The sequence below is a fragment of the Eublepharis macularius genome, chromosome 4 (assembly GCF_028583425.1).
Source record: "Eublepharis macularius isolate TG4126 chromosome 4, MPM_Emac_v1.0, whole genome shotgun sequence".
NCBI lineage: Eukaryota > Metazoa > Chordata > Lepidosauria > Squamata > Eublepharidae > Eublepharis > Eublepharis macularius.
In genome coordinates, this window is record NC_072793.1 from 184,132,556 (window position 1) to 184,204,644 (window position 72,089).

Here is a 72,089-nt window from a genome sequence, read left to right on the forward strand (position 1 = left end):
CAGCCCCAGGAGGCTAAATGCCAAACAATTAAGATGGGCTGAATATTTTTCCAAATTCCAGTTCACCCTAAAGTTTTGCCTGGCAAAACTAACTTCTTAGCAGACGCTTTATCACGCATGCCTCAACTAAAAAGCAAGTGGAAGGAAACCATAGACACAGTATTCTCACCAATGCAATTAGGGGGCGTGGTTACAACGCGCAGCCGCGCAACACAGCAGTCTCAAGCAGAACTGGGGTGGAGACAAAAATTGAAAAGCGAAGTGGAAAAGGAGGGGGAGAATATACCCAAAGATAAACTAACTCGATCTGCTCAAGGGGAATGGCTGTGGGGCGACCGCTTTTATGTACCAGCCAGTTTACGGAAAGAAGTATTGCAACGTTGTCATGATGCCCCAACCGCTGGCCATTATGGGTATTTGAAAACGCTTCACTTAATACAAAGACAGTTTTGGTGGCCAAGCTTAAGCAAGGATGTTTCTCAATATGTGGCATCTTGTCCAATATGTCTCAGTGCTAAAACCAGAAAAGGAAAACCTCCGGGATTGTTACAGCTCCTCGAAACCCCAAACAGACCTTGGGAAATTATCTCTATGGACTTTATTACTGATCTCCCTCCCTCCAGAAACCACACTTGTATTCTAGTTGTGGTGGATTTATTTTCAAAACAAGCTCATTTCATCCCTTGTACCGCCATACCTTCTGCACGAAAATTAGCAGACCTTTTTGTAAAGCATATTGTAAAACCACATTCTTTTCCATCAAAGGTGATATCTGACCGTGGCGGACAGTTTGTTGCCAACTTCTGGCAGGAGCTTCTTCAACTTATGGATGTAGAGCAAGGCCTTGGCTCCGCCCACCATCCACAAACCGACAGACAGTCGGAAAAAACTAATCAGATCTTGGAACAATTCCTACGCTGTTATATTAATTTTCAACAATATAATTGGATCGACTTGTTGCCTTTGGCCGAATTTTCTCATAACAACCGTGTACATTCTTCTACTGGGGAAACACCATTCAAAGTAGTTTATGGATATGATTTTAAACCGTTTCCTTTTGAAGCTCTTCCCCCTACAACAGCCTCCAAAGAGGTTTCAGATTGGTGGGGAGAGGCTGCACAACAACGGACTCTAATACAGCAAAATCTTGAAAAAGCCAAGCAGGATTACAAAAAGTACGCCGATCGCCATTGTGTGGCCGAATGGGAACTGCATCCAGGAGATCTTGTTTATCTTTCAAGAAAAAACGTAAGAGTGGCGCAAACAAGTCGTAAATTGGCTCTCCGATAGTTGGGACCTTTTCCTGTTCGCAAAGTAATCAACAAAATCACTGTCGCCCTAGATTTGCCAAAGAATTTACGCCAAGTACATCCTACTTTCCACATCAGTTTGTTGAAAAAGGTGCCCCCTGCAAACCAATGGCACACCACCACTCCACCAATACCTACTTTGATTGATGACCAAATCCATTATGAAGTCAAAGAAATCCTGGACTCCAAAATTAGACACAACAAGTTGTTTTACTTAATTAGATGGAAAGACTTTGAATCTGGTCATGATGAATGGGTAGAATCTATTCATATTCATGCCCCAATACCCTTTTAAACCTGGGGGGCCATCTTAAGGGGGGCAGAATGTCAGGTTCTGATTGTGTTTAAGCCAAAGAGACTCCATTTTAACTCTGTCTGTATTGTAAGTGACTCTTGTGCAGGTGGCAAGCCTTCCCTTGGAAACGTACAGAACAAGGAGGACTGTTGTGTCTACATATCTCTGCAGTTCCAGCACTCTTGGGAAACTTCCACTTTCTCACCCTCGAGCCGATTGTTCTGAGAACTGTGGGGGAGGTTGGGGCCTAGGAGAAACTACTACTCTGTACCTTAGCTCTTGCCTGTCATTCGTAACAATTTTCCATGTTCAGCTAAGATCCGTGTATCTTGGAATGTGTACTCTAATTGTTGTTTATCTTCAGTAAAAGCCTTTTGGAATCTATGGACTTTTGTCTAATTGCAAGGGGCAGGATGAGTTGCAACTTTTAGCAAGCCACAGTCTTACACCTTTAGCAGCGGCTTCCAGCCCGCTACTCTATTTCTTTGACACACTTCTTGATCCCAACCACACAGCATTTCTCGCGATTCTTCAAGTTTCCCACAGTTCACAGTTCTCTCTCTCAGACCGCAGGTAAACAATAATTACTTTTCCACTCTAATAATGTAAACAATAATGTAAACAATAATTACTTTTCCACTCTAATTCTTCTAAATAAATTCTTTTTTACTCAGTCACTTTGCCGGAACATAGCCAGTAAATCTTTAAAACTTAGTGATTTTTATCTTCCAATTTAATTCAGTTCCTCTTATCAAATTTCTTCTCAAAAAGAGAGATAGCAATCTTTACCTTAACAGTTCTATTTGCGGGTTGTAATCACTGTTTCAATACTCAAAATAGTCCAAATTAGTCCGAATTGATTGCTGAAGCTTGGGTACAATGATCTTATGTCAATTCAATGACTCGGGAGCCACTGCAGAGATCTTTGCCATCCTTCGTAGAGCGGGATCTCAAGGCTGGGTGGGAGATCGTTGCACAGATCACCCCCCACAGCCGAGATCAACACACCCTCAGGATCCTAGCGCTCACGCCTGTTCTCCGCCTAAGAACAGGGGGCCGCAGGCGATCAAACACCCCACTAGTCCTCACAAACAGTGGCTCGGACAGCTCAGCTCCCTGAGCTGTCAGACCACCATGATCCCAAAATGGAAGTCTTCACCTTCCCAAATCTGATGAGAGTGAGCTAGTAGGGGTATGCAATTCAGGGCAGGGTCAGTGACATGCAATTAAACGAGCCTACCTCACAGGGTTGCTATGAGGATAAATGGAAGAGAACCGCTTTCGGTTCTCATGGAGGAGAAAGTCAGAGTATAAATGCAGCCACCTGTCTGCTATCCAGCACGTGCATTGCATCCCAAAATCAGCACAAAAGAAAACCTCGTTCAGACATGGGCACGATACCAACTGTTAGGGGAGATTTTTGCAATATTACTTGGCTTCCAATTTATAACTCCCCTACTCCCACGTACCCACTTAGATTTCAAGACACCAAACACAATTATGGAAGAAATATGGGCTTATTCTTTATTTAATAATCCCATGACACTGCCTCCGCAACAAGTATATATCGTTTTCAAAAACTTGCTTATTCTGTTACACATAAGAGCCCTCTTTTTTCTATTGTTCATGATTCTTAATCCATAAATCCGGATCCCATCAAATCATTATTATCTATTTTATGTAAAAAGTCTATAAATGACTTCCATTCAGGCAAAAATGTAGATAATATCTTTTCTCTAATCAGTGAAGTAAGTTTTGCCATTGAGGCAAACTCTAAAACTTTTAGCCACCATTTCCCCATTGTGGGCAAAGCTGGGTTTTTCCATTTTTGTGCCTACAATACTCTTGCTACCGTGATCATATATAAACACAAAGTTCTAAAACTTCTTTCCAACTGGCTGTCCATCATTCCCAGCAAAAAAGTCTGATTGCAACTGAAAAAACTCGACATTATAAAACTTTGATCTAATATCACCACCTACTGGATTTAAGGGAAAGAGCAACTCAATTTTTCCTATGATTCAATACTCTTAGCAGTAAATTGGAATTACTGGAGAATAAAATGCCAAAAGATTTCATGGATTTGAAAGCAGAGCTGTTCTGTGAACTATTTTTTGATGGGCAGTAAGGGCTAAACTTTGACTGAAGCTTCTCCCACACTCCAGACATTTGTATGGATTCTGCTTACATGGGTATCTAGAACATGCTTCCATTTAAAGCCTTTCTCACATTCTAGACACTTATATGGTTTCTCCCCTAGATGGATTCTTCGGTGGCAGTAAGGTATTCTTTCTGACTGAAGCATTTCCCACACTCCAGGCATCTATAAGGTTTCTCCCCTGTGTGAATTCTATGGTGGAAAGTGAGTTTTCCACTCTGACTGAAGCATTTCCCACACTCCAGGCATTTATAAGGTTTCTCCCCCGTGTGAATTTTATGATGGGCAGTAAGGTGTCCACTCTGAGCGAAGCCTTTTCCACACTCCAGGCATTTATAAGGTTTCTCCCCTGTGTGAATTCTACGGTGGACAGTAAGGTTTCCATTCTGAGTGAAGCCTTTGCCACACTCCAGGCATTTGTATGGTTTCTCCCTTGGGTGGATTCTTACATGGGTCGTTAGATCACCCTTCGATTTAAGGCCTTGCCCACATTCTAGACATTTAAATGGCTTCTCCCCTGTGTGAATTCTTTGATGGACATTAAGAGCTCCGCTCTGACTGAAGCATTTTCCACACTCCAGGCATCTAAATGGTTTCTCCCCCATATGATTTCTTTGGTGGAAAATAAGTTTTCCACTCTGACTGAAGCATTTCCCACATTCTAGACACTTAAATGGCTTCTCCCCTGTGTGAATTCTTCGGTGGACAGTAAGTTCTCCACTCCTAGTGAAGCATTTTCCACACTCCAGGCATTTATAAGGTTTCTCCCCTGTGTGAATTCTACGATGAACAATAAGGTTTCCATTCTTAGTGAAGCCTTTTCCACACTCCAGGCATTTGTATGGTTTCTGTCCTGTATGGATTCTTACATGGGTACTTAGATCATCCATCCTTTTAAAGCCTTGCCCACATTCGAGACACTTATATGGCTTCTCCCCCGTGTGAGTTCTTCGGTGGGCAGTAAGGGATCTTCTCTGACTGAAGCATTTTCTGCACTCCAGGCATCTATAAGGTTTCTCCCCTGTGTGAATTCTATGGTGGAAAGTGAGTTTTCCACTCTGACTGAAGCATTTCCCACACTCCAGGCATTTATAAGGTTTCTCCCCTGTGTGAGTTCTTTGGTGGTCAGTAAGGTGTCCACTCCTACTGAAGCATTTCCCACACTCCAGGCATTTATAAGGTTTCTCCCCTGTGTGAATTCTATGATGGGTAGCAAGGTTTCCACGCGTAGTGAAGCCTTTCCCACACTCCAGGCATTTATAAGGTTTCTCCCCCATGTGAATTGTTTGATGGGAAGTTAGAGTATGTTTCTGTCCACAGGTTTTTCCACACTGCGGGTATTTAAATGTTCCCCTTGTATTATGGGTGATCCAATGCAAAGTCAGATCTATTGCTTCAGAAAATCCTTCCACACTTCCTGGGCACTCTTCCCTCTTGTCTCCTTTCCTTATTTTTCGAGAGGTTGGGATTTCTTGAGAATTATCACCTCGTAAAACATCACAGATTTCCCTCTCATTTACTTGGCTTGTTCCGTCCCCCACGATCCGTGCATCACTATATTCAAAGCTCTCTTCTGCATCTGAATACATAAATTCTCTTTCCAGCCCTGGATAGTCATTTGCCAGCTCCCACACACCATCTGCAGAAAGAAAGTGAAACCTGGCATGAACACACAGGATTAAAAAAGAGAGCCAAGAACTAAACCAGCTGACACAGAGAAAGGAAGAGTTCAAAGGATGGATTTCTGGACACTATCAAGTTTATGTCGGGAATGCAAGATGGTATTGACCAATCTCGTGTGTGACAGTTGAATAGAATTAGGATTTCTCGGGGACTGTGACTGGCGCAGAGATCCTTCTTTGACGTGAACTGCAAAGGGTACTGACTAAGAAAGGAACACAGGAAAGTCAAGGACTGACATGAGTCTTACAAACCCCGTGCATCTGAGGAATGAATCCAGTCCTTGAGTTCTGGAGCTGAGAGTCTGCTAGAACCAGCTGGGCCAACAGAGAGATATTAACAGAAAAAGGACAAGATGTGTTATCCTGCCCGCCTCCAAAATCAAGCCTATCCAATAGAGGTTTTCAGCCTTGATGTCACCTCCAAGCTGGTCTCTCTTCATCCAACATCCTGCCTTGTTATCTGGACCTAGAGAGCTCTTGCTTCCATTCTCAGGTGCTGAAACTATACTCTCCCAAGACCCCCAGAAGCAGGTATTATGGACACCAAAAGTAAAAGATATTTTAGCTTTATTAAGCAAGTCCAGTTATAAGGAGTATATACTCCACAAGAACCACATACACGTGAGCATGAGTCAGCAGCGTGATGTGGTAGCTGAAAAGGCAAATGCGATTTTGGGCTGTCGCAACAGAAGCAGAGTGTCCAGATCACACAGAGGGATGGTATCGCTCTACTCTGCTCCAGTTGCACCTCACCTAGAGTATTGTGTTCAGTTTGGGGCACCACAATTTAGGAAGGATATAAACAAGTTGGAACATGTTCAGAGAAGGACAACTGAGATGGTGAGGGGTCTAGAGATCAAGACCTATGAGGAAAGGTTGAAGGAGCTCGGTATGTTTAGCCTGGGGAGGAAATAATTGAGAGGTGATATGATAACCATCCTCAAGTACTTGAAGGGCTGCCATATTGAGGATGGCACAGAACAGTTTTCGATAGCCCCAGAAGGTCAGACCACAACCAACGGGATGAAATGAAATCAAAAGTGTTTTCAGCTAAGCATTAGGAAGATCATCATGACAGTTAGAGCGGTCCTTCAGTGGAACAGGCTTCCTCAGGAGGTGGTGGGCTCTCCTTCCTCGGAGGTTTTTAAGCAGAGGCTAGATGGCCCTCTGACAATAATGCTGATTCTGAGAACCTGGACAGATCACGAAAGGGAGGGCAGGAAGGATTACATCAGTGCTTGGTTTTTGTGGCCTCTGATTACTCACCCAGGGGAATGTCAATCACCACTGGGGGTCAGGAAGCAATTTTCCTCAGGCCAGTTTAGCTAGAGATCTTGGCATTGTTTTGCCAACTTCTGGGCATGGAGCAGGGGTGACTGGGGGTGTGGGTGGGAGGTAGTTGTAATTTCCTGCATTATGCAGGGGGTTGGAATAGATGACCCTCGATGTCCCTTCCTGCCCTAAGAGTCTATGATTCTATAAGCACATGCCAGAGGCAAATGTAAGAATAACATTTTGGCTAGAAGCTAATCAACTAACACTTTAAACACTTGCTACCTATTTCTCTACAATTATTCTTTGGCATAGTATGCTTACCCACAAGCTAAAGGAAGTCTGTTCCGCCCCAGAGGGTTCTCATCAAGTTGGCACAAAGGCACGGAAGCAACAGCCCTCTCGCATGCTGAGCTGCAAAGGTCCGCAACGGGCCCTCTTTTCTGGCCTGATTGCATCTCTGAATAACCCTGTTAGCCAATCTGGGCATGCTTGCTTAATTAGCAGTGCTAGAATGAAAAAATCAAGAGGGATGAACAAGGGCTGTTTCTATTAAACTCTCAAGGATAATTCTCCTGAGAAGAACAAAATCCAACAGGGGCATGTAGTCTTGCCATATCTAAGTAACAGGGCTGGGAAATGGCCTCGCCAGAGAGCCACTGCCTGAAGAAACAGCTTTAAAAAATGGTTCAGAGAGGGTGGAAGGGGGAAGATTCCGATTTTCATGGTCTACACACACCTCTCAGCCTTCACAAGCCACCTAAGTGTTTCTGAGGAGAAGCAACTGTGGAGATAAAAACTTGGAAATACGCCAGCCCATGGAAAGAACCACAAGCAACACAAAGACCCACTACAAACCTAGGCAGCTACCTGCAAATTCCTCTTCTTCGTCAGAGAACCCGATAAGCAGCTCCTCCTCTTCCTCCAAGCTGGAGACGAGGTCCGGTTTGGGAATCACAGGTCCTTTCATCAGAAAAAGAACCCCAGAAAATTATTATTGCTCCTTGTGTGCATCATTTCAGCAATTCCCATGTAGGTTCACTCCATTCCTCCAGAAATACACAACAGGCAAGCCACAGGGTTGGGGGAGGAGTGGCGAGGACACAATGGACCGAGAATCACCCGTTCACCCCGTTTGCACTTCTGCGCCTGCTCCCAGCCCAGCTGAGGTGGAAAAGCCAGCGGAGAATTCAGTCAGAGGCAAAGAAGCCGGCAGTCTTTCCTCTGCAGCCATAACTCGGCACAGAAAAGGCAGGCCTACCCACACCTAGATGGCCCAGGTTAGCCTGCCTTCTCTAAGCAGGTTTGGCACTGGTTACTAGCTAGTTGGGAAATCTTCCAAGAAGTCCAGAGTCGATATGCACAGGCAGGCAATGATAAACCATGTCTTGCCCTGAAAGCCCCATCACTGTCTTAAGTCAGTTCTGACTTGCCAGCAACTTATACTCAGAGACACAAACAAACACAAAGCCACACCCAAGGCAAGGCCCAGCCTGGAAGGAAGCCCTGCTTAGACCCTCCCATTTTCTTCAAACCTGGCATCTCTTGGCATCTCATGTGGTCCAAGGACTGCTAAGCAGGGGCTCCCTCTCTGTAAGGAGAACGCAGAACCCCTCCCATTTCAGAGGAAGCCTCAGGGAGGGCAGCAGCGATCAGCCATCAGGCCCAGAGCACAAAGCTGCCCACCTCCTTCCTCTTTAAGGACCTCCTCAGAGCACGATGGAGACAGCCCAGGAGAAAAGGACCCTCACCCAGAGAGGCCATGTTCCCAAAATTCTCCAGCATGACCTCCTTGTACAGGGATCTCTGGGCTGGGCTCAGCAGGCTCCACTCCCCCTTGGAGAAATATACAGCCACCTCTTCGAAGGACACCCAGCCCTGAAGAAGAAAAAGTGAAAAATTAAAAATAAGAGGAGGAGGGAGGAACAGTTATCAATTTAGGGACCAATGTATGGCTAAATCCTAACTGTAAGACTGGACCTTTTCGAAAAGTTTTGGGTTCTCTTCCCACCCTCCTTTAAGGCTCCCAGGACCAGAACAGCAGGCTGTTTGAGTGTTTAGGCCTTGCTGGGCCCAAAGCCAAGTCAGCTCTTCAAGAGGACACATCTTGGCTCAGAGAGAGAGAGAGTCCTGCTCCTGGCTGTCAAAACTCAGTGCAGAACTACAAGTGACAAAAGGCACAGATTGGACACTTGTCAGCTTCCCTCAAGTTTTGATGGGAAATGTAGGCATCACTTGTCCAACAGTGTTCTAAATTTGTGAAGGAACAGAGACATGGGATTCTTACCTCACCACAGAGGCCAATTTTCTGCCTTACATTACACACTGGACCTCTACATCCCATCTCCCGTCTTTGCAACACCCTCCAAACCTTCTGACAGGGCTATAAAGACTCAGGGATCTCCACGCCTACTTGTATCTGAAGAAGGGAGACTGGAGTCAGGAAAGCTCATACTGTAGAAAGTCTTATTGGTCTCCGAGGTGCTACTGGACTCCAGCCTTAGTTGTCTAATGCAGAACAACAGGGCCACCCACCTGGAACTGTCAAGAAATCCAACGTCCTTTAAGTATTTGACATTTTTGCACCGTAAAGTGGGCTTTTGCCAGGCCTCCTAAAAAGAATCTCTCTCACACACTCACACACACACCCCTTTTATACATTATTAAACATCTAGCCACCAGGGCTGCCAATTCCAGAATGGGAATTTCTTGGGAGATTTAAGGGCAATGTCTGGGAATGGTGCTCAGCAGGGACACGATACCATGGGCTCTGCCCCGAACACTGTATTTGGGAGATCAGTTGTGATTCCAGGAGAAATCCAGGCCCCACCTGGAAGCTGGCAACCAGTATGGTTTCATTGTCTCTGCTGGGGCTTCTTTGCAGATGTCACCTGAGACAGGCTGTGGCCAGGACTAAAGGCAAAGAGCCCCATCCTCCGAAGGAACCGTTCCTTCCCTCCGGCACAACTGTCCTCTCCTGCCTTACCGGAGCTGGCTTCATGGCGGCTCCATCCACTTCACCAGACGGAGGAGAGGGTGGAGAAGGCATCAGGGGTGCTTCTTGGCTGCCTGGGAAGGTGAGAAAGGAAGATGGTTGAAAACCCTTTAGGCTACACAAACATCTTCTGCGCCAGCATCCCTCAGTGAGGCTCTCTCTGGATTTGCCTCAGAAGAGAATTCAAAGTACTGGGTTGGATCAAAGGGGGCTCCAGATTCTTTACGTATTTCCCCTCGGCCACCCATTCTGTATGGGGGAAGGTCCAACACTCCTTTTTTTTATATATATTTTTTATTATTTTTGACATCTAAAACAATAAACTACAAAAACTACAATAGTACAAAGGAAGGAAAAAAAAGGAAAAATCAAAGAGAGGGGAAAGGGGGGGTGGGAAAAAAAGGGGAAGGCAACTTACAAACACTAAACACTACACTTCAATGTTTTCCCTTCATACTGTCATAACCAAAAAATAGCTTAATAAAGTAATGATGGAATGGTTGATCTTACAAAATACAAATTACAATTCCAATGAAATCTCTCCCCGCCCCCCCAGGCCTCGGACGCAGTTCTCTCTGAGCAGCTGCAGCCGCAGCGCTCGTTGCCTCCCCCCTCCCTTCAGGCTTCAGATCTTCTTCTTTTTGCTTGGTATCTGGCCCAAATTCTGGATTTTTGTCCACAAAATCCCTTAGCTGATCTTCCGAATTAATCTTGTAAGCTTGATTTTTATAACTAAACCCGATTCCTTCCGGAAATAGCCATTTGTACTTTATGTCACATTCACTCAAAAGAGCTGCCAGCTTTTTGTACTTAGCTCTTCTCTTCCGAACTAGAAATGGAACGTCCTTCAGTTTCTTGACTTTATTTCCCCGAAAGTCCAACTCCGCATTGTATGAGTTATATAGGATATTGTCCCGGACCCTCCTGGATGAGAACTCAATAACGATCTCGCGAGGCAGCTGCCGCTTCATTGCATATTTTGAAGATGCCCGACGGACTCCCAAAATGGCGCTTTTTACTTCTTCTTTAGTTGCCCTCGCGGGTGTCGCTAAAAGTTCCGAGGCGAGATCCCATAAATCCTCATTTTCCTCCTCTTTAACATTCTGGAGACGCAAAATAGTCTGTGTTCGTTCCACTTGCAGCCCAATCAGCTGATTTTCCACCAGCTTTAACTCCTTGTTCGTTGCTCTCATAAGTGACGCACTTTCCCGAGCAGACTTCTCTGCCCCCCCACTACTTCCTTGATGGCTTTCACATCGCTCTCAATTAAGCCCACTCTTTGATCTGTTTCATTCAGCTTGTCAACAAAGGGTTTTATGGCTTCAATAACCGATCTTTTCACCAGTTCCTCAAGCGACTTGCCTCTTCCCTGTAGGGCAGCCGAGACTGACTTGCCCAAAGCAGGACTCTGCTTTTTTGCTGCCATTTTAGGGGGGGGGGACCGCCACTCTTCCGAGACTCTGCGAGGGGGGAAAAATCCGAATCTTCTAAACTTCAGATCCCACCACTCCTTCACATGCGCTTGTAATAACAGAAGGGATTCGCTTACTTCCAGGCTTCCGCCTAATCCTGTTCTTTGCCGTTTTCCATGGCCCGGCAGCACTCAAGGTGCCGCACACGTCTGCCGGCCTCCATAGGGACAAATGGGCAATTTACCCCCTGTCTAGATCTGCCAGAGGGTTCTTCCCGCCGCGTCCCGGACCCAGACTCCCTCCCTGGAAGCCCTGGGGGCTAACCTTTGCAGATCAGCTGCCCGGTCAGGGTGCTCGGCCACTTCTTCTCGGACCTGCCGAGAGGAGCGTCCGACATGGCTGCGAAAACGAATCCCGGAAGGTCCAACACTCCTTATCTGTTCATCCCCCTCCCCTCCTGGCCATGTTTCCTTCCAAACCTGCCAATTCCGTCACTCAGTAATGATGACTTCCTGCCAGAAGCCCCCCCCACTCCCTCCTCCTTTCCTGGGGAGGCTCAAATCTTCCAGTCTGACCCACTCCTTGAGGACAGGAAAGGAGGGGGGAGGCCCTGAGGGGTGGACTGAAGGTGGCAAGGAGAGACAGCAGCCCTGGGCTTGGCAATTATACATGTTCCTTTCAGTCGTGAGAAAACTCCTCCCTGCAGTCAGAAATGTAGCCCTACAGGGAGAAGTTTGTGCCCAGTGTCTCTGCTTGTCTGAATTAGGTCAGAGATTGACATCCTCAAGACGTGCTGGGCGGGGCCTGATCTCTTTTCTTCCGACCAGCCCCTCGAACTGCTGGACCTGAAAAGATTCTGCTACGCTGGTTCATAGTTTTTGGAACCCATTCCCCCCCCCCCCCGAATCTCCCACACTTCCTGCTGCTCTGAAGTCTTGACCCGTGCCCCCCTTCCCCAGCCCAAAACAGCAAGCGGGACCCTTTTCTATTCATGCCTCTCGCACGTCTTTATTCCCCTGCTCTTCTTTGGGGCTTGCATTGAGTGACTCTTTCTGAGGCTGCAGAGGGACCCCAGGGCAGGAGGGGGGCATGAATGGAAGGGAGGGGATTCCCACCCCCCAAAAATTAATAGCTTCCCCCGTTACCCCATAGGCTCGCTTTCCCATGTTTCCTTAGATATGTGTGGACTCCCTAACCTGGGTTTGGGACGCTCACCCAGAACTGCAACCAATTGAGGGGAATTACTCACCCACAGCCTGGCTAGCCTGGAAAACTGGCTCACTTGCCAAGGAGGGGGAGCAGAACGTGCCATTTTGGGATCTTTAACCAGGATAGTTGGAAGGCCAGCGCAAAGGGCCTCTAGTAAGCCCGAAACGACCAGATCTTTCCCCAAGAAAGGATCAAAATGTATTGAGGCAAATAGAGGCGTGCAGGAATTCAAAAGACACTCAAGCGGAGGAACTCCGAGGGAGAAGCGTATGGGGACTACAGGAAAGGAGAGAAGGGAGGCAGGATCGGTGCCGGGAAGGGAGCCCCTCTGGCCGCTTCGGAGAACTCAGATTTTGTGCCCAGGAAGAGATCCGCGACTCTTGCATTGCACCCTCCGCCCCCCCCCCCCCCATATCTCCTCCCCGCAAAGCCCCTCGGAGCTCACCCGATTTCCTTCCAGCCAGGAAACAAAGAAGGGACTTTTGCACGTGGGGAGGGCAGGAAACGGATCTGCATAAACACACACACACACACATGCCATGTGCCTGTCTAGGGCTGCAGACTCTCTTGTTTTAACCCTGGGAGAGGGGCTCCCCACTCAAAAACTGGCCAAGAGGAGAGAGAGGAAAGGGCAGAGAAATGAAATATGGTATCAGGTACATTGGATACCCTACATGGAAGGTTCAGGTGATGCTGTGCCTATTCGAACAGGACAGCGGAAGGTAAGACATTTTGTTTTCCCTGAACCATGCAAACTCGTGGCCTGTTCTGCCTCAGGCCCAATCCAGAAGGGTTAAAGCAAGCGAGTCTGCAGCCCTAGAGAGGCACATTGGGGAGGGGGATGTGCAGAGCCATTTCCTGCCCTCCCCCCTTGCAGGAGTCCCGCCGTTGTTTCCGGCCGCTGCTTGCATGGCTGGGAGGGAGTCGGGTGAGCTCGGAGGGGCTCTGCGGGAAGTAGATGGGGGGGGGGGGTTGCAATGCAAGAGCCGAGGCCGAGCAAAAGGAGGGCTGTTCTCAGCTCCCCCGCCATGTGCGCTGTCTGCTCGGACTCCGTCCTGGCCAGATTCACTGTGGCAGCCATTGCAGGAGCCGGCAGTGCTGACGAAGGGCCCTAGCTTTGGACGGGAGACGGAGTCGCGGATCTCTTCCTGAGCACAAAATCCGAGTTCTCCGAAGCGGCCAGAGGGGCTCCCTTCCTGGCACCGACCCTGCCTCCCTTCTCTCCTTTCCTGTAGTCTCCATACGCTTCTCCCTCGGAGTTCCTCCGCTCGAGTGTCTTTTGAATTCCTGCACGCCTCTATTTGCCTCAATACATTTCGATCCTTTCTTGGGGAAAGATCTGGTTGTTTCGGGCTTACTAGAGGCCCTTTGCGCTGGCCTTCCAACTATCCTGGCAAAAGATCCCTACATCTCACATTCTGCTCCCCCTCCTTGGCAAGTGAGTCAGTTTTCCAGGGTAGCCAGGCTGTGGGAGAGTAATTCCCCTCAATTGGTTGCAGTTCTGGGTGAGCGTCCCAAACCCAGGTTAGAGAGTCCACACATGTCTAAGGAAACACGGGAAAGGGAGCACATGGGGTAACAGGGATAGCTATTAATTTGCAGGGTGAGCCTCTCCCTTCCCTTTATGCCCCCCCCTCCTGCCCTGGGGTCCCCCTGCAGCCTCAGAAAGAGCCACTCAATGCAGTCCCCAAAGGAGAGCAGGGGAATAAAGACCCGGAAGAAGCATGAATAGAAAAGGGTCCTGGTTTCCCTTTTGGATCAGGGAAGGGGGTGACGGGTCAAGGCTGCAGAGCAACAGGAAGGGTGGGAGATTTGAGGGGAGGGGGGTGGGTTCCAAAGACTATGAACCAGAGTAGCAGAATCTTTTCAGGTCCAGCAGTTCGAGGGGCTGGTCGGAAGAAAAGAGACCAGGCCCCGTCCAGCATGTCTTGAGAATGTCAATCTCTGACCTAATTCAGACAAGCAGAGACACTGGGCACAAAGTTTCTCCCTGTAGGGCTACATTTCTGTCTGCAGGGAGGAATTTTCTCACGACTGAAAGGAACGTGTATAATTGCCAAGTCCAGGGCTGCTGTCTCTCCTTGCCACCTTCAGTCCAACAGTCCCAGCCCCTTAGGGCCTCCCCTCTTTTGACCTGTCCTCAAGGGGTCCATCAGACTGGACAGTCTGAGCCCCCTTTGGAGGGGAGGACGGAGTGGGGGGGGGCTTCTGGCAAGGCTAGAGACTCCTCAGCACCAAGTGATGGATTTGGCAAGTTTGGAAGGAGACCTGGCCAGGAGGGGAAGGGGAATGACCTTCCCCCATACAGAATGGGTGGACGAGGGGAAACATGTCAAGAATCTGGAGCCCCCTTTGAGCCAATCCAGTACGTTGAATTCTATTCTGAGGAAAATGCAGAGAGAGCCCCACTGAGGACGCTGGCACAGAAGATGTTTGTGTAGCCTGAAGGGTTTTCAATCATCTTTCTTTCCCACCTTCCCAGGCAGCCAAGAAGTACCCCTGATGCCTTCTCCACCCTCTCCTCCATCTGGTGAAGTGGATGGAGCCACCATGAAGCCAGCTCAGGTAAGGGCAGGGCAGGAAGTGTGTGTCGAAGGGCAGGAACGGTTCCTTCTCAGTTGCAAGGCTCAGAAGATGGGGCTCTTTGCCTTCAGTTCCGGCCACAGCCTCTCTCGGATTCCATCTGCAAAGAAGCCTGACAGTCAAACAGTGCTGGTTGCCAGCTTCCAGGTGGGGCCTGGATTTCTCCTGGAATCACAACTGATCTGCCAAATGCAATGATCAGGGCAGAGCCCATGGTATCGTGTCCCCGCTGAGCTCTGTGCCAGACATTGCCCTTAAATCTCCCAAGAATTTCCCATTCTGGAATTGGCAGCCCTGGTAGAGGGCTAGATGTTGAATGATTTTTAAAAGGTGTGTGTGTGTGTGTGTGTGTGTGTGTGTGTGTGTGTGTGAGAGAGAGAGAGAGAGAGAGAGATATTCTTCTTAGGAGGCTTGGCAGAAGCCCATTTTACAGTGTTGAGGGCCAGGTGCAAAAATGTCACTGGACATTGTCGTCACTGGATGTCATAAATAACACTGGGAGGTAAACAGTGAATACACAACAGATTCTGTGGCTGGTGATGTTAGGTCCATTGACTGTTTTCTTAAGGTGCATGAAATATAGGGACAGAGGTGGCATCTTGGTTTGTTGCAAGAGTTAGGAAGTCCACGTTAGGAAGTCCATTACTGTGGGTGAGAATTTGTTTCAGGTTTAGGGTTTTCTGTGGGCAAGACAAAGCTTGACTCCCAAGAGCTGTGAGGGAGGAGTGTCATTGTGCAGCATAGGTTGCAGGTCAGTAATGGTGCGTTGAACTGATTTGAGCCGAGAATTCTGTGTGGCCACCAGGGGGCGGTCTGTTTGTGTTCTGTTTGGGCCCATCTTCTAGCAGGTTATCCGTTGATACCGTTCTGCATCTTCTTTCCTTCCTTCCTTCCTACATCAAAAATTAAAAAATATCTGTTGTAGATCCTACCGGAGTCAGAGGGATTGGAACAGACGTGGCTGTAGGGTAGAGCTTGTCTGTGGACGATAGCGCCCTTAAAAGAAACAATAGAAGGGTAATGAAAAAGGCAAAATACAGATAAAAATCATCAGCCTGGGCCTTTTCCACAGTGGCTCCTGCTCCGTGGACAGGGCTCCCTGAGGGGGGAGGGGAGCCCCCTTCTCAGAGATTTTCAGAAGGCTTCCTCGTTGTGGCTTTTGAGGGGGTGTGAAGGACTGGGGCCTTTTGATCTAAAATAAATTTTATTGGGTAGGTTAACATCTAGAGTTTGTTGATTATATTATAGTGCCCTAGGATTGGAAGATTGTAATTACTGTACCACCCTGTTTAGCTGTGGTTTAAAGTAACAAAAAAAAAAGGGGGGGGGTTAAGATATCAACCTGAGTAAATCAAAACTGCTGGTTGTAATTGAAGTTAATGTGGTGTTATCTTAGATTGAGGGGGGTGAGGTATTGCTGAGGTTAATTAATCTAAAATTGAATGAATGGTTTGGAACTGACTAAATTGGGGGATATATTACTGCACCATATATTACTCTTTGCCAGATGCATCTGGCGGGGAGGGCTGTGGTTCTCGAAGGCTTGTGCTGCAGTGGAATTGGTTGGTCTTGGAGGTGCTGCTGGACTCTTTGATTTTGCTACTACAGACTAACACGGCTAAGTCCTCTGAACCTTTACAGAAGCAAACTGATCCCCACATCAAAAGGAGCTGTTTGCATCCGCATATCAGAAGGAGTTGTTTACATCTTCCCTCTCCTCCCCCCTCCTCTCTCCTCCTCTATATTTGATCAGTTTCCTTCTGCCCTCCATGCTTCTGACGAAGAGAACTGTGATTCTCGAAAGCTTATGCTACGATAAAATTGGTTAGTCTTAAAGGTGCTACTGGACTCTTTTTGATTTTATTACTGCACCACATAATCTACTGTGGCCTTAATATAGTAACATATTCTCTAACCTCTGGACAAAAGGGTTGTTAGTTTGAAGGTTGAATTTGATTATGCTACCCTGTTAGTGCGGCCTAAAAAAGGAAATCGTTCCCTGAAACTATTAAAAAAGAAGTTTTCCTAGACTGCTGCAAATTGGAGCTTTAAAAGTTGATGAGTGGAGGGAAGCTAAACTACATGGTTAGGGTTATGCTACTGGAGATTGTGTTCAAATACATTGACTCAAGAGTAAATTGTATTTGATAGGAATGTTTCACAAGGTCTGAGATGTGTGTATAGGTAGGTTTTTGCTATATGATATATGGTTATATCAGTGTCATAGGTCACTGCTGTGTGGATTGGCATTGAACTTGTCTTGCTGCTGGTCAAAACGAGAAGTGAACTGGATAGTGGTGGGCAAATTGGGACTCTCCCAATTTGTATTGACTCCCACACACAGAGCGGGCCACACACTAGACTTGATCTTCAGGATGGGCCTTGATGTGGATCTAGAGGCAATAGAACCAGTGCCATGGTCAGACCACGTGGTTTTGAGGGCTTGACTGGAGATGCCACCCCGCCCCCTCGCAAGGGCGGTGAGCTGATTTATGCTCGCCTGCAGAGACTTATGGATCCAGTTTGTTTCCAGAATGCTCTGCGGGATCCTATGCTCCACGGTGGTTCGTTAGATGAGCTGGTGGAGGACCGGCAATGCCGGCTCTCCGAAGCCATCGATGAAATTGCTCCCCGTCACTCTCTTTGCCCCCGTGTAAGATGGGCTCCCTGGTATAGGGAGGAGCTTCGAGAAAAGAAGCAGGAGCTAAGACGGCTTGAGCGAGTGTGGCGGCGATCTCGTGACGAAGAGGCAAGATCATCTTATAGGACGTTTATGAAAGCCTATGAGATGGCGGTGAAGGCTGCGAAGAAGGAGTTTTATACAGCCTCCATCGCATCAGCTAGCTCACGCCCAGCAAAATTATTCAATGTGGTTCTGTCGCTAGTCTCCCTCCCAGGGGGAGACTGCCAAATTTGGAATTCGGACATCAGCTGTGAGGCTTTGGGGAGCTTTTTTGCTGAAAATTTTTTGTCTCTCCGCCATGACCTGCCAGCCACAGTTGATACAGTGAAGGAACTAGAGACCCCTTGGCCGTCTTTTGGGTCAATATTTGATCAGTTCAGTCCACTCCCCGGGGAAGAGATTGACAGGACCCTGCAATCTGTTAGGCCCACCACGTGCCCCCTGGACCCATGCCCATCGTGGCTGGTAAAGGCCAGTGCCGATGGTCTGTGGTCCTCATTGGAGGCCATTGTTAACACATCCTTGGGCACTGGGGTTTTCCCTGGGCCACTAAAGGAAGCCGTGGTGAGACCGCTTCTGAAGAGACCATCACTGGACCCCACTGACCTGGTCAATTATCGCCCAGTCTCGAACCTCCCGTTTCTGGGAAAGGTGATTGAGCAGGCGGCGGTGGGACAGATACAGGGTTTTCTGAATGATGTCTCAGCCCTAGATCCCTTTCAGTCCGGGTTCTGGCCAAGACATGGGACGGAGACGCTGCTGGTCGCCCTCACGGACGACCTTCGCAGACATCTGGATCGAGGTGGTTCAGCACTGCTGATATTACTGGATTTGTCAGCAGCGTTTGACACAGTCAATTACGATCTTCTGACTCACCGCCTCGCCGATGTGGGGATACGAGGGACTGCCTTACAGTGGCTTGTCTCTTTTCTCCACAGTCGGGGACAGAGGGTGGCGCTTGGGGAGGAATTGTCACCCTGTCACCCATTGGTGTGTGGGGTCTCACAGGAGGCAGTACTCTCCCCTTTACTGTTTAACATCTATATGCGCCCCCTTGCCCAGCTGGTGCGAAGTTTCGGACTTGGGTGTCATCAATATGCAGATGATACCCAGTTGTATCTGATGATGGACGGCCGGCCCAGTTCAGCCCCAAATGTCCTGGAACATGCTTTTGCAGCCGTGACTGGTTGGTTGAAGCAGAGTCTGCTGAAACTGAACCCAACAAAGACGAAGGTCCTATACTTGAGCCATGGAGGACTGGATTCCCAAAAGATCAGGTAGCACCAAAAACGGGCCGTGAGCAAGAAAATACCGAGATGAACTTTACTGAGACGACGAGAGACAACGAAGCGATATCCAAGAAACAGTCCTAAAGTTCAATACCAAAATGTTCAGTCAGAGAAAAAATAGCGGGACGAGCTCAGAAGCACAGATCCTCTCTTCACGGTGGCTAAGAGAGAACTGAGGGAGAGGGGGTCGCCCCGCCCAGGACACGTGCCCCGTTTAGGCAGGAAAGGCGGTTGGGCTATGTGACTGGCCGGTGGCGACCCCTAGCGGAGCTCTTTGGAAGCTATCGGATTCCTACGTCGGCAGGCCTGCGCTTGCGCAGTCCCCATGTGGGGATGCACAGAAGAACGAAAATGAACCTTTCATAATTATCAACATTTCTGCATCCATTTTAGACAAAAATTGTTTTGCCTTATCACAAGTCCACCACATATGATAAAAAGAGCCTTCATGTTGTTTACATTTCCAGCACTTATTTGACATACCATTGTTCATATTTGCTAGCTTTTTCGGTGTTAAATACCTTCTATACATCATCTTGTATCCATTCTCTTTTAAGTTAACACAAGTAGATATTTTCATAGTATTTTTCCACAAATATTCACGTTTCCATTGTAATCCCTTTGTTAAAATTTAATGCCCACTTCACCATTTGTTTCTTAACCAATTCGTCTTCTGTGTCCCATTTCAATTGCAATTTATAAATCTTGGAGATTATCTTTGTTCCCTCTCCAAGCAGAAGTTCTTCTAATTTTGAATTTCTGCTTCTAAAACCTACTTTCCTTTTGTCCATTTCAAATAAATCTTTGATTTGTCGGTATTGCCACCATCCATATTTAAAAGGTAAATCTTCTTCTTTCTTCATTTTAACTGTGTCCCTTTCTAGCAACAATAAGTCCTTGTATGCTATCCAGTCTTTTAAATTTTTTTTATTGATAATACTTATTCTCCATACAATAATTAAATAGATTTTGCACAATATAAAATACAATTAACAACTAACAAATTACAAAATTTTAAACTTTTAAAATTCCCAGTTTCAAAATTACAACATTCCAAAATTTTCAAACTGTCAGACTTTCATAACTACAAAATTTCTGAGAGTTGATAACTAGTACATAACTATGAAAAAGTTTGCAAAGTGATGAAATACAGAAATTTACAAATATTTTAAACATATTCTAAAACCTGAAAGAACTTTAGACCTGGATGAGAACTGTTGCTTTCTAGATACTCAAAAAATGGAAACCACTTCTCCACAAAATGTGTACTATATGGAAAATGCTCTGCCTGATAAATCTTATCAGCCAATTTTTCAGAGATAAAATGTTCCCAAATTTTTGTGAGCCAATTTTCAATCATCGGGGCTTGCTTAGACTTCCATAAAGTTGCAATGGCACTCTTTGCCGCAACCAATAGGGTTGCTATAAGGTCTCTACGTATCAAAGGAATGTGGATCGGGCTTGTTTCCCATTGATCAAGGAAAATGATTTCTGGTGACAAAGGAATGGAATAGCCTGTCATTATTTGGATTTCTTTTAGAACTTTCTTCCAAAATTCCTCCAAGAATTGGCATTTCCACCAACAATGAGAGAAATTACCTTCCTCACCACATCCCTTCCAGCATTGGGGCGAGACCAATGATGAGATTTGGGACAACATTTTAGGGGTCAAATACCACCTGTTGACTATCTTATACGTCTGTAATTTAGTTACCACTGTTTTAGAATTAAATATTTTCTTAAATTAATTTATTATTAACTTGTAACATAAAAACTATAATAATAACAATATTAAATAATCAAATCTCAACCAAATCATAATACAGAGATAATCTTATCAATATATATAATTTTAAACTTTCATCCAATCATGAAATGAGAAACAGAACTTTATAACAGTAACCTACTTGGTACAGTTTCCCAATAGTTACGTTTACCAGAAACCCCACTTTTCCATTTCCATAATTTCTTGAAATCTCAATTTTGTTAGTAAAAGTTGGTTTTTAGCTAGAAAATCTAAAAAAGGTTCCCATTTTGTATAAAAATTTGTATTTCTTGTTGGGTTGGCTTGAAGATACAGCTTCTTAGTTATTTTTTCCATCAGTAGGAAGTCCCAAACTTTGTTATACCAGGTGTTAATTGTAGGGATTGACTTTGGCTTCCAGTGTGATGCCAGTGATGTTTTAGCTGCATTGAGTAATATTATAATTAGATCTTTTCTGATAGAAGGTATAACCAAGTCCTTCCAGATGCCCCAAAAATGATTTCTGGCTTTAAAGGTATTCTGTAGGATGTTATATGCTCAATTTGATCTAATATTTTGTTCCAAAATTCTGTAATATAGCGGCATTTCCACCAGCAGTGAGGATAGTCTCTTATCGACAATACATCGATAGTCTCTTACTTCCCCACATTGTTTCCAACATAAAGGGTTAGTCCTAGAATATACTTTGGATATCTTTTGTGGGGTGAGATACCAAAGGTTAATAATTTTATATGATTGAAGGTCAGCATTAATGATTTGTGAGTTAAGCAAGCTTGAGGACCATATTTGTTCCCAATCAGTGATTGGGATGGTGGCTTCACAATATTTTTGCCATTTTTTGTGTAAGGCATTGTACTGTGTCATTGGTACGCATCAATAAAGTATAAATCTTAGAAACTAAGCCTTTGCATGTGAGTTCTTTCTTGTCAATAATTTGTTCAAAATCTGTTTTTGGTTAGGCTAATATTTCTTTTAATTTGATATCTTTTGCAAAATAACAGTTGACAGTATAGGAACTAAGGTATTCTTTGTCCTATTTTCTCCTCTAATTTATGTTTCTCTAACAGTTCTGTTTTAGATGCGATATCTAGCAAACTAATATTACTGTAGTCTATATTATTTCTTAATTTGGATATCCTTTGACTAAGTGCTGAGTCTTCTTTTGAAGCAATAGTAGAAAAACGAGAAAATTTTGGGATTAGCTTGTTCCTATATTTGTCCCATATTTTTAGGATTGCTATTAGAAATGGGTTATGTTTCAATTCTTTGGGTCTATGATTGACATTTTTCATAGAATCATAGAGTTGGAAGGGGCCATACAGACCATCTAGTCCAACCCCCTGCCCAGTGCAGGATCAGCCTAAAGTATCTCTGACAAGTATTCATCCAGCCTCTTCTTGAAAACTGCCAGTGAAGGAGAGCTCACCACCTCCCTAGGCAGCTGATTCCACTTTTGAACTACTCTGACTGTGAAAAAGTTTTTCCTAATATCCAGTGGGTACCTTTGTGCATGTAGTTTTAGCCCATTGCTTCGCGCCCTACCCTCTGCTGCCAACTGGAACAGCTCTTTGCCCTCCTCCAAATGACAGCCTTTCAAATATTTAAAGAGAGCAATCATGTCCCCCCTCAACCTCCACTTCTCCAAACTAAACATTCCCAAGGTCCTCAGCCTTTCCTCGTAGGGCTCAGTCTCCAGACCCCTGATCATTCTTGTCGCTCTCCTCTGCACCCTCTCGATTTTGTCCACATCCTTTTTGAAGTGAGGCCTCCAGAACTGCACACAATACTCCAGGTGTGGCCTGACCAAGGCAGTATAGAGAGGGGCTATGACCTCCTGCGATTTCGACGCTATGGCCCCTTTGATACAACCCAGGATTGAATTAGCCTTTTTTGCCACCGCATCACACTGACTGCTCATATTCAGTTTACAGTCCACTATTACCCCAAGATCCCTTTCACATATACTACTGCCCAGAAGTGTATCCCCCATCCAGTATTTGTGCTTCCCATTTTTGGGGCCCAGATGTAATACTGTGTGCTTGTCTTTGTTGAATTGCATCCTATTCACAGCAGCCCACTTCTCTAGAATATTCAGGTCTTGTTGAATTTTAATTCTATCTTCTTGGGTGTTTGCTACCGCTCCCAATTTGGTATCATCAGCAAATTTAATGAGCAGCCCTTCCACTCCTTCATCCAGATCATTGATAAAAATATTGAAAAGTACCGGGCCCAAAACTGAGCCCTGCGGCACCCCACTGGACACCTCCCTCCAATCTGATGAAACGCCGTTGACCACCACTCTTTGAGTGCGGTCCTCCAACCAGTTCCCTATCCACCGAACTGTCCTATAGTCCACTCCACAGTCTTCCAGTTTGCCCATCAGAATGTCATGCGGGACCTTATCAAAAGCTTTACTGAAATCCAGATAAATCACGTCAACAGAGTTCCCCCGATCCAGTAAGCTGGTCACTCGATCAAATATTTTCCAAATTACATCTTGTAAAGTAGTTGTGTGTTGCTGTACTGTTATTGTTTTGATCCAATCAGTCTTTCCTTTATCCTGAATTATTTGTATTATCTTGATTATTCTCGTAGCTGCATTGTAAATTTCTAGATATGGATAATCATATCCTCCTTGTGATTTTTCCTTCTTTATTGTATTGAAGGCAATTCTCGGATGTTTATGTTGTCAAAGGAATTGATTTAATATTGATTGCCATTGTTTTAATAATGTACCAGGTATCTGTATCGGTAGTGATCTGAAGAGAAATAGTAGCTTAGGTACTATAAAAGATTTGCTTAAGTTATATCTCTCGTACCAAGAAAGGTTTTGTTTTTGCCATTTTTGTATGTCTGATTTGATTTCCTTTATTTTGGATATATGATTATATTGTATTAATAAATCTGGGTCTGATGTAATTTTGACTCCCAAATAGACTAAATATTGATTGGCCCATTGATATTTATGCTGCTGTTTGATTTGTAATATTTGTTGTTCTGATAAATTGATTGATAAAATATTTGATTTCTCAGAATTAAATATTTTTGAGGACCATCTCTGCTTCCACTTTTCTGTTGTTTGAGCTATTGGGCAATCTTGAAACCATTTAGCTTGATTTTTTAGTGTTGTGACCTTTTGGTTAGAGAGTAGGATATTATATAGTTTGGAAATAAGACCTTTGCCAGAAAACATTGGAGAGTCTAGCAGACATTCAAAGTCCGTTTTAGGGGTATTCACTATTTTTTTGAGTCAATTTGATCAGCTAGACTTTTCAATTGCAGATACCTAAACCAATGGATTCTTTGCTTTGCTATGTTTTCCGTATCTACTTTCTGTAACAGTCCCTTTGGAGAGGTTACATCCACTATTCTTGTGAGGGTGGTGTTCCTCCAAAATGCACTGAAGATTTTGTCGTATCCTGATGGGAGCCACTGTTTCGAAGTAAAAGAGGAGTATCTAGATATTTCTGGCAATATTTTCCTCCTGATATTATCCCAATCATTCAATATCGAGTGTAGGAAGATGTTCTTACAAATGAATTTAGGACGGTGGTTTGCTTTGTTCCAAATTACATCATGTATTGTATTTTGCCCAAGGAGAGGTTGAAAAGTAGTTGCCCAGTTTGAGGTGCCTGTATGTTTTAATAGTTGGAGGACATTGACTAATCGTGCTGCAGTTTGGTACAAAGCAATATCCGGGTAGTTAAAGCTGCCATTTGTAATTCTCGTTCGTAGGATCTTAAAGGCGATTCTGGGACTTCTATTTTGCCACAAAAATTTATTTAATATCCCTTGCCATTTGATCATTTGCTGGCGTGGGATTATAATTGGAATGGCTCTGAAAAAGTACACTAGTTTTGGGAGAATAAACAATTTAATCAGGTGGAACCTATCATACCATGAGAATCCCATCTTATTCCAATCAGTAATTTTTATCTCTATATTTATTCTTCATTAGCTTAGTGTGATTTTGTTTGATAAGATTATCAAGATCAGTTGGGATAATGATTCCCAGATAAGTTATCCAGTCTTCTCCTTGATAATCTGTATGTGGTTTTATCACTTCTGCCGGAATGATCCGTGGAGGGTTTCCTCTTTTTAAAAAGAAGTCTTTAAAGGAAGGTATACTGGAGAGGTAACTGGGATGCTAGGAAGGACTGGGGACTTTTAATGGGGAGAGGGAGTGACTGCAGCTTACCCCTCTTATTCAGAGTAAATATTTTGCCCGGTCAAACCAAGTCTATTTGTGTGAGTTTTGACAGCCAGGAGCAGGACTCTCTCTCTCTGAGCCAAGATGTGTCCTCTTGAAGAGCTGACTTTGCTTTGGGCCTAGCAAGGCCTATACACTCGAATAGCCTGCAGTTCAGGCCCTGGGAGCCTTAAAGGACGGTGGGAAGAGAACCCAAAACTTTTCGAAAAGGTCCAGTCTTACACTTAAGATTTCACCATTCGTTGGTCCATAAATTGCTAACTGTTCTTCCCTCCTCCTCTTATGTTTAATTTTTCCCTTTTTCTTCTTCCAGGGCCAGGTGTCCTTCGAAGAGGTGGCTGTGTATTTCTCCAAGGGGGAGTGGAGCCTGCTGAGCCCAGCCCAGAGAGCTCTCTACAAGGAAGTCATGCTGGAGAATTTTGGGAACGTGGCCTCTCTGGGTGAGGGTCCTTTTCTCCTGGGCTGTCTCCTTCATGCTCTGAGGAGGTCCTTAAAGAGGAAGGACGTGGGCTGGTTTGTGCTCTGGGTCCGATGGCTGATCGCTGCCCCCCTCCTCAAGGCTTCCTCTGAAATGGGAGGGGTTCTGCGTTCTCCTTACAGAGAGGGAGCCCCTGCTTAGCAGTCCTTGGACCACATGAGATGCCAAGAGATGCCAGGTTTGGGGAACATGGGAGGGTCTAAGCAGGGCTTCCCTCCAGGCTGGGCCTTGCCTTGGGTGTGGCTTTGTGTTTGTGTGTGTCTCTGTGTATAAGTTGCTGTCAAGTCAGAACTGACTTAAGACAGCAACAGGGGGCTTTTAAGGCAAGACATGGTTTATCATTGCCTGCCTGTGCATATTGACTCTGGACTTCTTGAAGATTTCCCAACCAGCTAGTAACCAGTGCCAAACCTGCTTAGATTTGAGAAGGGCAAGCTAACCTGGGCTATCTAGGTGTGGGCAGGCCTGCCTTTCCTGTGCTGAGTTATGGCTGCGGAGGAAAGACTGCTGGCTTCTTTGCCTCTGACTGAGTTCTCCGCTGGCTTTTCCATCTCAGCTGGGCCGGGAGCAGGTGCAGAAGTGCCAACAGGGGGTGAACGGGTGATTCTCGGCCCATTGTGTGTCCCCCCCCCCAACCGTGTGGCTTGCCTGTTGTGTATTTCTGGAGGAATGGAGTGAACCTGCATGGAAATTGCTGAATTGATGCACACAAGGAGCAATAATAATTTTCTGGGGTTCTTTTTCTGATGAAAGGACCTGTGATTTCCAAACCAGACCTCGTATCCAGGTTGGAGGAAGAGGAGGAGCTGCTTATCGGGTTCTCTGATGAAGAAGAGGAATTTGCAGGTAGCTGCCTAGGTTTGTAGTGGGTCTTTGTGTTGCTTGTGGTTCTTTCCATGGCCTGGTGTATTTCCGAGTTTTTATCTCCACAGTTGCTTCTCCTCAGAAACACTTAGGTGGCTTGTGAAGGCTGAGAGGTGTGTGTAGATCATGAAAATCAGAATCTTCCTCCTTCTGCCCTCTCTGATCCATTTTTAAAGCTGTTTCTTCAGGCAGAGGCTCTCTGGCGAGGCCATTTCCCAGCCCTGTTACTTAGATACGGCAAGACTACATACCCCTGTTGGATTTTGTTCTTCTCAGGAGAATTATCCTTGAGAGTTTAGTGGAAACAGCCCTTGTTCATCCCTCTTGATTTCTTCAGTCTAGCACTGCTAATTGAGCAGGCTTGCCCAGATTGGCTAACAGGGTTATTCAGAGATGCAATCAGGCCAGAAAAGAGGGCCCGTTGCAGACCTTCGCAGCTCAGCGTGCGAGAGGGCTGTTGCTTCCGTGCCTTTGTGCCAACTTGATGAGAACCCTCTGGGGCGGAACGGACTTCCTTTAGCTGGTGGGTGAGCATACTGTGCCAAAGAATAATTGTAGAGAAATAGGTAGCAAGTGTTTAAAGTGTTAGTTAGTTAGCCTCTAGCCATAATGTTATTCTTTCATTTGCCTCTGGCATGTGCTTATAGAATCATAGACTCTTAGGGAAGGAAGGGACATTGAGGGTCATCTATTCCAACCCCCTGCATAATGCAGGAAATTACAACTGCCTCCCACCCACACCCCCAGTGACCCCTACTCTATGCCCAGAAGTTGGCAAAACAATGCCAGGATCTCTAGCTATCCTGGCCTGGGGAAAATTGCTTCCTGAACCCCCAGTGGCGATTGACATTTCCCTGTGTGAGTAATCAGGGGCCACAAAAACAAAGCACTGATGTAATCCTTCCTGCCCTCCCTTTCGTGATCTGTCCAGGATCTCAGAATCAGCATTGCTGTCAGGTGGCCATCTAGCCTCTGCTTAAAAACCTCCAAGGAAGAAGAGCCCACCACCTCCCGAGGAAGCCTGTTCCACTGAAGGACCGCTCTAACTGTCAGGACGATCATCCTGATGTTTAGCCGAAAACTCTTTTGATTTCCTTTCATCCCGTTGGTTCTGGTCCAGCCTTCTGGGGCAATGGAAAACTGTTCTGTGCCATCCTCAATATGGCAGCCCTTCAAGTACTTGAAGATGGTTTTCGTATCACTTCTCAGTTGTCTCCTCCCCAGGCTAAACATACCGAGCTGCTTCAATCTTTCCTCGGTGGCAAAAAAGGCTAATTCAATCCTGGGTTGTATCAAAGGGGCCATAGCATTGAAATCGCAGGATGTCATAGCCCTTCTCTATACTGCCTTGGTCAGGCCACACCTGGAGTATTGTGTACAGTTCTGGAGGCCTCACTTCAAAAAGGATGTGGACAAAATCGAGAGGGTACAGAGGAGAGTGACAAGAATGATCAGGGGTCTGGAGACTGAGCCCTACGAGGAAAGGCTGAGGGCCTTGGGAATGTTTAGATTGGAGAAGTGGAGGTTGAGGGGGGACATGATTGCTCTCTTTAAATATTTGACAGGCTGTCATTTGGAGGAGGGCAAAGAGCTGTTCCAGTTGGCAGCAGAGGGTAGGACGCGAAGCAATGGGCTAGAACTATATGCACAAAGGTACCGGCTGGATATTAGGAAAAACTTTTTCACCATCAGAGTAGTTCAAAAGTGGAATCAGCTGCCTAGGGAGGTGGTGAGCTCCCCCTCACTGGCAGTTTTCAAGAAGAGGCTGGATGAATACTTGTCAGAGATGCTTTAGGCTGATCCTGCACTGGGCAGGGGGTTGGACTAGATGGTCTGTATGGCCCCTTCCAACTCTATGATTCTATGATTCCTCATAGGTCTTGATCTCCAGACCCCTCACCATCTCAGTTGTCCTTCTCTGAACATGTTCCAACTTGTCTCTATCCTTCCTAAATTGTGGTGCTGCAAACAGAAAACAGTAGTCTAGGTGAGGTGCGACTGGAGCAGAGTAGAGCAACACCATCACTTTGTGTGATCTGGACACTGCTTTTGTTGAGACCGCCCAAAATCGCATTTGCTTTCTTAGCTACCACATGACGCTACTGACTCATGCTCAGTGTATGTGGTTCTTGTGGAGTATACACTCCTTATAACTGGACTTGCTTCATGAAGCTAAAATATCTTTTACTTCTGGTGTCCATAATACCTGCTTCTAGGGTACTTGGGTGGGTGTAGTTTCAGTGCCTGAGAAAGGAAGCAAGAGCTCTCTAGGTCCAGATAACAAGGCAGGATGTTGGATGAAGAGAGACCAGCTTGGAGGTGACACCGAGGCTGAAAACCTCTATTGGATAGGCTTGATTTTGGAGGCGGGCAGGATAACACGTCTTGTCCTTTTTCTGTTAATATCTCTCTGTTGGCCCAGCTGGTTCTAGCAGACTCTCAGCTCCAGAACTCAAGGACTGGCTTCATTCCTCAGATGCATGGGGTTTGTAAGACTCATGTCAGTCAGTGACCTTCCTGTGTTGCTTTTCTTTGTTGTTACCCTTTGCAGCTCATGTCAAAGAAGGATCTCTGCGTGAAATCCTAATTCTATTTATGTGTCACAAACAAGAGATCGGTCAATACCATCTTGCATTCCCAACATAGACTTGATAGTGTCCAGAAATCAATCCTTTGAACTCTTCCATTCTCTGTGTCAGCTGGTTTAGTTCTTGGCTCTCTCTTTTTATCCTGTGTGTTCATGCCAGGTTTCACTTTCTTTCTGCAGATTTTGAGTGGGAGGTGGCAACTGACTATCCAGTGATGGAAAGAGAATTTATGTATTCAGATGCAGAAGAGAGCTTTGAATATAGTGATGCACGGATCGTGGTGGACAGAGCAAGCCAAGTAAAAGAGAGGGAAATCTGTGATGTTTTCCAAGGTGATAATTCTCAAGAAATCCCACCCCTTCGAAAAATAAAGAAAGGAGACAAGAGGGAAGAGTGCCCAGGAAGTGTGGAAGGATTTTCTGAAGCAACAGATCCGACTTTGCATTGGAACATCCATAATAAAAAGGGAACATTTAAGTACCGGGAGTGTGGAAAAACCTTTGGACAGAAACATACTCTAACTTCCCATCAAACAATTCACACAGGGGAGAAACCTTATAAATGCCTGGAGTGTGGAAAAGGCTTCACTACGCGTGGAAACCTTATTGCCCATCATAGAATTCACACAGGGGAGAAACCTTATAAATGCCTGGAGTGTGGAAAATGCTTCAGTGAGAGTGGAACTCTTACTGTCCACCAAAGAATTCACACAGGGGAGAAACCTTATAAATGCCTGGAGTGTGGGAAATGCTTCAGTGAGAGTGGAGCTCTTACTGTCCATCGTAGAATTCACACAGGGGAGAAACCTTATAAATGCCTGGAGTGTGGGAAATGCTTCAGTGAGAGTGGAAAACTTAAGGTCCACCGAAGAATTCACACAGGGGAGAAACCTTATAAATGCCTGGAGTGTGGGAAATGCTTCAGTCAGAGTGGAGCACTTACTGTCCACCAAAGAATTCACACAGGGGAGAAGCCATTTAAGTGTCTAGAATGTGGGCAAGGCTTTAAATCGAAGGGTGATCTAACTATCCATGTAAGAATCCACACAAGGGAGAAACCATACAAATGCCTGGAGTGTGGAAAAGGCTTTACTCTGAATGGAAACCTTATTTCCCATCGTAGAATTCACACGGGGGAGAAACCATTTAAGTGTATAGAATGTGGGCAATGCTTTAAATGGAAGCATGCTCTAGACACCCATGTAAGAATCCACACAAGGGAGAAACCATATAAATGCCTGGAGTGTGGAAAAGGCTTCACTCAGAGTGGACACCTTACTCACCACCAAAGAATGCACACAGGGGAGAAACCTTATAAATGTCTGGAGTGTGGAAAAGGCTTCATTGATAGTGGAACACTTACTGTCCACCGAAGAATTCACACAGGGGAGAAACCTTATAAATGCCTGGAGTGTGGGAAATGCTTCAATCAGAGAAGAGCCCTTACTCCCCACCGAAGAACTCACACAGGGGAGAAACCTTATAAATGCCTGGAGTGTGGGAAATGCTTCAGTGAGAATGGAAAACTTACTCTTCACCGAAGAACTCACACAGGGGAGAAACCTTATACATGCCTAGATTGTGGAAAATGCTTCAGTTGGAGTGGACAACTTACTGACCACCGAAGACTTCACACAGGGGAGAAACCTTACAAATGCCTGGAGTGTGGAAAAGGCTTTAAATCAAAGGGTTATCTATCTACCCATAAAAGAATTCACACAAGGGAGAAACCATAGAAATGCTTGGAGTGTGGAAAAGGCTTCACTCAGAATGGAAACCTTACTGCCCACCGAAGAACTCACACAGGGGAGAAACCTTATAAATGCCTGGAGTGTGGGAAATGCTTCACTCAGAATGGAAACCTTACTGCCCTCTGAAGAACTCACACAATGGAAAAATCTTAATAATGCCTGGAGTTTGGGAAATGCTTCAGTGATGATTCGGTTTCGTTTTCGCAGCCATGTCGGACGCTCTTCTTGGCAGGTCCAGGAAGAAGCGGCCGAGCCGCCTGGCCGGGCGGCTGATCTGCAACGGTTAGTCCCCAGACTCTCAGGTAGGGAGTCTGAGTCCGGGGCGCGGCGGGAAGAGCCCTCTGACAGATCGAGGCAGGGGGTAAATTGCCCGTAAGTCCCTATGGAGGCCGGCAGATGAGCGCGGCACCCAGTGTGCTGCCGGGCCATTGAAAACGGCAAGGAACAGGATTAGGCGAAAGCCTGCAAGTAAGCGAATCCCTTCTGTTACTACAAGCGTATGTGAGGAGTGGTGGGGTCTGAAGGCTAGAAGACTCGGATTTTTCCCCCTTCGTAGAGGCTCGGAAGACTGGTGGTTCCCCCCCCCCCTAAAATGGCAGCGAAAAAGCAGAGCCCTGCTCTTGGCAAGTCAGTTACGGCAGCCTTGCAGAGGGGCGAGACACTTGAGGAACTGGTTAAAAGAGCGGTTATGGAAGCCATAAAACCCTTTGTTGACAAGCTGAATGAAACAGATCAAAGGGTGGGCTTAATTGAAAGCGATGTGAAAGCCATTAAAGAAGCAGCGGGGGGGGGCAGAGAAGTCTGCCCGGGAAAGTGCGTCACTTACGAGAGCAGCGAACAGGGAGCTGAAGCTGGTGGAAAACCAGCTGATCGGACTGCAAGTGGAGCGAACACAGACCATTTTGCGTCTCCAGAACGTTAAAGAGGAGGAAAATGAGGATTTGTGGGATCTCGCCTCGGAACTTTTAGCGACACCTGCGAGGGCAACTAAAGAAGAAGTGAAAAGCGCCATTTTGGGAGTCCGTCGGGCATCTTCAAAATATGCAATGAAGCGGCAGCTGCCTCGTGAGATTGTTATTGAGTTTTCATCTAGGAGGGTCCGGGACAGTATCCTATATAATTCTTACAATGTGGAGTTGGACTTTCTGGGAAATAAAGTCAAGATATTGAAGGACGTTCCATTCTTAGTTCGGAAGAGAAGATTTAAGTACAAGAAGTTGGCAGCTCTTTTGAGGGAATGTGACATAAAGTACAAATGGCTACTCCCGGAAGGAATCGGGTTTAGTCATAAAGATCAAGCTTACAAGATTAATTCGGAATATCAGCTAAGGGATTTTGTGGGAAAAAATCCAGAATTTGGACCAGATACCAAGCAAAAAGAAGAAGATCCGAAGCCTGAAGGGAGGGGGGAGGCAACGAGCGCTGCGGCGGTAGCTGCTCAGAGAGAATTGCGTCCGAGGCCCAGGGGAGGGAAAAAGATTTAACTTGAACTGTACTTTGTAATTTGTATGATCAACCACTCCTCTACTACTTTTTTAAGCTATTTTCTTATTATAGTAGTATGAAGGGAAAGCATTGAAGTGTAGCGTTTAGTGTTTGTAGGCTACCTTCCCTTTTTTCCACCCCCCTTCCCCTTTTTCTCCCTTCTTTTCCTTCCCTTGTGCTATTGTAGTCTTTTGTAGTTACTGTTATTGTAGTTTTGTATGTTAGATATTGAAAAATAAAAAACTTTAAAAAAAAAAAGGAAATGCTTCAGTGAGAGTGGAAAACTTACTGTCAACCATAGAATTCACACAGGGGAGAAACCTCATAAATGCCTGAAGTGTGGAAAATGCTTCACTCAGAATGGAAACCTTACTGCCCACCGAAGAACTCACACAGGGGAGAAACCTTATAAATGCCTGGAGTGTGGGAAATGCTTCACTCAGAATGGAAACCTTACTGCCCACTGAAGAACTCACACAATGGAAAAATCTTATAAATGCCTGGAGTCTGGGAAATGCTTCAGTGACAGTGGAAAACTTACTGTCCACCATAGAATTCACACACGGGAGAAACCTTATAAATGCCTGGAGTGTGGGAAATGCTTCAGGCAGAGTGGAGCACTTACTGCCCACCGAAGAATTCACACAGGGGAGAAACCGTATAAATGCCTGGAATGTGGGCAAGACTTTAAAAAAAGTATGATCCAAGTACCCATTTAAGAATCCATACAGGGGAGAAACCATGCAAATTCCTGGAGTGTGGGAAGGGCTTCACTAAGAATGGAAACCTTACTGCCCATCGTCAAATTCACACAACCTGGAAGGACATGACCCATTGATGGTCTGGCATTCATTTCTCTGGTATAAAAAATGGGGAAATTATAAATATTTTAAAAATCACTGGATAAGGAAAGCACTAGTACTGGTCTGGGAAAGAATAAAATCTTTTTATGAGAAAATCCCTTTGTGGGTTTCCCCAATTGAAGCTTTTACACATCCTTCGTTTAAAAAAGAGGCGCAAAAGCGCCTACCTATAAGATCTTACTGAAACCAGCTGGGCTATTAAAAAATCCAAAAGAAATGGCAGAGTTCGACATTGAGTTGGGATGGTGGGGCCAGGCACAACTGGAATCTAGATATAAAAAAGTCAAAACAGTGGATTTTTATGAAAAGGATGAAAATATTGATGTGATACTATGTGGTACTAATGTTAAAATGATAAAGAAAATATACGCTATACTTATAAAGGCAAAATTACAGGGGGAAGAGGTCAAAGATACTATGATAAAATGGGCCGAGAATGTGGGACATACAATAGATTTAGAGCAATAGTCACAAATGTGGAAAAGTAATTTAAAGATGACAAAATCGGCCTCATTGAAAGAAAATGTATATAAAATGTTTTATAGATGGCACTTCACTCCAATTAGGCTAGCTAAATCTCGCTTAAATATGTCAAATAATTGCTGGAAATGTGAGAAGATACCGGGATCTTATTATCTTGTGATGGACATGCAAAAAAGCTGTGGAGTTCTGGAAGATGGTACATATCATGTTACAACAGATACTCACGACTCCACTACCTTTGAAACCATATATTTTTTTATTAAACTGCATATTGGTCCCGTTCAATAAAGAGCAAAAGCATTTGATGTTGAATACAGTTACAACAGCTAGGATTGCATATGCGAGACTTTGGAAAATGAGAACTATCACAGCACAAGAAAACCTGGTTGAAAAAATACTTGAGACGGCTGAAATGGACAAATTGTCGACTTTATTGAAAGAGTTGGACAATACAACCTATAATGACATTTGGGAGCTTTTCTCTAAATGGATACAAGATAAGTTTGGAGAAATTTAATTTTCAACTAAGATGTGGTCCTTTATGGACATTATAGAAGACAAATGGAAAAATTTGTAATAGAGAGCTGATTAGCAGACTACTAAGACATGTATTAGAGAGAATGGTGCAGTGTAACAGATATGTAAATTTTTTTTTGTATTTTCTTTCTGTTCCCCCTCCCTCTACTTTCTATTCTCTCTAAAAAAAATAAAAATGTTATATATATTCACACAGGGGAGAAACCTTATAAATGTCTGGAGTGTGGGAATTGCTTCAGTGAGAGTGGACACTTTACTGACCACCGAAGAATTCACACAGGGGAGAAACCATACAAATGTCTGGAGTGTGGGAAAAGCTTCAGTAAGAGCGAACAACTTACTACTCACCGAAGAATTCACACAAGGGAGAAACAATATAAGTGTCTAGAATGTGAGAAAGGCTTTAAATGCATGTTCTAGATACCTTTGTAAGAACTCACACAGGGGAGAAACCATACAAATGCCTGGAGTGTGGGAAAAGCTTCAGTCTGAGTGGAAGCCTTACTGCCCACCAAATAATTCACAGAGGGGAGAAGCCATATACTTGTTTAGAATGTGGAAAAGGGTTTAAAAGGAAAGATGAACTAGATTCCCATGAAGAAATCCATGCAGGGGAAAAACCAGATACATGCTAGCAGTGTGGGAGAAGCTTCAGTCACAGTTCAGCCCTTACTGCCCATTAAAAAAATAGTTTACAGAACAGTTCTGCTTTCAAATCCATGAAATCTTTTGGCATTTTATTCTTCAGTAAGTCCAATTTACTGCTAAGAGTATCACACATCTTTTGAATTACATGTGGAGCTAGTGAATGATCCAGGGATCCTTTTTGCCATGTACCTTGGACCATTAATTTTATTAATGGTACCTTTTATTAATTTAGCCAATTAAAATCAAAATTTTAAGATTCAGATTCATGGGAAAAAATTGAAATGCTATTTTCCTTATATCTAGTATAAAAGTTTTATAATCAAGTGTTTTTTCAGTTGAAACCACCGACTTTTTTGTTGGGAATGATGGACATCCCGTTGGAAAGAAGTTTTAGAACTTTGTTTTTATATATGATCACGGCAGCAAGAGTATTGTATGCACAAAAATGGAAAACCCCATCATTGGTCACAATGGTGGATAAAAGTTTTGGAGTTTGCCTCAATGGCAAAATTTATTTCACTGATTAGAGAAAAGATACTGTCTACATTTTTAGCTGAATGGAAGCTGTTTATAGACTTTTTACATAAAATAGATAATGATTTGATGGTATTGGGATTTATGGATTAAGAATCATGAACAATAGAAAAATGAGGGCTCTTATGTGTAACAGAATCAGCGAGTTTCTGTAAATGATATATATTTGTTGCAGAGGCAGTGTCATGGGATTATCAAATAAAGAATAAGCCCATATTTCTTCTATAATCATTGTGTTTGATGCCTTGAAACATATGTGGGTAAGTGGTGTTAGGGGAGTTATAAAAATCTCCCCTAACAGTTCCTGCTGACGTGCAGTGCCTGTGTATGAACTTGGTTGTCATCTGTAAAATTGTGTAACTCCTCAGTAGTTATTTTTTCTTCTTGATGTTTAGATGTAATTCTGTTTTGCCGCTTTCTCCTTTAACAAACTATTATCTGCCATTCCCACAAGGAGAATTGGGAAACTTTTGAATATATTAAATGCAAATTGGTTAAGTCGCAACTACATGCCGCCACCTTATATGAATACCATAAAGCAGAACTAATCCCCAGGGGGCTACGCCTCAATAAACCTCGGGGCATGTTCATGGAAAATAATGAGTTCCGTTCGAAATGGGCTGCAATTCTAAATAATTGTTCATTCGATTTGATGGTTCTGATTATAGAGACCTGTCAGGAGGAATGTGTGGTGAGCTAAGAGATAGAGGAAGTCAGTGAGAAACTAAAAGAATTACATACCCCCGTTGAGTTTGAAATGAAAATAAAGGAGTTAGAACGGAGTGTGCAGGAGTTTGAGCAATGAACTAAGGAACTTAAATTAAGAAAATTGAAGAGGGATAGTACAGACTACTCCACAGGGAGGGTGTACTCATGGTGGGACCCCTCCCAGTCACCTGCACAAAAACGTCTCTTCTGGGCAAAACCCCTGACCTGGGTTGCAGACCTAGAGACCTCTAGCCAATCTGAAACGGACACCTCGGGTGATGAAGGACCCAGCACTATGATGCTGCGGAGTAGAACAATACAATCTGGACAACCTAAACCCCCTTTTTTAGGCAAAGGCTTTCAGAGACAGTTCCAGAGATCAAAAAAGAAAGTCTAGTGTTCAATTTGTCAAAAAGGGTCCTCACTCCCCCAGAGGAGAGCGTCTTGGAAAAGGGTCTGGGATTTGTGCCCACGCCCTTGTATAGATCCTTCCAGACGCAAATAGATCTTTTCAGATTGATTTGACAAATTAAACTAAAAATATTTTTTGAAGATAGTGCTGATTGTGACCGAGTGCAAAGTGCCTTTAAACCAAAATCGGAGTTTGTGCCTAATATCATAGATCCTAGAATTCAAACATTTGAACACCTGGTGCAAAGAGACATCTTAGCACTAGAGAGGAGACCTGTTAAGGGTTTGCAGAACCTCACAAGATTAGAATGTACAGCTTTAAGAAGCCTGGAAGAAGATTCCTCGATAGTCATCAAACCAGCAGATAAGGGAGGGGGAGTGGTGATATTGGATACACCTGTGTTTGAGGGAGAGATCCTGAAGCAACTAGCAGATAGACAACTACATCCCTATTGCTTATGATCCAACTAGACACATTTCAGGATTGATCAAAATAGTACTGGATGAGGGTTTGATTCTGGGGGAGATTTATGATAATCTTCATTAATATCTGTTCAATCAGACACCTAGAATCCCGCTTTTTTATGTGCTCCCCAAGATCCATAAGGGCATTCTACCACCCCCTGGCCGCCCAATTGTATCAGGGTGCGACTCTATCGTCGACCCTTTGGCAAAGTTTATAGACTCTTTCCTCCAACCCTTTGTAGCACGCGCTCCAGCTTATATTAAGGACACAGGCATGTTTATTCAACAGGTGGAGGGCAGCCCTATGGAGAGAGATTGGGTCTTTCTTACCATGGATGTAGCCTCCCTCTATACCTTGATCCCTCACGAGGTGTTGGAATCCACCCTATATCTCAGAGAACAACAATGCCCTAGCACACCCTTTCTTCTCCAATTGATAGATTTGATCTTGGAGAAAAATTATTTTCAATACGATAGGCAATTCTACTTGCAGGTCAAAGGGGTGGCCATGGGGTGTGCGGCTTCCCCCAGTATTGCCAATTTATATATGGCACGCCTGGAAGCACAGTTTATACAGAGAGCCGAATCTAATCCGTTTCATGACAGGATAATAAAATATTTTCATTTCATAGATGACGTTTATATTCTATATAAAAGGGCTACTGAAGTAGACACGTTCACCATGTGGATGAATCAATTGGACCCCAATATTAAGTTTACCGCACAATTCCATCTTAATTCTATAAGTTTTTTGGATGTGGTGACATACAGAGATGCTTCCAACAGAATTAGCATCAGGCCCTTTTGCAAACCGACAGATAGGAACTCATATCTGTCATACGATTCCCACCATCCTCGACATCTGGTACGAAACATTCCCTACAGGCAGATGTTGAGAATCAGACGCAATTCCACTTCCATTTCAGATTTCAAGTCGGGGTGCCTTAGGATCAGGAAGGCATTCGACTTCCGGTTTGGGATCCATGAAGGTCTAACGCAGTTCAGGGAGCTGAGCTGTCTGTGCCGCTGTTTGTAGGGGCTGGAGGAGCACAAACTGCCCATAGCCCCCTGTTCTCAGGCGGAGAACAAGCAAGTACACTCAAGACCTCGAGAGTGCGTTGATATCGGGTGTGAGGGGGGGGTCTACACAACGATTCCCCATCCACCCTTGAGGTCCCACTCGTATACAGGCAGCCAAGATCTCTGCAGCGGCTCTGGAGTCAATTACTGACATAAGACTCTCATGCCCAAGCGTCAGCAACACAAAGAAGTGCTCTGAATCGATTGGACAATTGAAGCAGTGATTACAACCCAAGAGAAACAACTAAGAAGGTAAAGATTGCTATCTCTCATTACGGGACAGATTACAATAAGAAATAAAGTGACAAAGTGAACTAGGCAACCGCGACAGATTTAATATATAACTGAGAAAGTTCTGGCATATAAATTGCTAAGAAGTGACTTTTTAAAGAGAAGCTAGCGTGGAAAAATGAATATTGTTTACATACCTGCAGCTTGGAGGAGATAGTGGACTGTGAGAAAGTTTCAGTATCGCGAGAACTGCTGTGAAATGGAGAGGAACAGGAAGTGCGTCATAACCACAAAGAGACACGCGAGAAGTGGCTTGTTACCAACGGAAGTGGAATATCGCCATTTTGAAGAAGGGCAGAGTTTTGACTTCAAGAAAAATGGAAGTAGGACATCTTGGATAAGTGTAAGGGCGGTTGCCTCAAACAAGTCCATAGAGAAAAGACGCCCGGCATTTTGGATTTCGCAAACATTAACTTTTGGGAAAACAATCTAAATTTGGACTTTTAAAAATTAAAAGAAAAGAATAAATTTGCGCCACGGAGTTAAGGAAAAGAGCGGACTCATGGGAGCGAAGTAAAGCTAGCCCCACAATGTCGAAAAAGGACCAGCAGACGGTGCTGGAAAATTTAGATTAAAAAGTTACAGAGGGAAATAAAGAGATGGAGAGAAAAGTCATGGAAGGAAATAAAGAGCTTAAAGATATGATGCAAGAGATGGCAAAAAAATTGAAGGACTTTAAAGAGGCATTTAAAACGGAGATGGCAGAACTTTCCAAGAATATGGACCAATGGCTGTTGTGGGTTTTTCGGACTGTATTGCCGTGGTCTTGGCATTGTAGTTCCTGACTCCAATCACCACCCCCGACAGAAAAGAGGCATAATGAAAACATTAGTGGATCGTGCAAGACGGATATGTGAGCCGCACTTTCTCAATGAGGAAATTAATCATCTAAACCACGCACTTCAGGCAAATGGCTACTCCAGAAATGAAATCCGAAGAGCAATCAAACCCAGGATGAATCAAACAACCAAGGAAAAACAGTCTCCTACAGGAAAAGTGTTTTTGCCATATATCAAAGTCATTACTGATCAGATGGGAAAGCTTATGAAAAAGCATAACCTTCAAGCAGTATTCAGACCCACCCAAAAAATACAACAGATGCTACAATCAGCAAAAGACAGTAGAGACCCCCTCACCTCTGCAGGAGTATACCGTATACCCTGCAGCTGTGGACAAGTTTACATCGGGACCACAAAGCGTAGCATCCAGACAAGAATAAAAGAACATGAAAGACACTGCAGACTTGGACAACCTGAAAAATCAGCAGTGGCTGAACATAGCCTAACTCAAACAGGGCACAGTATCTTATTCTAGGACACCAAAATACTGGACAACACTTCCAACTACTTTGTCAGACTGCACAGGGAAGCCATTGAAATTCACAAGCATAAGCAAAACTTCAACAGGAAAGAAGAAACCTTAAGAATGAACAGAGCATGGTTTCCAGTTCTGAAAAACACCAGGCTAACAAAACATTCTATCCCCGACAATAGCCCTGCAGAGAAGATTAGCACATCAAGTACCAATCCATATGCAAAAGAACCTCCTCAGGATACAGTGAAGCCTCCCGCCATTAGCATTCCACACCCTGGGAAACTCTTACAGGATGACTCAGCTCAACCCCACCCCTCCTGAGTAGATACAAATGACCTACATCTTTTCCACACTGTGACACTGAGAGATCTCTGTCTTTTGGTGCTACACCTCTGAAGATGCCAGCCACAGCTGCTGGCAAAACGTCAGGAACTACAATGCCAAGACCACGGCAATACAGCCCGGAAAACCCACAACAGCCATCGTTCTCCGGCCGTGAAAGCCTTCAACAATACAATATGGACCAAGTCAAAAATGACCTACAAGTTACACAGCAGAGAGTTAATGCAGTAGAAAATGCAGCTGACGCCTTGGCAGATGTGCACAGAACGGAGATGAGAGGAGTGAAAGGAAGAATGGTCGTAGCTGAATGTAAACAAATGGAAAAACAACTTAGATTTTGCGGGATCCCGGAAGTTTTGGAAAAATCATCCCAAGAGCATATTACAGAAATTTTGGCAGGATACCTGGATAAAGAAGTGGAAATAGCAGCTCTTCTGGATGTGGCATACAGGATAAACTCAAAATGTGCGGCTCAGAGGAACCTACCAAGAGATATGATTGTGCAATTTACAACTAGAAGCATCAGAGAGTCAATTGTGAGTAAACAGTTCCAGGACCCATTAGAAGTCGATGGGAAAATGGTGAGAATTATGAAAGAACTGCCCAGATCGGTGTTGTTGGAGAGGAAAAAGTATAGAGAGCTGGTCCAGGTGTTAAAAGATTTGAAAATCAGATACAGATGGGAAATACCTGAAGGGCTGGCTTTCAAATTTGGTGGGGTTAGGAGGAATATCAGATCTGGTCAGGAGATGGAAACGTTTATTAAAGACAATGAAAAAAACTTACCAAAGAGAGCTAAAATTTGATCATGGAGTGTAAAATTATATCTTGGAATGTAAATGGACTAAATTCACCTTCTAAACGTAAGATCATATTCCACTGGCTTTTAAAACAAAAATGTAATATAGTCTGTTTGCAGGAGACACATATCAAAAAGCAGGATGTAAAATATTTAAAACAGGCAAAACTTGGGAAAGAATTTGCAGCGGCTTCCAAAAAGAAGAGAGGAGTTGTACTGTACACAAAGGAGGAGCTGCAGCCTAAATTAGTTTTATGTGATACAGAAGCCAGATATATAGCAGTGGAAATAATTTGGAACTCAAAGAAGACTTTGGTAATTGGAATTTATGCACCTAATGGTGCGAAAGAAAATTTTTTCAAGAACTTACAGAAACAGTTAGATGAACTGACCTATGCTCAAATAATTTTGGCAGGCGACTTCAATGGAGTTACAAACTTGGAAGAAGACAAGAAATCTAAAAGTGCACATAAAAAAAAGGACTTTTACCAAAATCTTTTTTTTGCGATTAAGGAACAAGAAAGTCTGGAAGATGTATGGAGGAGACAAAACCCCAAAAATAGACAATATACATTTTATTCAGCAAGACATTTCACACTATCAAGAATTGGCATGATCTGGGCCTCCAAAGAACTGGCGGTATGGACTAAAGATGTGGAGATAATACCTAGGGTAGGCTCAGATCATAATCCGGTTATGTGGAGATTTGGGAAAAATACCAAAAGAAGAGGATGGAGGAGAAATGAGGATTTGTTGCAGACAGAAGAAAATATTGCGTTGCTACGGAGGGAGACCAAATTCTTTATACAATACAATATGAATAAGGACGTACCAACTTATAAGGTATGGGATACCTATAAAGCTGTGATAAGAGGAATATTAATGGATCTGAATGCAAGGGACAGAAGGAGAAAGGAAGAAAAGAGACATGAAATTATGGAGAAAATTAAAGCCAAAGAGATACAACTTAAGAGAAGACCAGGGAAGAAGAAAATTTTTCAGGATATAAAAATTCTGCAGGAACAGTTGATGGCAATGAACAATAAAGAATTAGAGTGGAATTTGAAAAAAATGAATCAGAAGTCGTTTGAAGGTGCAAATAAACCTGGGAAATACTTAGCGTGGCAATTAAAGAAAAGAAAGGAGAAGAGAACCATAACTATGATTCGAGAAGAAGATAAAACATGGGTGGACCAATCAGCTATTAGTAAAGCCTTTTTAAAATTTTATGCAAAATTGTACCAAAAAAAAAAAGAGGTGAACAGAGATTCAATAGTGGAGTACCTGGAGAAAATAAAGCTTCCAATAATTTCAGAGGAATGGAAAGAAAAGTTAAACAGGGAAGTGACAGAAGAGGAAATAAAAGAAGCTATACAATTAACCAAATTAGGGAAAGCACCAGGTCTGGATGGAATAACGGCTAAGTTTCATAAAGCGATGGCCAATGAATTGGTACCTTTTTTGAGAGAGGTAATTAATGAAATCTTGCAGGGCCAAAAGATTCCTGATTCATGGAACGAAGCCAATATATCGCTGATCCCGAAAGATGGACAGGACTTGACCAATGTTAAAAATTACCGCCCAATTTCGTTATTGAATAATGACTATAAGATATTTGCAAAAATTTTGGCGGAGAGGCTAAAGGGATGGCTGTTGGAATTTATAACAGAAGAACAGGCTGGATTTTTACCTAATAGACAAATTAAGGATAATCTAAGGACAGTGATAAACGCTATTGAATATTATGATAAGCATTGTGATAAGGAAGTTGGTTTCTTTTTCGTGGACGCTGAAAAAGCATTTGACAATCTGAACTGGGATTTTATGTTTGCCACTATGGAAAAGTTGCAAATGGGAGATAAGTTCATACAAGCAGTTAAAGGAATCTACAAAGACCAGTGTGCAGCGATTGTAGTCAACGACGATCTGACTAAAAAACTCAAAATAACTAAAGGTATGAGACAGGGCTGCCCATTGTCTCCATTGTTGTTTATTCTGATTTTGGAAATGTTGTTGATTCAAATATGAGAGGACGCAAGGCAGGGAGGGAGGCAATGGGGTTTTGGGGAGGGCTGAGAGACAGGTGGGGTGTGGAGGGGAAAGGCAGGGAGGGAGTCAATGGGGTTTTGAGGAGGGGTCAGAGGCAGGTGGGGTGTGGAGGAGAAAGGCAGGGAGGGAGGCATTGGGGTTTTGGGGAGGGCTGAGAGACAGGTGGGGTGTGGAGGGGAAAGGCAGGGAGGGAGGCAATGGGGTTTTGGGGAGGGGTCAGAGGCAAGTGGGGTGTGGAGGGGAAAGGCAGGTAGGGAGGCAATGGGGTTTTGGGGAGGGCTGAGAGGTGGGGTGTGGAGGGGAAAAGCAGGGAGGGAGGCAATGGGGTTTTGGGGAGGGGTCAGAGGCAGGTGGGGTGTGGAGGAGAAAGGCAGGGGGAGGCAATGGGGGTTTGGGTCAGCTAGCGGCGTGCCGCGGCACCAGGGGCCTTGGAGGGTGGCTGCGCTCCGCTCACGCTGCCTTTCCCCTGGCCCAAGGAGAGTGGAGCACTGCTGTCCTGCTTGGCCCCTGGAGCCACAGCGCGCCACTCTCCTTGGACCCAGGGCGAGATGCCGCAAGAGGAGTGCCGCCGCCGTGCAAGGCCCCGGGTCTTTGCAGAGCAGTGCAGCACGGCTCCGGCGGGGGTCAGAGGGCGGCGGGCTTCTCTCCCGCTGCGGCTCCCCCGGGGCTTGCCAGCGCACGGCCCTTGCTGCCCTTCCCGTGCCGTCGCAAGGAGCGCTGCCGCCGTGCAAAGCCCTGGGTCTTTGCAGAGCGGTACGCCCGGCTGCGGCAGGGCTGACGCGGCAGCGAGCACTTCGCCCTCGCCCCGTTGCTGCCAATAGCAGCGCGACACAGTGCGGCTCTGGCAGGGGTCAGAGGGCAGCGGGCTTCTCTCCTGCCGTGGCTCCTCCGGGGCTTGCCAGTGTGGCGCTCTTCCCGCACCTCCGCCCTCCAACCGGGCTGTGAGGCCCGTGGCATTGAGCGGCGCCCTCTGAAAGCGGCCTACCTGGAGCGCTTTTATGCTGGTGTGCCCCGTGCAGGCGCACCAGCATCAACGTGAGTCATCGGATAGAAGTTAAGAGAATTATATAGTAGGATGAGAGATTTGAGAACATCTCATTCCACCATTTCTCCACGTGCCAAACGGATCATGTAGTTTACATCATCAAATGCCCATGTAATAAAATTTATGTTGGCAGCTCCAGTCGCCTGATAAAGGTCAGAATCTGTGAGCATCGCTCTAGGATCAGACACCGAGTAGTAGATGCCCGATGGTGGAGCATTACTATCAATTTCACCCGGACTGCTCTGACTTTCTATATACCACGGTTTATGTGGTTAATAAAGACAGACAAGGGGATCTACATATAAATCTACTCAGGAGTGAGGCAGAATGGATACATCGCCTAAACTCTGTTACCCCCGGGGGTCTCAATGCTGACTTTAATTTATCATGCTTTCTGTAAATATAATGAAACATGATTCTGTCAGCAGGGCAGCTCATATTTGTGGCAGAGAAAAGAAAGAGGCTGCTCCTGTTCAAAACTGTATATAAAGAGAGAAAAAACTCACAGGAGCCACTATTCAAAACCCATTTGAATATATAATCACAGTCAAATATATTAATGCATTTACTACTCAATGTTATTGATCACAGTCAAATATATTAATGCATTTACTACTCAATATTATAAAGCATATATGAGCTATTCAATAAAGTTAGTCCAGGGTTTCCATCGTGTATATATGTGTGTTCTTTGGCCACGAGGAACAGCAGAGTTCAATATTATAAAGCATATATGAGCTATTCAATAAAGTTAGTCCAGGGTTTCCATCGTGTAAATATGTGTGTTCTTTGGCCACGAGGAACAGCAGAGTCTTCACAAAGTCTTCTCAAACGAAAAATTACCAGGTATGGAACAGGTTCCAAAGCAAATTAGAAATTAGCCACGCCCAATCTGGGGCCGGCTAAACTCAGATTTCGTCCCCTTCTTCAGGGGCGTGGTTCATAACTGTAATGAAAAATTAATTTTGTGTTACATTCAATGGTACCCCACTTTAGTGGTTTATACAGTATCCATAAGTAAATGTATTACAAAACAGCAATGTAGGTCTTTTATACAGTGTTACAGAATGCCAAAAGTCCTTTTTTTTAAATCCATAAACCCATGACAAGGCATCATCACGCGTCTTTGCCAATTGAAATTGAATAATAGTGAATGGAACAGGTCTGTCTTTTACAATGTAGTGTAAATTTATTTGGTTGTGATGCCTTGTCATGGGTTTATGGATTTAAAAAAAAGGACTGTTGGCATTCAATTTAGGCTGAAGGGGAAGGGGACTCTTTCAATTTAGGCTGAAGGGGAAGGGGACTCTTTCAATTTAGGCTGAAGGGGAAGGGGACTCTTTTTGTTCTAGGACTGGCAGTGTGGTGAGCCAATAGGACGATGCTGAGAAGTGAGAGAGCCAGTCAAAAAACAGAAGCCTGTAAGCCCCACCTTCTATGGTTTTGGAGGGAAAATCCTGAGCGGAAAACAGGTAGTCCCTACATGAGCCTCAGACAAGCACTGGAGAGAGCCAATGGGAGGAGGCTGAGAACATAGGGGGCCAATCAGGAGGCAGGGGGCCCTATGTCCCGTCCTCCATGTGGAGCTCCTTCTCCCTTCAGTTTCTGGGTGGCTTTTCTGCTCCTCTGGGTGTGTGGGGAGGCAATGGGGGTCACATCCAGCCCCCCCAGATCTGGATCCAGAGGGGCAGGGTCTCCTCAGGTCCAGCAGCAGGCTGGGGGCTGGAGGGGAGGGGGGGAGACCAGGCCCCAATCCCCACAAACCACAGACTCTCCTTGTAGAGCTAGATTTCTGTGTGCAGAGAGGAATTTTCCCATGATGCAGAGAAACATTGTGGAGTTGCCAAATTCAGGACCTCCCCCTGTCTTGGCCTCTTCATGGGGTGGGGCAGCCAGAGGGTCTGGGCATCCCTCAGAGAGGAGAAGGGAGTGGGGGGCTCTGGCAGGGCCAGGGACTGCTCAGCACCCAGGGATGGAAGAAATGGGCCAGGAAGGGAGAGAGATCTTCCTTCATAAGAAATTGCCGGATGATTGGAGAGATGTAGGGGCTAACCTCCCTATATCAAGCTCAGTATCTTGACTTGCATCCCAACGGGCAGGCAGGAAACCTGCATGCATCGAAAAGCGTTTTCCCTCCATCTTTCTCTCCCTCCCAGACAGCCAAATCACCACCCCTCTGATTTTTTCTCAACAGTTCTGTCCCCAATTTCCTCTCTGGACAACTGAAAAGGGCCACCATCAAGCCATCTGAGGCAAAGGCAGGGAGGTATAGCAGGGGAGAGAGGCAGCGGAGGGCAGAAAGGGTTCCTTCTCTGCTTCAAGGCTTCAGAGAATCGGGCTCCTTCCCCTTGGTTCTGCCACTGCGAGATGTCAAGGCTGCTGACCGAGAAGACTGGAAAATGGTCAACCCCTGTGTAGGATGACCTGTGCAGAGAAGGCCAAGCCGTAACAAAAGAACCATATTGTATACCAAATTCTCCTCAGAAAAGAACCATCTCCTCTATGATATGCAGGGCCTGCTTGTCAATAGAGGCGGGGCCAGCGGCTCCCTCGGGCGCTTCTTTCCCAAAGGATGCACCTTGTGCCGGAATTGCCCTCGCCCTGACGACCCCCCAACCCCAACACAGCACCAGCGCAGCAGCAACGGGTCCATGGGCCTTGCGCCACAGAAGCAAAAGGCTGTGCCTGTTGCTTCATGCTTGCGCTCTCCAGCCCGCTGCAGCTGCCAATCCCCTGCCTGGACGCGGTTTGGGGGCCCGCATGCAGAACCCCTGAAGCTGCCTCAGATGCCAGAAATGCTGGCACCGGCCCTGATGATATGGCTGTCTGTGGCCTCTTTGCCACTGAATTGCTAGCCCCCTACAAATGAGCACAGCCCCTCTGGATGCCTACCAGGAGGGGTGGGAATCAAATGTCACCTCTTCCCTCTTTGTTACTGCTACTTATTAGGAATTGTTCTACTGACACTGTTTTGGATTTTTTTCCCTGTTGATCCCCTTTTCCAGAAGAAAGCACTGGGTAGTTTTTTGTTGCTTCAATTTCAGGATGCCTCTGGTGGTAATATGACCAGATACACTTTCCAAGTGGTGCCTTGGCTTTGTTCCTAGTTATATTTTGTGTGTGGGTGTGTGACTTTGGGGTCTCAAAACTCAAGGTACTTTTGCCGAACCCATTTTTGCAAGTTCTCATGAACTACCTACCTCATAACTATCTTTGGCTGTGAACTCTGCCTGCAACAATATTCTTGCAAGGTAGACTGCTATATTTAGCTCCCTTATAGGCTTGGAGTGGTGTCTCTCCCCTCCTAAAGCTTTAGGGAACCCTGAAGGACTGGTGGCAGAACTTGAGGGCATTTGAAGGGCTTTCCTTCTCTTGCCAGTTTGATAATTTTGTTTAGCCCGGCTTATAGAACTCTGCAGGCTCTTCCGCTTAGTTGGGTTGAGGCACCAGGGGCCTGTAGCCGTGACATATGCTGTCATTTATATTTGCATCCTTATATAAAAGAAGCCACGTCCTCCAGTTTGCAGGATCTGAGTAGGTCTGTTAGAGATAGAACATTTTGGAAGTCTTTCATTCATAGGGTCGCCATAGGTTGGAGATGACTTGATGGCACATAACACACACACATTTACATACATCAGTAACTTTGGTAGAAACTTAAATTATCCTGCAGTGTAATTCTAAATTGACTTGTATATTTCAAAGCCTGTTGAAAAGAATGGGATTAGAAAGGTGTAACTCTGTTTAGGTTTGCAGTGCTAATCAATTTTTAAAAGCTACTTTTCAAAAATTGAGCTACCTGAGACATCTGTCATGGACAACAAGTAAATCTTTTTATTTTTAGCCATTCTACTTTCATGCACTAGTAAGGAAATATAGGAGAGATTTACTAGGAGGGAAAGCATATATATTTAGCGTATTAGCTAAAGTATTTATTATTTAATTTTTTATTTAATTATTTATTATTTAGCTTATTGTCTAAATTATTTAGCTTAGCCTTCCTTTTTCACTGAGTCTCAAGGTGGATTACAGAGTACCAAAATTAAATAAAGTGTAACCCTACTGTATAGGACATCCAATGATCAATGCAATAGGACTAGAAATTAGGGGCGTGGATCTAGAATTTTTTTGTTTGTTTTCGTATCCAGCTGTTTTGAACAAAATGTTTTTTGTGCTTGGTAGCTTTCCAGTGGGGCATTGCTGGGTTGGACTCAAAATCCAGTCAAGTACCTTTCATTTTCCTGATTTTCATGGTCATTCTTTTCATTGGGGGAGTGACCAATTGGAGTCTCTGGGACATTTATTTTTGCACTTAGTGGCACCAAAATCACACAGAATAGAGTCCTCCCTCTTGTTGCACAAAATTCTATACCTTATCTTGTTTTGGCTTAGTTTGTTTTGGCTTGTTTTAGTTAGCCTTCTATATGTGCTGTGAGTGTTTGTATGTTTGCCTTTTATTTCTTTTTTAATTAAAAAAACCCCTTTCTGGTTGAACATCTGGTTGATTTATTTTGAGAGTTCTCTTAAAGGAAAAATCCCCATAAACATAGGTAGAAAATCCCAATTACCTTCCTCTTGCTTTGTTTCCTTTAAGATAATTTCCCCCAATTAATTAGGGACTGCCTATTTGAGTAACTCTTTGCTCAACCAGGACATCTATTATATCTCTCAGATTGCATTCTTGAGAACAGGCTGGTGTAATTAAATCTCCATATTAGAACTGTAGGAATCCAGACATGTTAGGAAGTGAGCAATGCTTTTTGTATTTACTGTTTTTACTATGGAGTGTATTCAATATTCCTCTATTCTTTTGCATTATCGTAGTCTTCTATTTCTTAATCTTTGTAGTTGTTGCTATTCCCCTGTTCATCTATTTGGCTGTAATAAAACTTTGGTTTTGCATTTAACTCTCACCTCTTATTTCTAAACATCTTCAGCTCTCATTTCAAGTGCTGTGACCCCAACTCTGGGACCCTAGTATACATTGGGGGGGGGGAATCCTTATAATAGCTGATCCTGTTTGCTCGGAGGCGATCCTAGTATCAGAGGATAGACAATGTAGGCCATTTGGGTAACAGAGGAAGGAGTGTGTCTGAGGTTTTATTTTGTTGCTTTTAAATTGTAAACCACTTTGAGCCACAATGAAAGAGGGGATGCTGGACTGGATGGAGCTGCATTGCTTGATCCATTCTTGTGCTCTCATTGATCCAACCCCCGATTATGGACAGACACTGATGGGTTTTTGCAAACATGTTTCTTCCCAACTGTGCACAAAGTGAAAAAAAAGTCTATGATTCTCCTCCATTTTGTGTATTTTGTTCCTGACCTCCACTCTGGCCTTTCTATGGAACGGGGAGCTGTGACATTTGGGAGACTCCTGCAGTCTGGATATCCCCCACCAGCGACATGGGGCCAAGAAGAGAGCATTGCACAAACAGGCCAGGCTCAGTGGAAATGCTCTGGGATAGCATGGTCAGGGTTCCTGGTTCAGTCCTAAAGAGGAAGAGGTCAGAGGCAGGCAAAAACCTGACAGCTTATTTTTGTCTTTACAAACCACAGAAAGGGAACAGCACAGCCCTACTGATGGGTCATCATGGAGAACCTTAATTTTGGTAGGGATGGCCATTCACAATCCTTCCAGGCCAATCCCTTCTATCTCGTCCACCATGGGGCCCTTTTGTGCCTGCCCTGGCAGACTGCATCACTTCTCACTGCTGTGGGGGGATGCTGGCGCAAGAGAACAATAAGCAATTCATGTAGAGTTGATGAGGATAAGTCCAAAGTGTTGGAGTTGAGCAGGGTAGGATGAACATAGACATAACCAAGGAGACTCCATTTCCTCACTCATTCTAGGGGGCTGGTAGCTCGGAATTAACCATCATTTATCAATGTTAATTAACACACTTCCTTGGGAATAGATCCAGATGAGTTAGCCATGTTAATCTGTAGTTGCAAAAGACTTTTTACTTCCTTTGGAAGTGACCCTTGAGGTCAATGGGATTTACTTCTGAGTAAATATGCTTCTCAATGCAACCAAAGTTGTGCACCATCCCCCCCGTAGCTGTCTAGAATAAATTGCATCACAATCTTCATCAAGGTGTTTATATTTCTAGCTTCTAAGGTGATCTTTAATATAATCCCTTGAGCTTTGGAGAGAAGCAGAAGAAATAATTATGAAACGAAAAACACCTCTGCAGTCCCTTGGATGACTCATGGTGTGGCTTCACGGGCAGGTGCATGGCTAGAGAAAACATGTTTGCAAGAACTCCCCACAGTGACTGAAGAAAGAACTTTATAAAAGAAAAATTAAGGCAAACTTTTGGGATGTGCTTGAATGGCCACAAAACATGGTGAAAAAGCAGGTGGGATGGGAAAGGGCAAAGGATGGGGCCCTCGTACAGCCATTCCTACCCTGGCCAAGGCTGCTGCTGCCCCCAGCCCTGCTTCTCCCCTCCTCTCTGTCTTGCATGTAGAAAAACACACTGCAGACCAATGGGAATTATGTTGCGGCTTTCTTTTTTAATTTTTAACTTTCTTAATAACAAAGGAGATACAGGGGGGAAAAAAAGATAAGGAAAAACTGAAATTCCAGGCTTTCATGACCTGGAAGCATGCCTCTCCTCTCCCTTCCCATTTCCCTGCATTGCTGCACAGGATGGGTACGGTGTGGCTAGGCTGAGAAATTGCCCTTGAAAGGGCTCAAATGCAAGGAAGTACATAGTTTTGTCCATTCTCAAAGGTGTGGCTATGCGGTGGGGTGCCATCTGTACACTCCCCCTTTGCCCACTTTGAAGCTGTGCCATCATTGCACTGCGTAGTTCACTCCCAGCTCTGAAACTGCAGAGTCAATGAGTGATTCCACACACATTGGATAATGCACTTCCAATCCTCTTTATAGATCATTTGGAATGGATTTTTTTGTGTGCGGAACAAAAAATCCACCTCAAACGATTGATAAAGTGCATTGAAAGTGCATTATCCAACATGTGCGGAATCTGCCAATGTGACTTTTCAGGCTTCCATTAGATCCACAGCCTGAACCCAACTAAGGCTGATTCCGCACACATTGAATAATGCACTTTCAATGCACTTTATCAATCGCTTGAGGTGGATATTTTGTTCCGCACATGAAAAAAATCCGTTCCAAATGATCTATAAAGAGGATTGGAAGTGCATTATCCAACGTGTGAGGAATCACTCTAAGAAACAGACTAGGAGAAGTCAGTTTCTTGTCAATACACTTTCTGAGAAATTGCGACCAAAACTCTCCTCAGTTTTCCAAATGTGGGTGCACCATAGCTCCATACAAGGGCATGACACTATCTACCATTTTATTGTGTCTCTTTCCTAATAATCCTTGGCATAGAGCTTGCCTTTTTTACTGCTGCCACGTAATTGGGTCAATATTTCCGGTACACTCCCAATCTCAGTCTGACAATTCCTTGATTTCAGCCAGAACCTTGATTTCAGCCAGGTATTTGACCTATTGGATCCACCTCAAAGATTGTGCAAAGCATGTGATCACCCAAGAAGGGCAGCCAAAGCACACAGCAAGTCCACCCATATCTCAGAGCACCTAGAACCCACCCAGGTGTCAGATGTCCCTCCTTCCTTGGCCCTCTGAGTTGACTGGCTCTGCTGGCTGCTTCTGGTGGGTGGCTGCTTTGGGAGGTTGACCTTGGAAGTTGGCATTGGGGGACTGGTCATCTGGACCATTTCTGGGTACCATCTGGACATTTCTGGATACCTTGGTCATCTGCAAAGCAAACTTTCAGGTCTACAGGAAACCAACTCACATGGATCAGTACTTACACAAAAACTCCAATCACCACCCCCGACAGAAAAGAGGCATAATGAAAACATTAGTAGACCATGCAAGACGGATATGTGAGCCGCACTTTCTCAATGAGGAAATTAATCATTTAAACCACGCACTTTAGGCAAATGGCTACTCCAGAAATGAAATACGAAGAGCAATTAAACCCAGGATAAATCAAACAATTAAGGAAAAACAGTCTCCTACAGGAAAAGTGTTTTTGCCATATATCAAAGGAATCATGGATCAGATGGGAAAGCTTATGAAAAAGCACAACCTACAAGCAGTATTCCGACCCACCAGAAAAATACAACAGATGTTACGATCAGCAAAAGACAGTAGAGACCCCCTCACCTCTGCAGGAGTATACCGTATACCCTGCAGCTGTGGACAAGTTTACGTCGGGACCACAAAGCGTAGCATCCAGACAAGAATAAAAGAACATGAAAGACACTGCAGACTTGGCCATCCGGAAAAATCAGCAGTGGCTGAACATAGCCTAACTCAAACAGGACACAGTATCTTATTCCAGGACACCAAAATACTGGACAACACTTCCAACTACTTCATCAGACTGAACAGGGAAGCCATTGAAATTCACAAGCATAAGCAAAACTTCAACAGGAAAGAAGAGACTTTAAGAATGAATAGAGCATGTTTTCCAGTTCTGAAAAACACCAGGCTAACAAAACACTCTATACCCAACAATAGCCCTGCAGAGAAGATTAGCACATCAAGCACCAATCCATATGCAAAAGAACCCCCTCAAGATACAGTGAAGCCTCCCCCCATTAGCATTCCACACCCTGGGAAACTCTTACAGGATGACTCAGCTCAACCCCACCCCTCCTGAGTAGATATAAATGACCTGCCAACATCTTTTCCACACTGTGACACTGAGAGATCTCTGTCTTTTGGTGCTACACCTCTGAAGATGCCAGCCACATCTGCTGGCGAAACATCAGGAACTACAATGCCAAGACCACAGCAATACAGCCCGGAAAACCCACAACAACCATCCTTATTCTGACTTTAGGAGAATGTCTTTTAAATAGCAAGGGAGCACTCTACCTGCAGATGGACTTTTTACAGGCTCCATTGAGTGAAGCTCATACAAGGAAAGGCTGAAGAGTCCTTCGGTTTTCAGTTTAGAAGGGAGACAAGTAAAGTGAGACATGAGGAGCGGAGAAGGTGGACAGAGGGAACTTTATCTCCCTCTTCAAAAACACTAGAACTCAGGGGAACCCAATTAAATTAATGGGAAGTAGATTCTGAGTGGACAAAAGGAAATGTCTCTTAACTCAATGATTAAAATATTAAATTTGCTGCCAGAGGGTGTAGTGATGGCCACAGCAAAGACAGCTTGAAAGGGGGATTGGACAGATTCTTGGAGGAGAGGTTGGTTAGTGGCTACTAGCCACTGTGACCAAAGGCAGTAAACCTGTGAATTACAGTGCCGGAGGCCATCATAAGGTGAAGGCCTCGACCTATATGCTCTTTTTTCAGCCATACAGAGGAGGAGAGGAGCTTTGGCTCAGAGAGGAAGAAGCTCTGCTTTGCATGTAGACAGCCCCAGGTTCAGCCCCAGCACCTCCAGTTAATAGGTTCAGGGAACAGGTGATGTGAAGGACCCCCACCTGAGACCCTGGAGAGCTCCTGGTCTGAGCAGGCCATTCTGACCTTGATGGAGCAACGGTCTGCTTCTTTGGAAGAAAGCTTCATGAGAGTGACTGGTTGGCCGCTGTGTGGGACAGGACGGTGGACTAGATGGACCACTGGTCCGATCTGGCAGGATTGTTCTTAGGCTTTTATGGGGAAGTAGCAGGTCTTTGACTGGCTGTTTTTAATGCATAGATCAAAATAAGTTATTGTTTTGGCAGGCCAGGGGTCCCAGAGTACAAAAGCATCTTGTCCTTCCTAATTGCCATTCAGGAGATCAATTTGAATCCCAGGATCTTGCCAAACATCACTCTGGGATATGACCTCTACGGCAACTATTTCGATGCACAGCTGACAAGTGATGCCCTGTTAGACCTGCCCTCCCCGGGGCAAGAGAACGTGCCGAACTACCACTGAGGAGGAAAGAAGAATCTCTTGGCTGTTCTTGAAGGGAGTAATTCTGAAATCTCCATCCAGATTTCCAATATGATGGGCATCTACAAAATCCCACAGGTTAGCAGAGCACCAACTCTAATTTTGTTCAAGTTTTATGGAGATAACCAGAAGAGAGTATTTCTGTTCAGTATCTCAGCAGCAGGAAGTAGGAATCAAGGGAAATGCTTAGGACTAGTTTAAATGGTTAGTTGTGGGCAGGATTCAGAGGCTTGCCATTGGAGCCCAGTTGTTACCCGTAGGAGAGCTGCCTCCACAGTGCGAAGCTCTTCGATCTCTGCCAAACACTTCAGGGAAATTTTTTGTGGTTTTGAAAACAGAGCAATATGTTCAAGAAAGTCGGGCAAGCTGTGTGGAAAGTCCTAAATAAATCTATGTTTGTGTGGATGTGATTATTTTGTTCATGAAGATGTGTGTTAAAAATTAGGCTATGACTGTGAGAGGGGGAAGATATAATTAAATATCCCTGACAATCCTCACAATGGGGCAATATCTCTTCACTCACCAAGTGCAGGATATACCATCGTATAGCAGAATCAGCAGAAACATCCAGTGTGAAGTAAAATCATGTAAGAAGATAATAGAAACTTCATTTAGTAACTATTAATAACTATTGACAGTATAATAACAAACGGAGAGAGAAACATATTCTGACTTCTACACAAGAGAGAGAGGCAGTTACAGACAAACAGACATTCTTAACTGACACAGAAGGAACCTTCACTCCACAGATTCTGAAACCAAGATGCTTATCAAAACTCTTCATCCATGACCCTTGTGTATTTTCAAATAAATTCCATTTTTGTTTAATAAATTCTGCTTTTGTTTAATAAAAAAGATCCCACATTTTCTCACTAATTAAACGAAGAGATGGGGGTGCATTTTTTGTGAAGGAAAAGCCATCATCCATTCCAGACCACAGGCAGCCTTGTCCTCAGGTGCAAAATGTAGGCAAAACTCACATAAATATCAAACACACTTCTAACAATCCTTGTGAAACATGGGATTCCTTTCATCACTGGGACGGGGATTTTCTGCAATCTTTTGCTTTCCTTCCTAGGTCAGTCACGGTTTTGCTTCCCACGTCCTTAATGACCCTGCTCAGTTCCCTTTTTTCTTCCAGATCGCTCCCAAAGAGGAGCAGCAGTACCTGGCGATTGTCAAACAGCTCCTTCATTTCCGATGGACGTGGATCGGTCTCATTGCACTAAGCACCGATGATGGAGAACGGTTCATGAGACTCTTCCCCACTCTGGTCATCTCTAAAGGCATTTGTGTGGCTTTTTCATTAATCATCCCAGCATCAGTAAGGGACTTCTATGACATCAGCCAAGTATTCTGCTCCTCCAGTGCATTCAATCTATGGAGATTTCATGCAAAGCCAGACTTATGGGGGCTTGTATTCCTTCTATAGGACACAGCCGAAAAGTGGATACAGCACCCTGGGGAGAACGTCTACATCACAACAGCTTTGTGGGACCTCACACTCCGCATCCCTACACATTTTTTTTAACTTCCACTCACACCCATGGATTTTTTTCTTTCTTGATCCAGACAAACAAACGGCTAAACTTTGACGAGTATGTAGCTTTTCCCTCTGCAATCAGGCAGTTTGGGAAAAAAAACTTTTCAGTGTTTCTTTTCAAAGCCTGCTTTGTCTGTGAAAAGTCAAATAAGATGTGTACAAAGAGATAATTTGGAGACTGCTTCACAGGATATGACCGACACTATCTGTTCTCTGGACAGCTCCTGCACTTTCAACGCTGACCTGGCTGTAGCGCGGGTCTTGCATGCCACATACTCATCCCAATCCAAGCAGAAGTTTGCCAGGGACAGGGTACAGCCATGGCAGGTATTTCTTTCCCCTCATTAATTGAAAAATAATCCTTTCTATAATTATGCTGCCATGGCCTTTAAAAACTGCTAACTAATTGCCAGCAACCAAGTCAGCACTCAGCACCTGTCTGTGAGAGGATTCACGCATAGTCAAGCTGCTTGTTTTATGTACTTATTTAGTTCTAAACGATGCTGAGGCAAATTAGACCTGGGAATTGGGCCTGGTAAATGAAGATTCTCTGTCTTCTCAGCATACAATGGTCTTCCGTGTCTTTGCCACTACACCCGGATTTAGGTGTCTGTGAGTAGACAAAAAAAACCAAAGCTATGGAAAATCCAAAAAAAACCGTGACACAGGCCATATGTCACACAAAATAAGTGTTCCAAATGAACTTCACTGAGATTAGGGTTGCCATCTTTGGGTTGGGAAATTCCTGGATATTTGGGGGTGGAGTCTGGGGAAGGGAGGGACCTCAGCGAGGTATAAGTCTGTAGAGTCCACCCTCCAAAACACCCTTTAAAGTCTGGAGATCAGTTGGAATTCTAGGCGATCTCCTCGACTCACCTGGTGGCTGGCAATGCTGAGATGAGATATCTGCCCTTGTCTCCTGGTTTCTCAGTGTTGGCATTTCCTCTTTCATCCTAGCTTCAAGCTTTCCTACGAAATATCCCACTCTACAATATGTCCATGGGTGAAGTATATTTGGATGAGAATGGGGACCTGGAAGTGGATTTTGATATAGTGCAATGGCTGGCATTTCCCAATGGGTCCCAAGTGGAGTGAAAGTGGGGAGTGTAGAGAGACAGGCGCCCCCAGACCCCAAGTTCACTATCGAGCTGGACTCCATCTTGTGGCCCAATCAGGTGTGGAAATACTTTCCCCCCCCCATCTTACTCCCTTTATCATTTATTAAACTTGAATAATTTGTCCATTACTACATGTGATAACAAAAATAATAGTTCTTTTTATTTATGTATTGCACTGATAGAACACCTGGATCTAGTTCTAGAAAGTCCAGCATCTAGGGCCTTACAGACCCCTGTCACTCACAGGCACAGCCAACCTGAGAAGTCCTTTGCATGTCTCCTCCTCTCCTTTTTTAGCTCCCCCTCTCCCAGCCTCAGTCAACCTGCTGGACTCTGCTGCTTCTTCTGCCAACTGCCCTACTGGAAAGTCCATTTGCCTTCCATGCAGCATTGCGTCAAACAGCAGGAGGGGTCTTGGCTCATCGGTAGAGCATCCGCTTGGACTGCAATCCCAGGAATCTCAAGTTAAGATGAAAATTAGAGCCAAGATACAAGTAACAAATTACACTTGCAAGTGTAATTCGTCACTTGTAGCTTGGCTCTTAGGCAGGAGACCTCCAAAGACACTGGAGAACCACCTCCATTCTGAGCAAACAGTAGAGCCCTTGATAGACTGACAGTCTGATTCAGTATAAAAGAGGTTCGTGTGTCAAAATTACCATCATCACAGTTCTTGGTCAGAACGTGCCCCTTTCCAGGTGTACCGAGAGCTGTCAGCCAAGATGGCTCAGGAACGGAAGCCATTTTGCTGCTACGGCTGTTTTCCATGCCCCGAAGGGACGATCTCCACACAGGAAGGTGGGTGACTCCAAAGCCATGACCTTACTGTCCAATGATTACAACAGAAGGCTGCGAGGAAAGGCATGGGCAGCCTTCTCTGCTGCCCCATCTGTACCCACAGCTGCTGACTTTCCTTCCTGTGCCTTTGTGTGGCTGGAGCAGGTGTGGGCTTCAATCATTGCTGTCATGGCCCAGTCTGAGAGTGAGGTCTCCTCTGGAGGAGAGGAGCCTCGTGTAGCCAGCCAGGACTCCTCAGGAGAAGAGGAGCCCTGTGTAGCCAGCCCTAGCCCTGATTCAGCAGAAGCCAGCAATCAGGAGCAACAGCTGCTGGCTGATCAGAGCTTGCAGCCAGCAGCTGAGACACCAGCACCCTCTAGCCCCTATACCACAGGGGAAGCTCAGCCAGGGACTTCTACAGGTGCAGCGCAGCCAAGAGCCTCCACCCCCCCAGGCTCACCCACGCCCAAGGAACGCCGCAGGCAGCGCCAGAGACTGGAACTGCAGGAGAGACGGCGCAGTGCTCGCCTCTTGAGCCAACGCCAGCTGCTGGAGAGTGATGATGAGTAGTGTCAGGATGGAGCCCCAGCAGCTGGCTGAAAACCACGCCTGGCTATAAGAGCCAGTCTGGAGGAACTGCCGGGCGTGGAAGCAACGTGTCTATTGCCTGCAACCACTCCGTGTTCTGTGAACCTTGCCCGTGCCTGTGCCTGCTTTTGGACCTGACACTACCGGTAAATGACCTTGGATTGCACCTGACCTTGCTCTTGGACTCTGGACTCACTCCTGGCGTTATCTTGTGCTCTGACCACCGGTTTGACCTGGCTTTTGCTCTTGGAACTCCCCTCAGACTCTGCCATTAAGGTTTGGACTTGAACCACCCTGCTGGGGCTGGCCCAGCCCGTGACAGATTGCTTCCACCCAAACTTCCCGGCATGGATGCGGCAACGCCCACCCCGGGGAGCCTGGCACTGCTGCAGGACCAGGTACTGCAACTAACTCAAGCACTGGTGACTCTGCAGCAGCAGATTGCTGCACCTGCTGCACCTCTGCCTGTAAAGTGCCCAGTGAAGCCTCCTGACAGCTTTGAGGGTGATGTGGAGGAATTCCCAGCATTTCTCGCCCAATGCCAGCTATATATTGAACTCCGGGCCAGAGACTTCCCCACGGATAAAGTCAAAGTCTGCTTCATCCTCAGTCTGTTAAAGGGGCAGGCAGCAAGATGGGCCACACCCTTGTTACTGGCCAAATCCCCTCTGCTGGGGGATTTTCCAAGCTTTGTGGCTCACATCACTGCTGCCTTTGCTAACCCCCTGAAAGCCATCAAAGCTAACCAGAGGATCCGTGCCCTCACCCAGGGGGATGGGACTGTAGCCCAATATACCACCGAATTTCAGTTACTGGCACAGGACTTGGACTGGAATGAAGCGGCCCTGGTTGACCAGTACCTGGAAGGGCTGTCTGATGAAGTGTTGGATGAAGTGGCCCGATCCGAACGGCCAGGAGGACTGCAAGCGCTCATTCTTCTATGTCTCCGCATAGATGGACGGCTGGAGAGCCGGAGACAAGCGCGTGCGCTAAGGCATCCACCCCCACCCTGGTCCTTGCCTGAAAAGCCGGCTGAGCCCACGCCAGTGGGGGTACCTTGTAACCGCTTGCCCCCAGAGGAAAAGGAGAGGCGCCGAAACCACAACCTCTGCTGGTATTGTGGTGGGGTGGGCCATTATGCTGATGGCTGCCCTGCCAAAAGAAGGACCCTAGCCATAAGCCTGGAGTCGGCGCACCCTAAACCACTTGTGGGAACAGCCAGTGCCTCCGGTGACCCCCCAGAACCATTCCTCGTGCCAGTCAAGTTGTGCCTGCCTGATGGACGTTGGCTATTCGTGTATGCCATGATAGACTCGGGGGCCTCCCGCTGCTTCATGGACGCCAAGTTTGCTGCACAACACCAGATTCCCTTGCGGGCAAAGAAGAATCCCACTGTTGTTGAGGCCATCGATGGGCGGCCCCTGCGTTCTGGGCCAGTGGTTGAGGAAACCCAGGACCTCCTGTTGCAGATCCAGCGGCACCAGGAGCGGCTCTGTTTTGATGTGGTGGGCATTCCCCAGTTTCCGCTGGTCTTGGGACTTTCCTGGCTCTGCCGCCATGATCCGATTGTTCGGTGGGGCCAGTTAGACCTTCGTTTCCGGGAACCATGCCCACATGAAAATCCGTGCCCAAGGCCTATGGTGGCCGCTGCACCGGAGGTTTCGGCACTGCCAGAGGAATACGTGGATCTGAGAGATGTGTTCGAGGAAAAAGGAGCAGACCAACTCCCCCCTCATCGGCCATATGACTGCACCATTGACTTGATTCCCGGCGCCCCTCTGCCGGTGGGACGCCTGTACTCGTTGTCTGAGCCAGAGTTGGCAGCACTCTGGGACTTTCTCACCACCAACCTGCGGCGAGGGTTCATCCGCCCCTCTACCTCACCTACCTCTGCCCCAGTCCTCTTCGTTAAAAAGAAAAACGGGGAACTCCGGCTGTGTAATGATTACCGGGCCCTGAACAAAATCTCCATCCGAGACCGGTATCCGCTGCCTCTGATCCCTGACCTCTTGGAGCAAGTCAAAGGAGCCCAGATCTACACCAAGCTGGATCTCAGGGGAGCCTACAACCTAGTGCGCATCCGGGAAGGTGATGAATGGAAAACCGCCTTCAGTACCAGATATGGGCAATACGAGTATCTGGTAATGCCCTTTGGCCTGACTAATGCACCAGCTGTGTTCCAGAGACTGATGAACGACATCTTTCGAGATATCCTGGATCAGTTCGTCATCGTTTATCTGGATGACATATTAATTTATTCACGTGACGTGTCGCAACATACTCGGCATGTGCGCACGGTGCTGCAAAGACTCCGGCAGCATGGCCTGTTCGCCAAATTGGAAAAGTGTGCATTCCACCGGCCTACTGTGGAATTCCTTGGCCATGTATTATCACCCCACGGAATCCGAATGGACCCAGCTAAAGTCGAGGCTGTACAGACTTGGCAAGCCCCCCGTTCTCGGAAGGATGTACAGCGGTTTCTGGGGTTTGCCAATTACTACCGGCAATTCATCCCCCAGTTTGCATCCATAGCCGTCCCTCTCACTCGACTTCTCCGGCCTCGAGAACCTTTCCGTTGGACACCGGAAGCCAGCGAGGCATTCCTGATCCTAAAGACTCGCTTCACCACGCAACCAGTCCTGCGATACCCGGATCCCCAGCTACCCTTTCTAGTCGAAGCAGATGCCTCCAGCACCGCCATCGGAGCAGTGCTCTCCCAACGGGCAACCCCCTCCAGCACTCCACAGCCTTGCGCTTACTACTCTCGCCAGCTGACCCCCGCCGAAAGGAACTACACCATCTGGGAGCGGGAGCTGCTGGCAATAAAGGCAGCCTTCGAGGTTTGGCGGCATCATCTGGAGGGGGCTCGGTACCCAGTCCAAGTGCTCACTGACCACCGGAACCTTGAACACCTCCAAACTGCCCGCCGCCTCAACCAGAGACAGATTCGCTGGTCGTTGTTCTTCTCCCGTTTTGATTTCAGGATCACCTATGTTCCCAGCTCCCAGAATAAGAAGGCCGATGCTCTGTCCCGGAAGCCGGAGTACAACACATCCCCCGACCTGGAACCACCTCCGATGACCATCCTGGCTCCAGAAACTTTCGCCGCCACGCAACCCCCTCCGGGGCTGGTGGAGGAGATACAGACTCAACAGTTACTGGACCCAGTTGCCCAGAAATATCTCCAGAACGTCCGGGGGTCTCCCCAGCCCCAGGCAGATGAATTTGCAGAGGAAGAGGGGCTACTGACCCACCGAGGCCGGATTTATGTACCCCCAGGCTCATTACGAACAAAGGTACTGCAGCTGGTCCACGATTCTAGACCTGCCGGGCACTTCGGCCGCCACAAGACAACCCACCTCTTGACCCGTGACTTCTGGTGGCCCCGGGTGCAATCGGATGTGGCCCGGTATGTGGCAGCCTGTGAAACATGTAGACGGGCCAAAGACATCCCCGGCAAACCTTCTGGTCTCTTGCATCCACTCCCCACACCCACTGGCCCATGGAGGACTATTTCCATGGATTTCATTACAGACCTGCCCTGCTCCAAAGGCCACACCTGCATCCTAGTGGTGGTGGACTTGTTCACAAAGATGGCTCATTTCATTCCCTGTTCTGGACCCCCCACTGCTCAGGAAACAGCACACCTGTACCTTCAGCATGTCTTTTGACTCCACGGACGTCCAGATCATATAATTTCTGATCGGGGAGTTCAATTCACCTCTCGGTTCTGGCGGGCCCTGCACTCCCTCCTTGGCACCCAAGTTCACCTATCCTCAGCACACCACCCCCAATCTGACGGGCAGACAGAGCGCACCAATGCGACCCTGGAGCAGTATCTGAGATGCTACACAAACCATCAACAGGATGACTGGCTAGCTCTACTGCCTTTGGCCGAGTTTGCATATAATAATGCAGTGCATTCCTCCACCCAGCAGACCCCCTTCATGGCAAACTATGGTCACCACCCTCGTTTCTTCCCTACCGCAGCAACCTTGTCGGGAATCCCAGCCGCTGATGATCACCTCCAAGAACTCCAATCCATGCATGAGCTGTTACGGGAGCAACTCCAGCTTGCCAAGGAAAGCTACAAGGAGGCTGCGGATCGGAAACGGCAACCTGGTGTTCCCCTGTCCGTGGGCGATCAGGTCTGGTTATCCACCCGCCATATCCGCAGCCAACGGCCCTCCAAAAAGCTGGATGCCCGGTTCCTCGGACCCTTCGTAATCATAGACCAGGTGAATCCTGTGGCCTATTGCCTGCAACTACCACCAACCCTCCCAATCCATCCTGTGTTTCACCGGTCCCTTCTAGTCCCAGCTTCACCGCCAGACCCGCACCATCCCGGGCCACCGCCCCCTCCGCCTCCAATTACCATCGAGGGGCACGAAGAATATGAGGTTGCCCAGATTCTAGACTCCCGTCGCCGGCGGGGGCAAGTACAGTACTTGGTGGACTGGAAGGGGTATGGGCCGGAGGACCGCTCTTGGGAGCCTGCTGTGAACATCCATGCCCCCCGCCTAGTCCGACAATTCCATCAGGCCTATCCGCAGAAACCGGGGCTGCCTGGACCACAGAGGAGGGGGGCCCTTGGGAGGGGGGATGGTGTCATGGCCCAGTCTGAGAGTGAGGTCTCCTCTGGAGGAGAGGAGCCTCGTGTAGCCAGCCAGGACTCCTCAGGAGAAGAGGAGCCCTGTGTAGCCAGCCCTAGCCCTGATTCAGCAGAAGCCAGCAATCAGGAGCAACAGCTGCTGGCTGATCAGAGCTTGCAGCCAGCAGCTGAGACACCAGCACCCTCTAGCCCCTACACCACAGGGGAAGCTCAGCCAGGGACTTCTACAGGTGCAGCGCAGCCAAGAGCCTCCACCCCCCCAGGCTCACCCACGCCCAAGGAACGCCGCAGGCAGCGCCAGAGACTGGAACTGCAGGAGAGACGGCGCAGTTCTCGCCTCTTGAGCCAACGCCAGCTGCTGGAGAGTGATGATGAGTAGTGTCAGGATGGAGCCCCAGCAGCTGGCTGAAAACCACGCCTGGCTATAAGAGCCAGTCTGGAGGAACTGCCGGGCGTGGAAGCAACGTGTCTATTGCCTGCAACCACTCCGTGTTCTGTGAACCTTGCCCGTGCCTGTGCCTGCTTTTGGACCTAACACTACCGGTAAATGACCTTGGATTGCACCTGACCTTGCTCTTGGACTCTGGACTCACTCCTGGCGTTATCTTGTGCTCTGACCACCGGTTTGACCTGGCTTTTGCTCTTGGAACTCCCCTCAGACTCTGCCGTTAAGGTTTGGACTTGAACCACCCTGCTGGGGCTGGCCCAGCCCATGACAATTGCCATCCCTGCCTAAGACAGCTCTCAGGTGCTGGTTCTAGGAAGGCCTTTAACAGAAGCACAAGGGACAAAACGCTTACAATTGCTGATGTGTAGTGCCTGGGTCCCCCTGACCCTAGGTGATTTGTTCCTACGGACCTGGGGGGTTCCCAAGTTGGCTAGAACTGTAGCACAGGAGAAGGGGCTCAGCTCTCCCCACCATTTTCACAACCAACAATTGCTGGGGGAAGATACCGGGGGGCAGTGCATGTATTGGGGGGCTATACATGCAGCCCCTCCATGGGGCAAACAGTACCGAAGGGCCATTTTGGATGAGGAAGGTCAACTGCAGCATGGTCCCAGTCCAAACTGGGATCCTGGCCCTGGGGAAATAAGTTCCCTCCCCCCAATGTGTGATTCTCTGAGGCCAAGTCAGGTCAGGGAACCTGCACACAGCACATGACAACTCTTACTGTGTGATTTGACCCTAAGAGATTCTGCTTGTTAGAGTAGGCAGTACCAATGCAAGCGGGACACTGATATGCGTCAGTCCAGCAACTTAGTATCTTGTTTTTTATTTTGTACATTCCTTTAATGTACTTTTGGTGCATCACACCTTTATATGAGACACTCAAGTGGCATCTATAGACCAAAGCATTTCTCTCTTTTGGAGTATTCTTCCTGCTGTAAAATTACAACTTGATGACTGCAATGTTTGGTTCTTGGAGCTACCCTTAAAGATTACCTGGCCAGCAACTGAGAAAAAATGTGATTTAGATGCCAGGTGAAGAAAGATCTTTTCTCCCAAATACTTAATATTTTCCTGATGTTTTCCTGGACTTAATTGCTTGCACAGTGGGTTCTTAACATCATTGTTTTTGAGGACCTCTGCTTTGAATTTCGTTACCATCATTTTGGGCAAATATTTCAAAAACTGAAGTCATTCTCATTCTTTTCAGATGCGGCACATTGCTCCCGCTGTCCAGAAGATCAGCATCCAAATACAGATCATGCTGTACGTGTCCCCAAGGTGACAACTTTCCTGACCTATAAACAACCACTTGGGATCATACTGGCTTTCTTCTCTCTGTTCCTGTCCTTAATCACTGGCTTTGTGTTAGGCCTGTTCATTAAATTCCTGGACACTCCCATAGTCAAAGCCAACAACCGGGACCTCACCTACATTCTCCTGGTCTCCCTCCTGCTTTCCTTTCTCTCCTCCTTTCTGTTCATCGGCCAGCCTGGGAAGGTGACCTGCCTTCTCCGACAAACCGCCTTCAGCATCATCTTCTCAGTAGCTGTCTCATCTATTTTGGCCAAAACCATCACTGTGGTAGCGGCCTTCATGGCCACCAAGCCGGGCCACAGGATGAGGAAGTGGCTGGGGAAGAGTCTGGCCAACTCCATTGTCATTTCTTTTTCTGGTATTCAAGCTGGCCTCTGCCTCATCTGGCTGGGATTCTCTCCCCCCTTCCCGGACTCTGACATGCACGCCCAGCCTGGGCACATCACCCTGCAATGCAACGAGGGCTCTGTCGCCATGTTTTATGCTGCCCTGGGCTACCTGGGCTTCCTGGCTGCCGTCTCCTTCACGGTGGCTTTCCTGGCCAGGAAGCTGCCCGGGGCCTTCAACGAGGCCAAGCTGATCACCTTCAGCATGCTGGTCTTCTGCAGCGTCTGGGTGTCCTTCGTGCCCTCCTACCTGAGCACGAAGGGGAAGTACATGGTGGCCGTGCAGGTCTTCTCCATCCTGGCCTCCAGTGCTGGCTTGCTGGGCTGCCTCTTCCTTCCCAAATGCTACGTTATTCTACTGAGGCCTGATCTTAATACCAAGGAGCATCTACTGATAAAAGTGAACTGATTTAAATCAAATGTAAAGAAGTGGGCCTGTTTGTATCATCCTTAGTTACTTTTTAATTTATATGCATAACTAATTTGAGTAGATTGATTGAGTAGATTTGATCTGGCTGACTTTGCTGCAGCACAGTTCTGAAATAAGTGTGCACAGATGTTTAAAGGTCTTTTCAGCTCTCCCATATTAAGGCATTAATCTTCTGGCCAGGGGCACATCTCGGCAGCTCCTTTGGCTCCTTTTGGGCGTGGCACACAAGAAAAAATGTTACTAGAGAATCTTGCCTCCCTGTCATCTTTTTATTAAAACATAATTATTTACATCTTTAACATGAACTCATTTCAAATAATGTAATAACAGCATTTATTGATTTTTCATAGATAATGAAAGGAGAGTAATTACTTGAGTCCATTCATTATTTCTTACCAAAGTAAGCAATTTACATGCACCAAGCATCTTCAAATGCTCGAGATCACTTCTGTTTTCTATATTTATAGGTTTTCAAAATCTTCTTCCAACAATAGCCAGCTGTAACACATTCTTGGATAACTAATTATCTTTTAACTGATTTAATCATTTACTTTTTAGGTCCCCCTTTTCTTACTGAGACTCAGGGCAGATTGTTGTCAAGTGGCAGCTGACTTACGGCCACCCTGTAGGGTTTTCAAGGCAAGAGGCGAACAGATGTGGTTTGCCACTGCCTGCCTGTGCAGGGTGGATTACAAAATATAAAAACAACACAATCAGACAGACAACGAAGAATGAAATCGAACTATGACTACCAAGTTACAGAGCACTGGTATATTATAAACAATACAGAAGTAGATTTGAAGGTATTTGAAAATGCATCGAAGGCAGATGACACCTACAGTAATCATTGCAAAGGATTACAATCATCTTCCATCGTGGAAAACCCGGCATCTAGCAGCTAATGTACATCTGTCACTCACAGACATATTCTTGCATGCAAAGCTGCGAAACGTTCTTAAGGACCTTTAAAAACAAAACAAAACTGCCCTTTGGGCATCTACTACTGGCTTTCTGGGTTGCAGCTTTATTCCCAAAAGCATGATTTGAAAACCAAGGAGCTTCTAATGACAAAACTTAATAGATTCTTAATAGTCTAATTTAAGCTAATGTAAAGTGGTAAGGTTGCCTGATATCATCTTTATCAAAAACTCTGGTGGAATGCCCGCTACCTGGGTTAAAGCCATAATGGTCTGTGACAGTAAAAGCAAACTAAAAGCTATTCTCTTTTCAAATATGCTCAGGGTAGCCATGTACAAACTTTCTTGTAATAATAACTGCACATATATATGGCTCTTCTAGGTAGCTTGGTCCCCTCTCAAAGCAGTGAAGAAAGTCAGTGCTGTTATTATCCCCATAATACAGCTGGGGGAGTAGCTTGCCCAAGGCCACCTGAAAAGCTGAAGGCAGTAGGGGGATTTGAATCAGCAGAGTGCTGGCTCACAGCCCAACTGCTTAACCACTATGCTACAGCAGCTCTCATAATAACTCTGTTTATATACTGCTCTTTGAGACAGATTAGTGCCCTCACCAGAGCAGTGAACAAGTTCAGTTTTATCATCACCCCCCACAATATAATTTGGGCTGAGAGGAGCGGCTTACCCAATGTCACAGGCAGAGCTCGTGGCAGTAATGAGAGTCGAACCAGCAGAGTGTTGAGTGACAACCCAAACACTTAACCTCTATGCTACTTAGAGCAAAGCTGAGAGACGGGGATGACTACTGCATGCCCACAGGTTTGGCCTTAAAATGAAAAGTGATGGCAGTACAAGGGAGGCTTAGAGCAGAACTACAAGTGACAAAAGGCACAGATTGGACACTTGTCAGCTTCCCTCAAGTTTTGATGGGAAATGTCGGCAGCTTGGCGGAATGTTGGACAAGTGACAGCTGAAAAGTCCATTGGACAGCAGTCAGAGAGTGAAGCTGCGAGACCAGGATGACTACATTTCCCATCAAAACTTGAGGGAAGCTGACAAGTGTCCAATCTGTGCCTTTTGTCACTTGTGGTTCTGCTCTTAGAAAGAAAAACAGAGGCTGTAAGAAATAAAAATAGAGATAGTTTACAGCATTTTAGCACAAACTGGCACCCTGTTCATCAACTCCAGAACCTTGTTGGATTCCTTTATACAGAGGCATATCTGATGAAGTAAGATTGTTAGCAGGCAGACTTGCCCGCACAATATTAAGAAGGCCTATGAATATGACTGTGCTGTAAGCCCCTTCTCTGTATGTGTTTTGAACACAAAATACTGCCCAGGCAGGCAGAAATGTGGAAGCTCAAAATACATACTATAAATAGCTTAAATACAGATTTCATAAATAACATTCATACATTTCCTAAATATCATCTACTGGTCCCCACATCTGCCTTTTGGACCTTCCATGGATCAGCGGCTCTCTGTGCATGAGAGTTGCCCAGAGAAAAAATGGGGGCTGAAAGGGACTTTATTGGGCAGGGGGTCCACCCCTCACCCTGGAAAGCTTCCGCTGTCTATTTCTACACCTGAAGCCTCTGTTCAAGGGACTTGACATGGTTCTCCAGGCCTGTCAGCAGTCCTAAAAAGACGTCCTCATTGCACATTTTCAGTGTTTGGTGCACTTGGTGTACGTTATCAGAACAAACACAACCTCCCTGACAGGTGGGCCAGTGATTCTCCCATTTCAGACAGTGGGATGAGGCTGAGGGGAGGAGAATCCCACAGCGCAGTCCTAACAGAGCCATCTTGTTTACGCTGATTGATTCTGAGGGCTCAGCCTGGGCTTACTCTGCACAGGACTACAGGGCTTCCAGCCTCTCTCTCTCTCCGCCTGAATGTTTCAGAGAATTAAAATTTGGCTGAAGGGAAGAGCTTCTTTTTCTTCTAGGACTGGCACTGGGAAGAGCCAATAGGTCGATACTGAGAAGGGAGTCAGCCACGCAGGAATCATGAGCCTCTAAGCCCCACCTCTTGTGGTTTTGGAGGGAAAATCCTGAGGGGAGGTTGAGCAGTCCCTGTATGAGTATAAGACAAAATCTGGAGAGAGCCAATGGGAGGAGGCTGAGAGCAGAGGGGCCAATCAGGGAGCAGGAGCCCCTAAGTCCTGTTCTCTGTGTGGGGTTCCTGCTCCCCTCAGATTCTGGGCTGCTTTTTTGCTCCTCTGGGTGTGTGGGGAAGGGTTGGGGGGGGTCACTTCCAGTTCCCCAGAGAGCAGGAACCAGAGGGGCAGGGTATTTTCAGGGACAGCAGTAAGGATGGGGGCTAGATGAAGGGGAAGAGGCAAGTCTGCCATCTGGCAAACTAGAGACACTAGTCTCTGGCCCATTTCCAAAAGCAGAGACCAGGGGCAGAAGTTCCCTCCTTGCAGGGCTAGATTTCTATATGCAGGGAAGTTTTTTCCCATGATGAAAAGAAGCATTGTGGATTTCTTGAGTTCAGGGCTGGTCCCTCCCTCTTCCCACTCTATTATCTTCATGCATGGCATTGTTGAGGTTTTACCATTTTGTTTGTTCTCTTGTGCCCTAAATATTTACCAACAGTAGAGCCTGCCAAACTTAAATGCAGCTGGTTGAATACCCCACAGAAGGGGCAGAACTTGAATTAGCAGGAGAGGTCTGCACAGCAGATACCTCAAAGTGGCGTAGAAGGACAAGTTTGCCAGTGAATTTGCCAGTGAATTTGGACAGGCAGCCAGGTTGAATCAATTTCTGGTGTTGGCCTAAAGCTGAGCTGGACAACAATTGGTTCAAAAACAATTTACAGAACTGAAGGAGATTAAATTTAGTAAATTCCAGCAGGACAAAAAGGATTATGATGAAAACAGAGTTTATAGTTGGGTATCAGGCAAAGAGACTAGCATTAAGAAATCATTTTCCTTTATTATCACCCTAGACATGGGCTTAGACTTGGATAAAACCACCGCCTCTGAGGGTACGGCCTCTACAGACTGCCTCATAATTCGTTTAACCGTTCTATTTTGAGGAAGGAGAATATTTTTTAATTGTGGGTCAGGAACTGAGATCAGGGAACAAATACAGGACTCAGGAAGCCAAATTTCACAACAAGAGAAGAACTCCCAGAACCCACCAGAACTCACAGGTAGTCAATCTATCTAAGGCTGAAACCCCTATTGAGCTTTCAGTTGTTCACAGTATTTCAGTATTTCACTGGTTCATCAAGGCCTGGTAGGGCAAAATCCTACTCATCACTCACATTCTGGATTTTGGACATTTTCAGACATTCTGGAGCTGCTATCTAGTGTGCCTTCCTAATTTGGACTCTTGCAACTATTTCACAATATATGAAGGTGCTTATACTGAATTAGACCCTTGGTCCATCAAGGTCAGTTCTTTCTCCTCTGACAGGGAGTGTCTTTCTCAGGCAGAGGTCTTTTACATCATCCACAATCCTTTTAGTTGGATGCTGAAAACTTCACCAGGGACTTTTCTTCCACCAAATGCCTTCAGTCAAACTGCTCAACCATGCAGCCACCATGACCAGAGGGACCAGCTGGAACAATGTCAGCAGTTTTACAGTTCTAGCACTGCCCAACTGTGGCACTTTACCTACCAATAACAAAGATAGGAGGTGGAGATTTCCATTTCATGAGATCTCTGTTCCATTTATGGGTCACCACGTCAGAAGTGGCTTGGCAGCACATAACTGAGGCACATCCCCTTTATTAAAATGTCCTCCTGAACCACTCCCTTTTATACATTCTGTAGAATGACGTGTGTGGGGGCCTCCCTGACCTCCAGCAGAGCGACAGCGGAAAAAGACGGTACGAGCAGGTGTTGACTTTACTCCTTTGTCCAGATAAGGGAAGCTGTCATGTGAATGACCCTTTTGACTTATCAGAAACACTGCTCTAGTTGAGGGAGAACAGCATGAACAAGTGAGTCATCAGAAACACCGACAATACTTGGAAGGAACCTTATTCAGGCTAGTTGCCATTCCCAGGTTACCATGCAGAGAGAGGTGAGGTAATTTTTAGTTGCTTCTGTTTCATAATGCCCACTGTGGTGATATCACCAGATACACTTTCCAACGGCATCTAAATCAGTCACATGATTTCAGGGGACCACTGGCTCCTGTAATAGCAAAGAGCACTTTTTTGTGCAGTTTTTTCAGCTTCCAGCTCAAGGACAAATGGTTCTCTCACTCTCTGAAGCGTAATTGAGAGGGATAAGGGACCTTTGCCTTTATGACATGCTTCTGGAAATATGGATCAAGAACATCCTTCCCATAGGGCTAATCTCCTGTTCCTGTTCATGGGCTTCCCTTTGGCATTGGGTCTGGCCACTTTGATGAACAGAATGCTGGGACAGATGGACCATTGATCCAGTCCTACGCTTGTGGTGTGAAGCTTGCCCCTGCTTTGCCCCAGCCTTAGCGGGTTCAGCTGTATCGTCATCGACTGGGCGGGTCCTAGCTGGGCAACCCAGGTGTCAGGAATAGAGCATGGAGTGGCCTAACATTACCCAGGTAACATCACCCATAGCTCTCTCGGCTATGCTCTGGTCTCACTCTGTACTCTCCCCAAGCCTCCTTCCTCTCCGCCTCTGCTTATGGGTGGACTTCCCTTTTATCCCTTCACCATTCCCTCCTAGTCCTGCCCCAAACAACCTAGCCCCTGCCCTGGCTGCCCTAGATAGTGAAATCTGTGGTTGGTCTACTTCCAGCCTCTCCTGCTATTTCCAACCCTCTCTAGCTTGCCTGCTGGTTTGCTGTGCTGCTGCACTTCCCATGCCTGCCTCTGGGTTGGGGTGTGGCCTGACTCTGTCTTCACTGCCATCCATCTGCTGCTTACAGAGATGCTGGCTGGCTGGCTGGCTGTCTCTGCCTCTTGTGCCCTCTCCCTCTGGCTGGGCCGTTGCGCTTCCTACGGGCCAAGGCAAGGGTCTGCCCTGGAGCCTTGGCTGGGAAGCAGGTGGGGGCTAGGACCCAGGGCCCCCCGCATAGTCTGCCCCCTGCTGTCAAGGCCTTGCCTGGGCTTCCTGCACCTGTGGTTTCCTCGGCAACCCTGGCCCTTGTTGGTGCCTCCGTTGCCTCTCCCATTGTTGCTGGGTGAGTGCTAAGGGTGGCAGAGCAGGACAGGGCCCCCCGAAAGCCTTGGATTTGGGGGGTGCAGCCCTGGGAGGGTTCCCAAGTCTGGCCTGGGTGCCAGACATGTGCTCTGTCAGACATTTCACAATATGGATTTACACTGGTGAGTTTTTGCAAACTTTTTTCTTCCAGGAGCATAGAGAAGGACACAACTCTCCCCCTTATAATTATCTAAATCATGGTGATTTCTTCTAGTTTTCCCAGAAAGAACTTTCAAAAACAATAACATCATCGAAATCAAGAGCAAAATACGATCTCTTCTCATGGTGCACAAACACCTCTCGTGACAACCAAGAATCTGGGCTGATACTTAGGACAGGAACACGTCAAGCTGCTTTATGGTGAATCAGAGCCTCGGTCCATCAAGGTGCCTATTCACTGGAAGTGGCTCTCTAGGTCTCAGGCAGAGGTCTTTCGCATCACCTCCTACTCGATCCTTTTACCTGCTGATACCGGGGATTGAACCTGGACCTTTTTGTACACAAATTGGATGCTCTACCCCTGAGCAATGGCCCTTCCTCACAGACTATGCTTCTATCTGTTTTAACAGCATCCCCTTCTGATCTGAAGCCTTAGCTCTAATATTAGAGGCTGTGCTGCCTGGATTTTGGAAGGGACATTTGGCTTCAGCGGCTCCCCTGGGCCTAGAGCTGAGAGACCGACAGGAAGGGGTGGCCTCTGGGAGGAAGATCCAAAATGCTGGTGTTGCTGGTGGCGCTGATGCTGCTTCCCCAAGAAACATGTGAGATGCTGAAGGCAAAATGCCAGCTCAGTCTGGTGGATGGAGATGACCCCTTGAATTATTACAGGCCAGGAGACCACGTCATTGGTGGGATCGTATCTGTGACTGCAGTTTATCTGAGACTGGTTGCCTTCGATGAGCCTCCCTGCACCAGAGTTCTTGAGTATGTAATCGGTGGTGAGGGATGCAATGCAACTCTGCTCATTTGGGTTTCATAGTCCCCCCTGCTCCCCGCTCCTCTTCTGGGTTACTTTGTTAGTTTGGGGAGTGTTTGAGCACCAAGTTGCCTCCTCTTGAAGTGATAATAACTTAGGATTTCCTAGCAGAAATTTAACCAGAACAATTAAACACACTTTGCTTTCAAGCCATGTGACCAGATAGTTAAAATGTCACTATATGCCTTGCCTTAGAGGTCTCCCACAAATCTGCTCATGGAGATGGTAAATGTAGGGAACTGGAACATCCCCGTTCAGTGTGACAAGTTATTTCATTCATGCCGGATCTAGAGATCACGCAGCTCTTGAAGCCTTAGCTAAATTGA

The 72,089-nt window shown here is 46.0% G+C and overlaps 2 pseudogenes; one reads left to right on the forward strand and one right to left on the reverse strand.

Annotated features, from left to right (window-relative positions):
• Positions 1 to 3,158: 3,158 nt before the first annotated feature.
• On the reverse strand, positions 3,159 to 8,586 carry LOC129328582 (zinc finger protein 260-like; annotated as a pseudogene).
• Positions 8,587 to 14,820: 6,234 nt separating this feature from the next.
• LOC129329350 (zinc finger protein 345-like) lies at positions 14,821 to 31,386 on the forward strand (annotated as a pseudogene).
• The last annotated feature ends 40,703 nt before the right edge of the window (positions 31,387 to 72,089 follow it).